This window comes from Chenopodium quinoa, unplaced genomic scaffold, assembly GCF_001683475.1.
Source record: "Chenopodium quinoa cultivar QQ74 unplaced genomic scaffold, ASM168347v1, whole genome shotgun sequence".
Taxonomy (NCBI): domain Eukaryota; kingdom Viridiplantae; phylum Streptophyta; class Magnoliopsida; order Caryophyllales; family Amaranthaceae; genus Chenopodium; species Chenopodium quinoa.
The window spans coordinates 656,588-728,676 of record NW_018744616.1 but is presented as its reverse complement, the minus strand read 5'-3'; the positions used below and the strand labels follow the sequence as shown (position 1 = coordinate 728,676).

The window sequence follows — 72,089 nt, the reverse complement described above, 5'->3', positions numbered from 1 at the left end:
AGTTATATTCCTCATAAACTGGCTCAATCTTTTCTCGCCCAAACAATAATCCCATGACGTTAAAGACAAAGCATGGAGGTTCTTTCTCCTTATGGACGGGAGTTGGGATTTCGTCAGTGAAGTAGCAATCCAAGAAAATCTCGAATCCTGGTTGTCGTATGCCATTTACAACAAATGGTTCGGGAAATTCATGGCATGGATAGTCCTCTCCTCCTTTTATAAACTGACCATTAAGCGTAAGAGGGTACTCATCCATTGGAATTGCTTTCTTTTGAATGCGAGCGTCCCTACGTGCTTTCAATTTGTCCTGGGCTCGCTTGAGATCTTTCCGAGTCGGTTCGAAACCAAGTCCGAAAGTATCTAGTTTAGGGAGGCCAGGTGACTCTATCGATTTTGCTATCCCCTTCTTCTTTCCTAAGGTCATCCCAGGGAAGTGTCCTTTTTTCTTTAGCATAGTGTTGATAATCATGTTGGAATGGGGGTCGTGGAAAAGAGATGTCCTTTCATCCTCTTGGATTAAGGAGACTTCTTCGTTAAAGCCCCATAGGTCTTCATCATCTTCGTCGTGCTCCACGTTGATGATTGGATTCTCTATTGACTTGATCCTCATTGGCGAAGCATCAATAGTGATGGGGATTCCTCCAACTATAGCTTTCACTTGTTGGTGGAGAGATGAAGGGACGGTCTTAAGATCGTGGAGCCAAGGGCGTCCTAACAACAGATTGAATGGGGCTTTGATGTCTACCACTTGAAAAGTAGTAGCATGTTCTATTGCTCCTGCCGTCACATTTAGGGTTATTTTGCCAAGAGCTTGACGTCGAGTATTATCGTAAGCTCTTATTCCTTGTGTGGACGGAGTTAAATCCTCATCCTTTATGCCGAGCATCCTCGCAATCCTAAGTGGACAGACATTAATAGCCGATCCATTGTCTACAAGAGTCATGGGAACATTCATTCTTTTGCAGACCACCGTAAGGTTTAACGCTTTGTAGTGCTTGTCACCTTCCGGGGGTAAATCTTTATCAGAGAAGGTGATTAGATTAATTGGACTAGGGAGATCACTCGTGAGGAAGTTAGCTAGTCCCTCAGGAGCGGTGTCAGAATCTATCCCGATTTTATCCAAGGCATTCATCACAGCCAACCTATGTTCTCGAGATGTTGCTAAAAGCTTCCATACATTCATATCAACTTTTGTCTTCTTGAATTGTTTAACGATGTCATTGTCTTCGATGATAGGTATGGGAACTTGTTGTACAGTAGGCATGGGTTGTGTTGAAACAGGAGGTTGTATTCTCCCGGATCTTGTGAGAACGTCTATTGATGAATCTTCTTCAGCCCAAACGTCGTCCGTGGTGTATGATACAGAAAGTGAAGGTCCTACTATGTCTTTTAGATAGACATATTCTTCATCACTGTCCCATACTCCATTAACATTTATATCCTCTTCTTGTTGAACTTGGACTAATTCCTTTCTATCAATCATTTTCTGCACCAAATCCTTGAATTTGAAGCAATTTTCTATGGTGTGTCCTCCTGACTGATGGTATTGACAGTAATATCTATCTGTTCTTTTTAATGATTCAAATGGTCTCGGTTTGAGAGGTTTGACCTTGCCACTCTCGGAGAGCATTTTAAACATTTGTGCATACGGGATCCCAATTGGAGTATAAACTTTATTGCTCTTCTTGGGTCTTTCGGTGACTTGTAAGGGAAAGTGTTTTGCCTCATAAGTCGTTTTTACTGGTGTGAATTCTCTCTTAGGTTCTTCATCATATTCCTTGCGAAGTTCATTCAAAATTTTGAGAGTTTCATGTAACAGTTGCGATGTCTCCCTCAGATATAGTGTGAGTATTCGTATCTCTACCTCTTTTACTGGTTCTGGAAGATTATTTTCGACATCGAAAAAGGTCTCTTCTTCTTCCTCTTCGAAGTTGTCTACTTTGACAGGTTTAATGAGAGATAAGGGTTCAACTTCGCCTTCTTCATCGGAGATAGCCAATGTGTGAGCTAGAGGTGCATTGTCAATACTCGGTTTCTTACTGGCAGGAGGCAACGGTAGCTTATTACTGTCAATTAGGTCTTGTATAGCTTCCTTAAGCTTCCAACAGCTTTCAGTAGAATGGCCCCTACCTTGATGATATTTGCAATGTGCATTGGGGTTCCAATTAGGCGACCTCTTCTCGACTGGTGGATCTCCAAATGGTCCAATGGGAGTTATAAGACCTTTTGCATTTAGCCGATCAAACGCGGTGTCATAACTCATGCCAATAGGAGTGAAGTTTCTCCTAAATGGTTTCTTTTGTCCTTGGTTGTTCATGGCGAGGACTTCTCCTAGATTAAAGGCGCTAACATTATTTGAGTGGGCAGTTTTGGAAGAAGAAGGATTGTCGTTCTTCTTTCCTTTCCAGCCACTGTTTCGACTTCTGCTTCTGCTTGAGAATTTCAAGTTCCCTATGGTCAGTTTTGACTTGAACGTTGCACTTGTACCTATCGACGAAAGCGTTTGCTATGGATTCCCAGGTAGAGGTCTTTTCTTTTTCAAGAGAAAAGAACCATTATTGGCAAACGGTCTCGAGAGATAGCGAGAACAGAGAAGGGAAAACTTTCTTATCGATACCCTTGATACTCATTATTGTTTCAAATGCCCTTAGATGGAAGTAGGGGTTGTCGATTGCCCTAAACTTTGGGATGTCGTTGGCGCTGAACTTCTGCGGAAGAAGATCCTTATCCACTGAAACCCCTTGGGATGTGAGTTCTTGAAACTTGTAGTCGCTGGACAACTTGCTTAGGCTTTCTTGCATGAGGTCCATTTGTTGTTGCTTCGCGGGATCCTCGATCTTAAGTGCGAGAAGCTTTAGTGTCTCAGTTACAGTAGCCAGTTGGTTCTAGAGATCATTAACTTCTTCCTGAGTTGCCATTATAACTCTTGCTTTCCTCTTGCGAGCTATAGGTTTGTCGAAAAGTTGGACTTGTACGAAGAGGTTATCTTTGATTAATCGTCCTTCCTTTCTTGACCACGCGCTGTAAATTAAGCCAGTTTGCGTTTTAATTACTTGACTCGAATCAGTTTGACTTTATGGCTTTTATTTTAAAAAAAGTATGCATATTTTTAGGGAGAAATAATGTACATGTGTTTAGGGAACTTAAGTATTATTATTTATTGGAGGATTAATATCTGACTTACCCCCCTAAAAGAAAATGACGAAAAAAAAACGCGCGCACACAAGACTCCCTTAATCATGGTCAAGACATGTGTATTAGTGTGTGTATTGAGTGTAAGTGACCTGCTTGGACTCTTGTGTAAGACCATGGGACTTAGTGCCTAAACTCGAATATTAATTCAATTAAGCATTATTGTCGGCAAAATTAACCGAATTAAACAGGAAACTGATTAATTAGACATTAGGGGATGACTCGACAAATAATCCGAACTGTCGGCCAAGCGACAGGACTGGCGTCACAATATGGTGGTTGGCGCCAGACTTTTTAGTAAATGTCTGGCGCTACACACCATACAGTGGCACTACAGCCCAGATTTTGGCACCAATACTGGAGCCTCGGTTTGGGACTGTTTTCGATATTATTAGTCAACCGGGGTATGCCTAAAGTCGTACTAGGTCAATTCCGATTAAAAGAAGAAAAAACTTTATTGACTCGAATTAATTAATTAATTAGGTAAAGTTCTATAAGTCATTAATTATAATCTCAACACAAATCAACAAACGGTTAGGAGGAGCATAGAATATATATGCACAACAAATAATGCAAATTAGGCAAGTAAGCACAATATGATGCAATGAGTTCGCAACCTAACCATGGCTCTAGTTCTCTAAATTTCGGGATATGGTTTAGTCAAACAGGGTCCATGGTTAATTGTCCAGATGCACCGCGTAGAAGCCTAACTGTGAAGGGTTAACGCGTGTGGATAAAACACCGCGAGTTTTTTTTTTAGAAAAAACTCGCTTCCATGGTTTGGTGAATTCAACCTCTCAGATGTACCCTTTGTTGCTTAGAGCGTTCAGGTAGATAGAGAATGAATTCCCAGAGGGTTATGTCCATATGTAGAACACATATGGGTTTCAGAAAAGTGAGAAAAAATTAAATCAGGAAGTAGGATCGAGCAAACAATACGAAAAACCGATCGAAATTAGAACGCATATTTCTAGCTCGGTATTGGGGGAAATTGGCGCCATCAAACAGAGACTGGCGCCAACTTTTAACTGTAGCGCCTGGCGCTACGACAAAAAGTGTGGCACCAAGCTCTGGCCCCTGACGCTACTTCCCACATGCCTCAGCAGCTTTCTGTGCTCAATAAAATCATCTAGTTTCGCGCGGTGTTATTTCAGTCCTAGTTGTGAAAGACATTTCTCAAATTTCCTACGTGTAAAATCCTATGTTTTTGACTCATTACGGATGGTCTTTCCAATGAGAACCTTTTTATGCATATGACAATAATGTTAATCAAAATTACGCACATGAAATACTTAGAACTTTTCGAGTCTCATCCACTCATTCTAAATCATTGCCGAAACAAATTCAGGAATTAAAATAGAAATCCTCCCCAGTGGAGTCGCCAAAAACTGTAGGGAATAATTTCAAGCCTTTAAAAATCCCACTAGCTTGAACCCCACTGTGATCATACACTAAAGTACGGTGGCGTCCAAAAGGGAAGAAGATAGAGCAAAAGAGTCGCCAACAAGTTTTTAAGGAACTTGTAAACCGTTCATAGGATGAAGGTTACACCCCTTAACGATCCAAGAGATTGTCAACTCCATAAGGTCATGAACCAAATAAGGGTTCGGGGATGATGGTACAAATCCAACCTAAAAGAGATTGAACCTGCCCTAATAATAGGCCTCTACTTTATTCTGATTGTATTCATGTGCGCTTTCTGATTAACATACAATCAATAGGATTAACCCTAAACCTGTTTAATCTATGTTGGTTGAATTTAATGCACAAATAAACTATTATTGGCGATCACTTGAATTTATAATCACAATTAAACCTAAACAAGATTATTAAATATCTTATCAAGTGTGGTTGAAAATACCAATTCCTTTAACATGCAATAAAAGGTGATCAAGCAATAACAATATAAAATAATATGCATATCAAGCAACATAATAAATAATAATAATAATCAATCATAATCATAAATATTAGGAAGAGTATAGGAAGCATCATACTTTTAATCATACTTAATATTAAAGATACCCTAGACATGATACTAGGAATCAAAATAACAATCTAAACATGATATCTGCATCATAAAACAATTAATCAATAAAATCCCTTAAAGTACTTACTTGGATGCCTCGTACCTCTTTCTAATAACAAAATACACGCGTTAGTAACTTCAAGGAAAAATAATAATCAAAGCAATTAAATTAAATAATTGAAAGAGAGATTTGGGACCAAACCCTCAGAAATTAAAACCTTTCACGTCTAGGGCGAAGGCAACTTCGAGTATGGCTAGGTGTTTCTAGATCTTGCGAATGCGGAATTTTGTATGAAAAAACAAAGTTTAGAAAAGAATGCTAAAAGATTAATGTTATTCAAAATTGATGAATGAATGATGAATGAATGAAGAGAGTTGATGAATAATTTTGTAAATGAAGAGAATTGGTTATTGGTAATTCATAAAGTGATTGTTGATGAATGATGATTGTAGATGATGAATGAAAACGGAGTTTTAAATACGATATTTATAGGGAAAATCATCCAAAAAAGATAAGTTATCAAAACAGAGTCTGAAGATCGAAAAACTAACTTGGCGCCAGCCCTGGCTCTTTGGCGCCAGGACCAGTGGCTAGCGCCAGGCGCCAATGGCTGGCGTCTGGCGCCAATCCTGATTCCAGGCGCCAAGGCCCGGGGTTGGACGCCAAATTGGATTTCAACGCGTTTTTGAAATTCTGATAAATTTCCCGTACTGGAAGATAAAATAATATAATTTTAGCCGAAAATGCTATTTGATCTTGATTAAAACTCTGAAGAATCCTAATTGAATTAAGAATGATAAGACCTTCTAGAATGTTCTAGAAGACCAAAACCATTCCTAATTATATTAGGAATGATAAATCATATTGGGTCCTCCCCTAGATCATTGGGCCGTACTTAAAGCTCAAACCGGGCCCAGTTTAGTAAATTGGCCATAAATTCCTCAATATTCATCGGAATTGGGCTTATAATATATCGTTGGAAAGGTCTTTGCAATCCCCATCCAACTACACCAATATTGGACCCATATCATGGACCAACCAAACTGGATTGGCTGTTTTCGTAAAATAAAGTTTTCAAAAACAGAGAGAAGAGAAAAGAAAAGAAATAAAACTTTCCGCAACACTAGACCTTTCCACACTTTCGTTTCATTCGATTATGATTCAACGTGAAAGGTACTCATCACTGGGTTTGATTTTGGGGAGACACAAATGGGTGTCTTCACGGACCGAATGTGCTTATTATGTAATGAGATATATATGTATGAGATAGTACCTTTCATAGCGATTGCAAGGGATATTTGAAAGAGGTTAGTGATTAATTTACCTCTTCTTTGCAAGCTAAAATGCTTTATACGAGTTTTGGTTGATGTTTTATTTTAATAAAGTATTATAGACACTTATTTTTTTTAATATTTGCAGGAGTATTTGGCAAGACTTGCAGCCTACAACGATGCAGAATTAGATGAGATTTGAGAACAATGGGCTAAGTTTTGTAGGCTTAATTTTTTGTTGAAAGACTAGTTATCTTATTAATCACTATTATGATTAGTCGCGTTTAGCTTATAATAAAACAATATAACACTTTTCTATATATCTACTTTTGTTTAGCCTATTGATTGTTATTACATTTTAAATTATAAATCAATGTTCTTTTTTTTTTATTCAAGTTTTAATTGTTTTTTGGAAAGTATAAATAATTTTGTTGCACTGTATTGTTGTGGATGAATACTGTGGAATTATTTGGAGTGTTTGTGTTGTATGTTAATTAGTTGTGGGTGAATTTAAGTTATATGGAAGTATTCGGAGTACGTGTTTTGTTGGTTGAACTGTAACAGGTTGTAACCCATTTGACGATGGGAAGATTGGTAGGATATATTACCATTCTTGTATTCAAATCAAATATTTATTAAAAAAAATATTTATTTATTAGTAACTGGCATAATCTAATGCTGGGTACTAATACTATTTTCTTTTAAAAAAATATATATATTCGTAACCGGCGTTAAGATTTGTCAGTTACTAATTATACCCTAATTGTAACTAGCGTAAATTAATGGCAGTTACAAATAGTATGCTTTCTACCTTGGAAAATAGACATTTTGTAACTGGCGTTAGGGTAAGCCAGTTACGAATAGTACATTATTTGTAACTAACATTAGTTTGTTACAAATAATTTTTACTAGTTGTAACGGTGGCATTCGCAACCAACAATGTCAGTTACAAAAAATCAATTTCGCCTGTTACAAATAGCACTTTTTCTACTAGTGTATAAGCATTTCGGCTCATGTTATGAAATATCTTAAGCTTCCACAAAGTATTGCCAACAAGATAGATTCGCTCCTTACTAGGTTTTGGTGGTCGAATAATGTAAATAAGAACATGCACTGGGTGAGTAAGATAATCACTCAAATCCCTAATGATGCTTAATGATGCTCTACGTCACTAGTATAAAAAATGCTATTTGTAACTGGCGAAATTGACTTTTTGTAACTGACATTGTTGGTTGTGAATGCCACCATTACAACTAGTGAAAATTATTCGTAACTGGCTAATGTTAGTTACAAATAATGTATTATTCGTAACTGGCTTAACCTAACGCCAGTTACAAATAGGCTATTTTCCAAGTTAGAAAGCATACTATTTGTAACTGGCATTAAGTTATGCCGGTTACAAATAGAGTATTATTTGTAACTGGCATAGCCAAACGCCAGTTAGGAATAGTGTTTTTATTATTAAAAATAAATAAATAAATAAAATGGTAGCAGTTGCAAATTCCTTTACTGCCACCACCTGTACACTACATTTATATATATTTAATTGGGAAATTCTACATTATAACCCGCTACTTTTTGAAATTCTACGCTGTGCCCCTACTTTTTGAAACTTCTACACTGTAACCCCAAGGTATAGTAAGTAACTCTGTTGTACCCTTGATGCTAAATCACCGTTAATATAGTTCCGTTAGACATAAAAATTTTATTTAATTAAATAAATAAATAAATGAAGTATATAAAAAAAAAATCAAAACACCAAAACCACCCCATGGCCAGCCCGCTGCCACCGCCATCCCACCACCCTTCCCCCGGATCGTCGGCCGCCTAAATTTCTTCCCCTCCCCCGACGTTCGCGTTGCCCCGACCACCTCCCCTTTCCCCTTTGAATCACCCACCACGAAATTCAACAAAATCTCTCAAATTCCAATCCCCAAATCTCAAACCCTAACCCTAACTTTCAATTTCCGGCAGTAGGAGGCTAGAGCGGAGAGAGAGAAAAGGAACAACAGCGGAGGCTACGGCTGCGGTGAAGGGAGATGGCGGCTCGTTGATTTCCGGCGATTGGAGGTTATTTAAGGTGTTTTTTCGAGGGGGAGGGGGAGGGGTTACGAATGGTTTTACGGGGAAAGGGGAGGGTCATCGGGGCGGTGCAGTCACCAAGGGAGGGAAAGGGGGTCTGAGCAGCGTCCGACGTTCGAGGGACGGGGGTAGGGTTGGCGGTGGGTTGCAGCGGCTGGTTGTGGGTGGTTGGATTGGTGATTTTGGTTTTTTTTTTTTAATTTTTTTGGGATAACGGAACTTTATTAATGGACACTTAACGTCAAGGGTACAACAGAGTTACCAATGAGACCTTAAGGTTACAGTGTAGAAGTTTCAAAAACTAGGGGCACAACGTAGAATTTCAAAAAGTAGCGGGTTATAATGTAGAATTTCCCTATTTATTTTTTTAATGTAAAGACTATTAATTGTTAATAAGCTTTTATAAAATACAATAACTATCAATCTAACCAATATAAGACAAACTTTAATCGACATCTCGTAAATTATATTGAATTGAATTACTTGTAAATTACAAATATTTCTCTCACAATTCACAATAAATAATACTCTATAACTAAAAAAAAAAAAAACTAGTTAGATAATTGATACAATAAATTAATAATACTCTATAACAAATCGCCAAAATCTAATGCCAGCTCCGGATCTTGAACTGACCATCATCTGCCACAACCAATGCATAATTGAAAATGGGAAGGTGATACTTCAAAGTGCTCACCTATTCAATCTGCATAGCATGACGAGCCACGTCAAGAGGGGAACACTGTATCTGTTTTGTCAAGATAATTTGATACTAGGTCTGATATTTGAAAATTGAAAAAAATTATTAGGATGCAAATTGAAGAAAATGATGGTATTGAACAAAGGCCATCATTAGTCTAACAAGTTAGTCTAAGGCCTGTAACTTATGCTCGAAGTATTAACTTTCAATAGCATATCCAATGTTTTAAAGTAAGAATGTGAGATTCACAATAGTGTTAGTCACCATACTTAATGCAGAACATTACTAATGCTAGCAGAGCTACGCAAAGATAACATACTAGTATTGCTGAAACTTAAAGAGCCATGCAAGCTTTGACTCAAACTGGAGAAGTTGAGATGTCTGTTAATTTATTGAACTTTGCTTGAGTGAACTCCAACCTGAAATGTGACCACAACAAGCTAGATGCATCTGATATTAGTTTTGATATGTGCCTTAACATTGTATGTAATAAAAAAAAAAAAAAAAAAAAAAAAAAACTTTACTCCTTGAAGATACAAGTGAATCTGACAACATACATGCTAACCAAAATGACATGTGTGCATCTACATTCTCATAGATATATCTAACAAGAAAACTAACTCTAAAAATGCTACCAGAGCGCCATTAAAAAACTCATTCAAATTGCTATCAAGATCCTTCAATTAAATACCCTAGACCCTATAAACGAATCGTGTTCATCTACATTTATGTCCTAAGACCACTTTGTAGCATTAATAAACCCACAATAAAGTTCAAAAACACACAGCATTATGAAAATACAGGGGAAATCAAGGCAAAAATAAAAACATAAAAAAATATTAAACAACAAAAAATTTATATGAAAATCAGAAGATCAACCCACAAATTGTAACAAAAACCACATTTTTCATGGTTCAATGATATAAAGCTTTACAGAAAAGAAAGAAAATAAACCCAAAATTAAGGAAACCTAGAATGCTCAAACCATGTGATTTAAAAGAAAAACAGGGGAAAAGAGAGAGAGAGAGAGAGAGAAGAGTTGATAAAGTACCAAATGTGTGAGTGAGTGAGTGAGTATATGTTTAATGGGTAAAAAGGTCTTTGACTTAGTCTTAAAGCTACTATATACGAATTATATAAATAATAAGAACCGTCAACTTTCTCACCTAACTAAAATTGAATATAACCTAACTGCTAACAAGATAAAAGTAAGCTCCTGTAACATAAACGAGAGTTCTGCAAATCATCCAAAGTGAAAAAAGTTCACTAAAAAAAATCAGATAAAAAGTTCAATAAATTATAAGTTTTGTTTATTATCTTTTGTTGTGAACAAATGAAAACAACTTGACTATATGTTTCATACAGGTGACATTTATTTTAGCTTAGATCAAAAACACTTATCAGTAGAGCACATAGAAAGGAAAAAAAAAATACTAGTTCCTTAAATAACTAAGGTTCAATTTCAAGAAACAAAGATGATATGAACTAAGAAGAATTAATTACCTCGCTTTATGGCACATTAATTATATTGGATGCAGATAAAAAGATATCAGGATCAGGCTTTAGATTCTCAAATGCATCTGTAACACCACAATAATTCTCTCTTAAAACCTGTAAATACCCTGAACAAAATCCAAGAGAATTACTGGCGTCCTACCGCCACGTGTTCAAACGTTAAGGCTTTATCAGAAAATAGCAGCGGAAAAACTAACTCAGTTATAAATAAGTTTCAAAACCAACAAATAAAACCAAATTAAGTGATACAAGATGGAACCATTAAGGCCCTTATTCAAAACCCCACAAAAGTAGTAAATAAATAAAACTAGATTTTAAATAAATTCAAACTTATGAAAAGAAATAAACTGCGAATAATAACTGTTGGAGTTTGGTGAGTCCGACTCACCGCGGAAACAAACCCCGACCCAAGGAACCACTCGCAATAATTAAAATCATAAAGCATAAATAAATAATCACAAAGAAAAGATAACGAATCTTACCCTCGAAGCGAGCTTCGCCCAAAAACCGGGGCTCTTACTTGAAAGCTACGAGCACGTCAAGCGCCGCGCCTCCGACGGTATCCACCCACAAAAGGGCGAACACAACTTTAAGGTCTACTTCCTGGGGGTTAGCGAGGTCTGACCAAAACCCGAGTGTTATATGAGTTTAAGAGTTTTTCCAATATTATGGAATGCTCTTTTTAACTCCCACTTAAGCAAAGAATTCTCAAGCCATTCCATGACTATTTATAAGGAAGTATGCCTTGTGAATTTCACTCATCTTTCAATGTGGGACTTTTCACAAAATGATCCCACATGGAAAGATTGGTGAATTCAACCCTTAGTTAAATAAACAAAGGAACAAGTAACAAGTGTCACATGGTTAAGTGTGGACCACTTTCTCACTTGGTCCCCAAGGCATTTGACATGCAATGTGAACTAACCATGTGTCACCCAACCTTGAGCCCCAAGTTGGGTTCGGTTGGCCCATTTTATTTTAGCCCGTGTCCATAACCCATCAACCCGGGTCCACGGCCATTGCCACATGTGTCGCCACCGTGGCGCTGCCATGTGGCACGCTGCCACTTGGTGGCTGCCACTAGGTGGCTACCAATGTGGCGGCTGCCAACGTGGCTGTTGCCACTTGGCGGCTGCCAACGTGGCGGCCACGTGTGCTGCCACATGGCATGCTCCTACTGGGCACGCATTCCTAGCCTTTTGCGTGGCTAGGATTTTACTTGTTACTTGATGCATTTTCCCGTCTCGCCAAATCCTAAATTTTGGCTCGACATTTGAGATTCTCCGACGCTCGGTTTCGACGCTCCAAGCTCGAATTTCCGACGTCTAAATGTTTAACACTCAGGCGACGAATTAATTTCTTCCGAATTAATTCGTCGAGTTGGTTCGTATATTTTGCTTGGGTGTGACCCGAAGGGTTCAGTCAAGATTAAGCTGTAATATTAATTATATTAATATTACTGATCGGAAGCGGCCTCCACCCAGGCATTCCGATCACTTGACCTTACTGAATATATTAGCTTTCTAATAATTCTGAACCCGCTATCAGAATAATACACTTGTTCGAAGGACACCATTCCTTTCAATCTCCCACTTGTCCTTCCGGACAAGTGTGCATTTAGTGTATAGCCCTTATCCTATGTCTCTTCATGTCTCTTCATGAAATACAGAGTAAGATTACTAGTCATCTCTGTTACGTCCAGAAGTGTTCCTCGAAATCCAAGTTTGACTATCAATAAGCAGATGATTTCTAAAATCCATCTGAGCATGGCCATGCATTTTTCACAGTCTCGCTCTTCGAGAGGCCTTGTAAACAACAAGACATGTTCCCTATTGTTAGTAGGGGGACATTTCCAGTCTTGTAATGTAGCTTCTCTTACTAAGAGGACTCACCCGCCCAATATCTGTCTTTATAATCCCCAGTTACGGCGGACGTTTGGCGGATACCAAAGCGGACCAGAACTCAAACAAGAGATCTCCCACTACTCATGGTCAAAGGAAAAGAAAACCGATAGTAATAATGAGAAAATACTTATGACAATTTTTAAATCTCTTAAAGTATCCTCATAGGTCGATCCAGTATGGTTCTAAACCAATACTTGTGCAAATGATTTATATCCTCATAGCACAAGAAACGGTGCTACAAATCATACTACACACTAATCTCTGATGGTCATCAATCGTCCACAAAATATGACCTTGATTAGGGATAATTTTCGATTAAAATATTCAATGTTCACTTAATAGGTGTTTCTTTATCCAAGCCATTGACTTGATACCCTATTTTGAATATTTATTAAAATCGAATGGACTCATTATTTAATTCTAAACCACAATTAAATAGTTTTGTGGAATATTTAGAAATATTTTATTCCACTATGAAACTTCACAATGTTTCATCTTATGATAAATGGTTTTTCCCAAATGTTTAAAGAGTAATACTCTTCATAAAACATTCATAGAAATCACACCCATATTTGATATGCTTGATTTCTTTCATGCAATTATGAATGTTGTCGTTCACTTATTGCAAAGGTTTAGTTAAATTACTTTGCAAACCTTAGCATCTTCATTATCCACCATTTCCATAATAAGATGATAAAATTTTGAGAGTGTTAATGGATTACATGTGATTCAGGATTTATTGTCTAAGCAATGGCTCCCACTCATTTTCATGATTTGAGACCTTCTACTTGACAACCTACAATCATTAATGTTCAACAACGAACCTTTCCATTTAATATCTATCTTATTATTGCCTTTAAGGCAACAATATTCTCAACATATATTTTAGTAGACTCCCCGATGATGCCTTGCTTGGGTTTTACTCCAAGCGACTCACAACGATTTGGGATACCCTAATCACTTGTGATCATGGAAATTTTCCTTAAATTCCCGCACATTATACATGGATGCACATCCATGTTACCATTCTTAAGCCACGAAACTTCTTGCCTCGTGCTTATAAATGGCTTCCTTGCTAAGGATCTAATCCTTGTTAAGGTTTGTGCTTGCAACATCAAAACTCAAATTATATTTGTTTCCATGCGTCAAGAACTCATCCAACTACTTATCTAAGTTCTTTGGATGTTCTTGACTATAACCTAATGATCTAATACTTAGATTAATGTTGATTGGTATTATATACGTACTTCACATGCTCTAAGCATTTAAGTCATCTGACGATTCCATATCATAGCTTTACATGATGGATTTAATTCTAGAATTATTCTCAATTTTATTCCATCCATGTAACATTTAGCTCATACAGTTACACTGAGTCTTGCCAAATTGTTCACTATATGATGTGGTTGAAAGTCTCCTACTAGAGTCTTTCTCGTTTGACTTAGTACTTAGCCTAGCTTATACATAGGTCAAACATTTACTTAGCTTCATACATATGGGTCGAAAGCCTTTCAAAGTCCTTCATGTTTAACATGGTAATTTCTTTTACTCATTTAAACATTTAATTAAGTATATACCATAGAACTTAATTCCCAACATGTACTAAGTATCGTCTTTAGCTCGGTCCATTGTCGAAAATACTTTCAAATCTAAACATTTAGCATTTGATGGTTGTTTCACAATAGAGTTCGTAAACTTCTTGTTGGACCATTACTTTTGCTCCCACTAAACTTCTTGTTCATCAGAATTTCTATGTTTCTCCATAAGTCAATCCTCTTATTAACTTTATGAGAAAACACGTTCCAATTCCTTCATGCAATGCTTCCTTTAATCCTATGACGGATTCCATGTGCTTGCTTTCAAATCTAGCATTATTTAGATTTTCAAAAACCCTTATACTATTCCATAGTCACTTCCAAAATCCTATTTTGAGTAGGCGGTTTTTTGTATCTATTTTTTTCATATTTCATATGCGCAATTTTGCTAGATCAATCACGAAAAGACTTGAGCATTCCAATTGGTGAATGGGATTTTATTAAAATCAACTCCTTGAAATTAATTATATCCTTTACAACCAATCTAGCTATGTATGCATATACATTTCCACATTTGTTAGTTTTCTCCTTGAAAAATTATTTGTAATCGATGGGTCTTTCACCTTTCATGCAAATTAATCAAGTTTCAAACATGATTTTCAAACATGGAGTCTATTTCAGATTTTCATGGCTTTTAACCATTATTCGGAATTTGGATTTGTCGTAGCTATCTTACAAGACATTATTCCTTTACTATCTAATAGTAAATAGTATGATTGTAAGTCTTAGGTTTGTTTCTAACTTAATAGAAAATTTATATGATTCAATCCAAGCCTTTGGTGAATTCTATACCTATATGGGGCATCAAACACTGAGTTTTAAGGCGCTTTCAAAGCCCTTTTATTATGTTGATCTTACTCCAACATCTTTAATGTTTTGTGAGTAATGAATTCTCTTTTAAGGCACTTGTAAAGTCCTTTTGAGTATTCTTGATCAAACATTATCACGAAGTCCTTTAAGGTTTTCCGAGATTCTCAGTTCTAGTTTGTTGCTAAGATCGATGGTCATCGAGTTCATTTTTCTCCCACTTGTCATTTTGGAAACGTGTTACTTTTCAGAAAGACACTACTTAGAGCAACAAACAATTTTTGTTCTCAATTAGGATGTGAAGGAAATACCCGTAGTCTCACTTGAATGCTTACAAAGAGACATGTATATTGTCTTTGGGTAAAAGTTCGTTGTGAAACAACCAGTTAGCTCCTACTGGAGCTATCTTAGTCTTTATTGAGCCATTCAGCTCCTACTGAGTCACCTAGCTCCCACGGAGCCACTTTGCTCCCACTGAGCTAGTGAACTCCCACTGAGACTAAGAGCCTTAGAAATATACTTGAAAAGACTTTTAGAAGTTATTTCTATCCATAACTGAATATGGTGTCCTTTCTTAGTTTCGACACATTGTTTAGTGTAACATTAGTCATTTGTGCAAATCTTTAAGAACTTTATAGGAAGGGTTGTGAACCATCATTGTTCAAATCATTTTCAAATGACACCGAGGTCTCTATGAAAACACACTATGTTCTTTGTGGAGTTATTTATGAAAATTTCCATTCATAACTTTGAGATAGTCACGCTTGGCTCAAGCAAACATCGCTCGATCTAATCTAGACGTTTTGATATCTTGCCAAGTCGATTCTGTACTTCACTAAAATCTTGAGCTACTCAAGTCAAGTTTGTTCACATTTGATGAATATAGCCATATCCTTTCAAATTCTTTGTGAAACGTTGAAGTAATTGAATCCTCTTTAGCCTTCGGAGTCAGCTGTCTATACCAAGAACAATAGCTCTCTGTTTTGTCGGTTTGAACAAGTAAGACTTGCTTGTCTTAGAACGATTCCAAATCAAGCAACTATCAAGAGCCTATTTAATAGAGCCTTGAGTACGTTCTTGTCGATGTGACATTGCTAAAGATGTTTGGAACGCAAATCAAGCCCATGACTTGAACTTAGTGAGTTTATCATGTTAGAGAAATGTTTGTTTATAATCAAGCATTCTTAACTCAACGCTTGGATAACCATACCATTCAAATAAATCTCGCAACTATTTCTCATTACTTTGAATGTGAGTCTTTCCGTGTGTAAACGGATCAGATGCTGATTATGGAACATAATAACCATTACTTGTTCCAGCCTTTGGCTTAAAAGGTCTTTAAACAAAACATACGACCTTACAACTGATGTAGCTCTTCTTGCTTCATTCTAAGCTTGTAAGTCGATAACTTAGCTTAACTTCAATAGTTTGAGGTCACTCACATAGTGGAACACTCAAGCAGTATCCGATACTTGTGAAGATAACAAATTGCTAAGTTAACTATAATAACATGAACTCACGAGTTGAAATGAAATCTAATTCCTTTTCTTCGTTCCTTCTTTCCTATATTTCTTATCATACAATATCTCATAATCTTACTTTAAGAATCATTTCTTTAAGTACCTTGACTCTTATACTTTGTTAGGCATAATCAAGCACCTAGTGCGCCGTTTAAACAAAGTTTCATCTTTTCCATTAATTCTTACTCGAATTACTACATCAATGAGTCCTACTCAATTGTGATGCGAAAAGATATGTTGGTTGTCAAACATTGACAATCTTGAGTTTGCAACTCAATACCTCAAGTTTTATCAAAACTACCTAGTATTTTGAATACATGATGTCCAACCGTCCTTTCGGACTTAATTATAAAAGTCATTCATGAGAATTGTATTTTAGAAATGCTTTTCCTTTCTTTGAGAACTATTCTCAAGGATTTCCTTTACCAATCATGGAAACAATATTATTTGATTTAGAATACTATAAATATAAGTGCTAAGTATAACCATTTATCAAGAACATAATAAGTTTGAAATTTAATAGCATTCATGCAAACTTCAATCTTATTAAACGTCTTATTTACGCATAATAATTGTCCCTATTTGGCGAAAATAAGGCGATTCCAAGATCCGAAGAAACAAAGAGTGGTTAAGCATGCTTTGGCTTGTCTTAAACACTCAATCTTCTAGGGTAAGCATTGCCTTTCTAATGGCTCTAAGCCACTCTTGGTTAGACAATCGTCGCATCTAATGCATCTTTGACGATGTGTCTCTTTTGCCACGGTATGTGAGGACTCCTCACCCATACCGATGAGTTGAACCAAAACTAACGTGCACACCCGGTGTGCCTTATGCCCCTTGGAGAAGTGATGGCACCTCGCTTTGGCGTAGCCTACCATCACTCTCGTTCGGTTAGTAAGTGTTGTTTTGGAAAGGCAAGTTTGACTCAATATTATTAGGGACCTAGGATTTCTATGTTGGTTGATTTAAGTGAACTTAACTAATCATCGCAACACCAAGAAAACCTAAACATGCATCTAACGAATAATTCACATATATATATATAAGCATAAAATATAAAGCAAAATTATAGATGCATATTGGCAACTAGCATGACCCCTTGAGATCTTCATATCTTCAAAAGGTCTTCATTTGCAATTCAAGGCTTTGTCTTCCAAGATACGCCGTCTTCAAGACTTAACCAAACTATGCAAAAACTAGTGTCTACAACTAGGAATAATCTAAATATTAAAGTACAAAAATACTTAACGGTGCGTAGACCGTATTTAGATTTACAAAAATACATAACGGCACGTAGTCCGTATTTTCTATCCTAGTCGGGTCCCACTAGTTGCCATTTCATAAAACATGTGAGAGAGAATATATATATTCCATTCATCCATTCACTATTTGTGAATGACCCATGCAATTTACAAATTAAAACAAAATAAAATGCATTTAAACAACGCGCGCACTAGAAACTAATCTAGGTGGTTAATCCGATTAACACGCCTAATTAAAACTAGTCAAAGTTGTTTAACCGATTATATAATTTACGTCATTAATAATTCAAGCTCCCACTAAATTCCGCATTTCCTTAATTAATCTAATTAATTAAGTCGGTAGCACCCAAACTTGTCAAAATGAAATTTTGCCAACGCCGCTCAAAACCGAGGCCTAGCCTCCCAAAATTTTAATTTAAATAAAACGGCAAAATAAGCAACATCAAGCCTACTACGGCTAGCTACCTCACCGCACCAAGCATACACACACGCCAAGACCGCGAACACACGGCCCACGACACACGACCACGAGCTGCTGCCACGGCATAGCCGCGCGTGGCTGCTGCAGCCCGCACCTGCTGCCGCGCGTGTGCCACTGCCGTGCGTGGCTGCTGCCGCGCGTGTGGCCCGCAAGTAAGGCGGCGCTTCCACCTTGGTGGCCACATATGGGCTGCTATGCAGCCCGGCTCGCCAAGGTGATGCAATGTCTCGTTTTGCGTGCCTTGGCCTCGGGATTTGATCCCTTTTTCGCGAGACAACAATAATTAATTCTAAATTAATTTTAGAACTAATTTAGAGAGCAAAATAAAATTTTAAACAAGTCTAACTTAATAAAATTCTCAAAATGCAAATAACCAAAATAATTCCAATTACAGAACCATTCTTAATTAAATTGGTTTAGCTTGGTGCAACATAAAATTGAGGCAATTTCTCACTTTCAATTTAATCAATTTAAATTAAACTTGAGAATTTGACAAAGTAAAGGGAAGTTGGAAAAATATGAACTTTAATGTTCAAATGAAAATTCCAACATCTAAATTTTATGAATCCTTGAAAATTATATCTTCCAACATGAAGATAACCAAATTTCTATCACAAAAATCAAAACTTTATGTTTCCAATCAACTCAAAATGATTAAAACATCAAAGTTTAACACAAAATAACACGAAATTTAGTGGTTTTTAAAGTTTCAATCACTTGTCACAAATAAAGATTGAATCTTTAACACTTAGGAAGCCTCAAAATTAAAACTTTCACACTAAAAAGCAATTAGTTTGCAATTATGTGAAAATAAATCAACCTTTAAGCATCAAATACTACCAAGTAAGTGTGGTTTAAGGGGACATAAAAATGAAGAAAATAATGCAAATAATCAACCATATAATCAACTATTTATGCCATTAATTTCAAGGTTAGAAAGACTCAAAAAATTTCGTCAAAAACGAAAAACCCCTCGAAAAAGGCATTTCTGGTCAGAATTTGGCTAAAATCACAGGCCCCTTGGGGGTAAAAACCTTTCCAGTATTCACTAGTCTTGGGCGAAAATCTGGGTTCTGGGCCAAACTCGACATTAAAAACGGGATTAAAATAAATAAAACCGAGCTACTAATCTAATTAGCAACTTAAACCAGAAAATTAAGCCAAAATAAACCTTGAAAAACATGATTATAAAAATAAACGAGCGGGGCTCCGATACCGCTGTTGGGGTTTGGTGAGTCCGACTCACCGCGGAAACAAACCCCGACCCAAGGAACCACTCGCAATAATTAAAATCATAAAGCATAAATAAATAATCACAAAGAAAAGATAACGAATCTTACCCTCGAAGCGAGCTTCGCCCAAAAATCGGGGCTCTTACTTGAAAGCTACGAGCACGTCAAGCGCCGCGCCTCCGACGGTATCCACCCACAAAAGGGCGAACACAACTTTAAGGTCTACTACATGGGGGTTAGCGAGGTCCGACCAAAACCCGAGTATTATATGAGTTTAAGAGTTTTTCCAATATTATGGAATGCTCTTTTTAACTCCCACTCAAGCAAAGAATTCTCAAGCCATTCCATGACTATCTATAAGGAAGTATGCCTTGTGAATTTCACTCATCTTTCAATGTGGGACTTTTCACAAAAAGACCCCACATGAAAAGATTGGTGAATTCAACCCTTAGTTAAATAAACAAAGGAACAAGTAACAAGTGTCACATGGTTAGGTGTGGACCACTTTCTCACTTGGTCCCCAAGGCATTTCACATGTAATGTGAACTAACCATGTGTCACCCAACCTTGAGCCCCAAGTTGGGTTCGGTTGGCCCATTTTATTTTGGCCCGTGTCCATGACCCATCAACCCGGGTCCATGGCCATTGCCACATGTGTCTCCACCGTGGCGCGCCGCCACCATGGCGCTGCCACGTGGCACGCTGCCACTTGGTGGCTGCCAACGTGGCTGCTGCCAAGGTGGCGGCCACGTGTGCTGCCACATGGCGTTTTGCCATGTGTGCTGCCACGTGGCATGCTCCTATTGGGCACGCATTCCTAGCCTTTTGCGTGGCTAGGATTTTACTTGTTACTTGATGCATTTTCCCGTCTCGCCAAATCCTAAATTTTGGCTCGACATTTGAGATTCTCCGACGCTCGGTTTCGACGCTCCAAGCTCGAATTTCCGACGTCTAAATGTTTAACACTCGGGCGACGAATTAATTTCTTCCGAATTAATTCGTCGAGTTGGTTCGTATATTTTGCTTGGGTGTGACCCGAACGGTTCAGTCAAGATTAAGCTGTAATATTAATTATATTAATATTACTGATCAGAAGCGGCCTCCACCCAGGCATTCCGATCACTTGACCTCACTGAATATATTAGCTTTCTAATAATTCTGAACCCGCTATCAGAATAATACACTTGTTCTAAGGACACCATTCCTTTCAATAACCAACTCTTTACTCAAAATCCCACAACCCTGATGCGAATGCTGCGTATGTTAGAACTTGTGGTTAATCTGCTCCCCAATATTACAAGTGTAAAAATTGGATCGTTACAGGGTCATTGAAAGGTGAAGGCCATGACCAAAGAAAGACACACAAAGCACGCAATCAGCAAAGCTGAGTACATACAAGCTGCGAAATAAATTAAGAAATACCTAACATGCTACTAATAATCAAGCATAAACATCATTGAATTTTAGACTCAACACATGACTCAATTATCAAATTTATTAAGACCTCACTAGTTGATATTAACTAACTCATTTATTTATTTCATTGGATTTAGCAATAGACAAGGTTGTCCAACCCATGTCCCATTTGGAACACCAATAAAAGAAAAACCCCATGCCTCCATTTGGAAACATCAATAAACATCCAACGACCACGGGCGCGACTCCGTGACCGTAGTTAGTATGAGATCTCACCTAACTCCTAGTTTTAAAAAATATTTGAAATAGGAGACTCGTAGATTAGACAACCTCGATAAAAGTACACGGCTAATACCCCGTGTACTCCAACCCCTGATTGTCATTACTCCAGAAGTGCACCAATCCAGAGTTTTATTGCTCATCCATCTTGCACTTTACGTGATTTACAGGTTTAGACTTGGTGATGACTCATATACAAACAATACAATCAATCCAATATCAATTCAATCGAGTAAAACAACTTTCCAATTTCAATTATTGATTTATTAGTGACAAACAACATTTATTATTTATTCCTTTATCTACCTCGGTGTATAAACACCTTGAGTCCATAAGGCACCCCAAAACCTTAACCTCGTCTTATAAGACTTGAATTCTTCCTTTACTCATCCTATTTCAATAATCATGAATGAGTAATAAATAAATCATTCTTACAAAGTAGAATAGTGCACATCATACGGAAATCACAATGTATAACCAAACAATCATTCCCGGTCTTCTCTATACATGATACTAGGTTCTCGTTGCGTTCCTAAACATGCTTCTAAAGGCATGGTTTCGTAACTCATACGTACATTGAATAAACGAGTTGGTATGCCACTTTATTATCTAGAAATCACCTTCAATAAAACTCCTCTCCTAAACCAAACAATAACATCTCAATCATTACTCAATCAATCAAATTTACAGCAATACTAACTTACTTTAAAACCTTCAAAATCCAAATCAAACAACACTTTAAAACCTTCCCTTTAGTTAAAATTAAAGGCTTATATATAGTTCTTTAAATTTTCTTCATAAAAACCTTAAAATACACTCTTATACATGAAATTACAGCAAGTTCAAAGTCTAATAAAAATCTAAAAATTATTTAAAAACCCCTAATAATCTCCCTTTTTAATGGGTGATTAAACCCTCTTTATAAAACATCAAAAGTAGTACTTAGAAACTATTTCCAGCACTTAAAACTACAATAAAAACATATATTTATGCTTAATTAACTTTAAACATAATTAATTTTATCAATCAAACTCAAGGATAATATTTTAAGTATAAAAAAACTTTGTTAAAATCAAAAACTACCCGAAAATCATATTTAGAGGCTGAATTTGGCCACGAGAGGGTGGTGCACATTACCATAGGTAGTGATGCTTTCTTAAAACGTTGTTTCCACATGAAAAACACTACTTTTTCATCAAAATTGGATGAATTCAGAATCTGATCGGGATTAAAACGGGATTAATATTAACGAACGGAAATCTAAAAATTAAAACCCGAATTTAAGTGTTCAAAATAATCTGGAATTAAGTTAAAATAATCATTAGTTATAATCACCAAAATTTCAAAACATCATTACTATAAAAGCCCTAAATCAATTGTTCATAAAACCCCTAAAATCATGATTTTCAATAATTAAAAACCCTAGGTTATAAAATTTACAAAATCTAAAAATTATGACACTTATAAAATCTGAAATTATAAAGTTTAATCATCAAAATAAAATTTGATTCTAATTAAATTAATTTCAAACAATAAAATCAAAACCCATAAATCAATAATTATAATTACACAAATTAATAAAACTAAGGAGAAAGAAAATAAGACTAACCTTTTTGTGTGGGAAATTTTTGGGGATTCATGGGGTATTTATAGGAGAGAATTGTAGGGTAAATAGGAAGATTGGGACTCATAAAAATAATGGGTCGATTAAGTAAACAAATGGGTTAGGCTTGTGTGATTGGACATAAATTGTAGAATAAAGATGCATTAAATAATTTGTTTAAATAATTTTCGACCCAAATTAATAATTTGAAACTTTTGAAATTAAATTATGAAAAATAACAAATAAATATTATACATAAAATAAATTTTCATTTATAAAATATTTAAAAATACGGGGGATTACAGCATCTGCTGACACAATAGCATCAAACCTGGTATAGAACAAGTTCATTCAAAATCAATTTTGATTATTTTAGAGAATTCAGATTTTGCTATGATCATATTCAATTTCCACCCCACCCCCTTCCAAAATAAAGGGCATAGAGTTTAAGCATATATTAAGAGCAAACAATCAGTTTCATATACACTTTATCCTTTCAGATAAGAACACATATCTCACAACATGGAAGAGTAAGGGAAAAGCATCATAGCTTTTAGTTGTTTCTATCACTTTTTTAATAAAAAAATAAAAAAATAAATTGGTACATTCAAAAAATTTGAATGGAATACTTTTAAGTTTTAACTGCCTAGTAAACAAAGTACAGAAAACAAAACACCTTTCATATGGATTGAATACTAAATTCATTCGGAAGTTGTTTCAGTATTGGCAACACATTAAAAACAAAGCATCAGTAATTTTATCAAATGCAGCAATAACTTAAGAACTTCTTTCATCTTACAATTCAGCGGGAAACCCTGCAGCAACTAGATTTGCATCCACTTTGATATGATCAGCACTGGATGCAAAAACAACTTTGAGGCCCTTTGCTTTGCACTATCCAACATATATTAGCATTCTGTTGCAAAATTTATTTAATTTCTTTTTTTTTTTTTCAATTTAATAAGAGAGAAACATACCTGAGTAATAAGTTCGAGAGCAACTTGAAATCCAATACGATATTTTTGCTTTGCGTACTATCAAAGAAAAGATGTGTTAAGATCTAGTGACAACTTTGAGATTATTGAAAACATCATCAAATTGCCTATTTTAAAGATGTGGATAGGTAAATTGCCTATTTTCAAGATAAATTTCAAAGAACCTTATTTTGGCAGCATTAGTATCAAATCCTTTAACACCTTTCGGTGATGCAACACCTCCCAAGAAGTTTTCTTCCCCTGAAGAGCACATTCAAGTCAAATTAAAAAAAGGGCATTCAGGTTAAATTAAAAAAGGTGATTTGATTGCAAAAGGCATGCCACAAAAATACCGACAGTTATTAATCTACCTTAAATTACATAGAGAATAAAAAAGAATGTTCCGCGGACCAAAACCAAAAGTCAGAGACTTGAGAAAATTTTCTTTTCTCTTGTTAAGTACTCCATTAGCTACTAAACAAAAAGATATCATATCCCCCCTCCCCCTCCTTCTCAAAGAAAAGGCAATGAACCAAAAAAACACCGAAATTGCTATAAGAATTTTGTCACAACTATAGATTTATGAGGGTTGAGGACACTGGAGGGTGTCACACACTCACACATACACAAAAAGAATCTGATTAAAATAATGATGAGTTTCAATATTATCGAACCCTCTCATTAATTAAGTTGTGTTCTAATAAAATATGTTGATAGATGATGATTGAGGGTATTATACAATTTATATCATTGAATCTCATTGAAAACCTAGTCTCAGAAAATCAAACATTTAGGAAGTACAGGAAAATCCGAATCCGTATCCGACTTTAAAAGTCCGAATCCGAATGGAGTCGGATCGGACTCGGATCTTGCTTGAGGTCCGATTGACTCAACCGAGTCCGAGTCCGACCCGCTGTATATGTAGCAATAATACGGGGTAGGTTTTATAGTGCAAGTTTTATGTGGGTCATTTAAAGAGGCAAAAGCCCAAAACCCTTTTTCTGGATTCTTTCGCCACTTTCATTTCTCTACTACTCAAACTCTTATTCTCGTATGCTCTTTCTCTCTCCTTAAAGTTCCTCTTCTCTAAAAAAAATTCCCCATTTTAAACACTAACATTTTTTTTTAATCTCAGCAATCAATCTCTCTCATCTCCTATCATCTTAAAGACCTCAAAAATTTGGTTCTAATGTGTACAGTGGCGGACTGGGCCTTGTGCCTGGTGGGTCAAATGACTCACCAGGGCCCAAATTTTTTTTTAAGTTTTTTTAAAAAAAAAATAAAAAAATTCTAACTTCTGAGTTCGCCTCTTCCTCTTCGCATCTTCCTCAGTTCCTCTTCGCTTCATCTTCCTCTTCGCATCTTCCTCAGTTCCTCTTCGCTTCATCTTCCTCTTTATTGAAATGGATTGGGCCCTTGCTTTTTTTGCTGAACACTGAAAGAAGAAAGCTGCAATTCACCATTTTTGCTGAACTGAAGCGATGGCACAGCTAGATAAATTCAGGTTAGTCATCTACTCATCTTTCGGCTTTTTTTTTTTTATTTATTTAATTGTTGATATTACTTGTTAGTTATGATTTAGTAATACTAAATTTGAACCCTAATTTTTCAATAATCAACTCAATTTCAGAGAATTTTGCATTATCTGAATTAGGGATTTCATATACTAAAAAAATTCAATTGAGAAAAACGATGCACTTAATATCTAAAGGAATGTCAATTATCAAGTAACATTGTAACACCGTCGTGGCAAAATTGTGAATTTGTGAATTGTGATTATGAGACGACTTGGAAAAGTTTGACAGTGCTCTTGTGAATTGTGATTATGAGACGACTTGGAAACAGTTTGACAGTGCTCTTGTGAATTTGTAAAATTGTGAATTTGTGATTATGACAGTGGCAAAATGTTTCTCGTTTGAAACTTCAAAGTTTGACAGTTATTGTGAATTTGTGAATTGTGATTATGAGACGACTTGGAAAAGTTGCAATAACCCAAAGTCTCTGAAATGTTTGACATTGCTCTTCGCTAGTTTGCTCACGCCTCCAGTGCTGGTTGTGCTGCTGGCTGCTGCTCGCCTGCTCTGTCCTCTGTGCTCACCGCTCTTCGCTTCGTCGCTTCTTCAAAATTCTAATCTCCTATTCTCATTTTGCTAGTAAGTTGATTTCTAATTTTTAGTTTAAAATTCTAATCTTCAATTTAATTCAGTCTAATTAGTTAATTCTATTAAACTTTGGTTGATTTTGTTGTTGTTTGTTTGGTAAAATTTGAACCTTTTGTTAATGTTGTTGGGTTTTTGTCTTTTTGATGAAATTTGAACCTTTTTTATCATGCGATTATGTGAATTGTGGTCAGTGTTTATTTAGGGTGTTTATTAGCTTGTTAATTATTAGTTGAAGTTTTTTTTGGTGTCATTGATCTTCAATTGCAAGAACTTGAAAATCGATTTCCCGAAATAACTAAAGAACTACTTGTGTGTATGTCTTGTTTGAGTCCTGTGGATCGTTTTTCTAAGTTTGATAAGGAAAAATTGATTAAGGTTGCAAAATTCTATCCTAATGAATTTCCAAGTTCATAAATAGTCTTTGGTCATACACTTGAGAGTTACATTTGTTCTGTTAGAGGAGATGAAAGGTTTTGGAATTTGAAGGGTCTTAGTGAACTTTCAATCAAATTGGTTGAAACGGGATTGTCTGAAACTCATGATAGGGTCTATTTACTTTTGAAGTTGGTGTTGTTTCTGGCATGAAGCAAGTGAAAGACAAACTACGAAATAGCATGGGAGATCAAATGTTGAATGATTGTTTAATTACTTATTTGGAGAATGATTTGTTTTTGAATGTTAGCATGGAAGATATCATAAATCGATATCAAAACATGAAAACTCGTCGAGAAATATTGTAATAAGTTTGCATTACTATTTAATTGTCTTTTGTAGTATTATATGAACATTTGGTTGTATTTTGTACTGTTTGAATATTTAGATGTATTTTTTAGTACTATTATTTGGTTGTTTGGTAAAAAAAAATTTTTACATATTTGATTATCGATTGTGACTCACCAGTCGGAAATTCCTGGGTCCGCCACTGAATGTGTAGCTAACTAGCTATGCTTGTACTGGTTCAAATCTACAAGATTCCTTCACAAAGTTTTCTTATATATTAATTTGTAGATCTAGTTTGCAACTTATTCAGAAGGATGAAATTTGAGGGAAACGTAAGTATTATGCTAGTTTGAATTAATAGTGTTAGTAACTTAGTATATATTTTTACATCTTAATTTGTAGTTTTTTCAATTTAAAATTTTAAAAATCAATTCATTTTATATACTTGCATTTAATTATGTTAAAATTTTAATTGCAATTATACATGAAGGTAGAGTTTTCGATGATTTGGATGTATAAAAAAAAAGTGAAAGCTTTGTTAATAAATTATTCGGATTCGGGTCAGAGCCGGAGTTGACGGAAGTTATCGGACTTGGATTCAGAGCCCAGCTATTCGGAGTCGGATCTAGAGTTGGAGCCGGATTTTGGGTCCAACTATGTGGCGGATCGGAGTCGGATCCTATATAGTCCGACCCGAGTCCGATTCGTTGCCATTCCTACTTATTATATAGCATTGTATACACGCATTGCATAAAAATGATCATAACAACCATCGTTGACTATAAAAGACAACTAAATAATTTTCTTGAATTGGACCAACATAGCAACAAGCCAACAAATCTTCAATGGCTATAATACGAAGAACAAAAAACAAAAATCACTAATTTAAAGTTAAATGGGTTATTGCAACCTAATTTTATGTATAAAGGCCATGCAAAATAGTTAAACTTTAAGGATTTGAAATAATCCGCATAATCTATATCCGAACGATAGATGAAACTTAATAATAATTAATATTTTATAAGATTCAACATAATACTGTATACAAAGCAATATATAAAATCAAGATTTAGAAAATTGAACATATTCTATAACGCTTAATCACTTATCATATTACATACTTCTTATCTATAATCATATATATGCATATATACGGCTCTGTCAAATGTATTATATATACAATTCTACCAAGCTACATTATAAGATACATGTATGTGACCAAATGCTATATGTACATTTGCAATTCTACTATGAAGAATGGTTAGTATCATAATCAATATGATTGTGACAATAAGATGTAAGCATACAACAATTTCAATTCAACAAAATAAAAGATCAAACATATTAATTCGATATCACACGGAGAAATTTCACAACATTTAAATTACACATTCAACATATACAAGGCTGATGATGAACTTCTAGGTATCTCGTGATTAATGTTGTAAGAAAATACTTACCAAAATAGCAGTAATATCCCTTTCCTTTTTTATTGTCTAGTTGGCTAGAGTTGGTGCTGATATTGTGTAATAAAATACATGATATTAGAGGAAGGATAAAGAAAGATGTACAGAGTTATCTTCATTGTCCATATCAATTCTTCATTAGGTCATGTTATACATATATATACATGTGAGAAATATGTAAAGACATCATTATGTGAATGATTAAGGTAGCAAAAACATAAGGGGTTACAAAGGAAGGAAAGGCATAAGGGGGGGTTACAAAGGAAGTAAAGGCATAAGGGGGGTTACAAAGGAAGTAATAAATCTAGGGAGTTACAAAGGTATAATGGACATACATAACTCTATTTCATAACAAAATTCATTTTACAAAGTAATAAATTTACACTTTTTTTTAATAATTAAACATAGTGTTTATTAAAGAATAGTTCTAGAAAATTATCGTGAACGGCACGAGACCTAACCTAGTATATTATAATTGTAATCCCGAGCTATAACAAAAAATATATGAATAAAATATCAAACTCTATCCAAAACTGACACTCTTCTACTATTTTGGCTATATCTTTTATTCTACAAAAGGATTAATCTGATTGTAATTGAGTTGGAAGGTAGACATCAAGAACTTTCCAACGACATAATATTTACCTTATTTTGATTTCTTGATCAAAAGATATGATAAAAACAAAATCTGTAAAAAAAAAAAACTGTTTTTATTGCGCTGCGATGGACTTTGCCGCGCCACGATAAATCTATCGTCACATGATAAAAGGAGTTTTATTTCAATTCAAATTCTGACTTTTTCTTTTATCTTTTTGGTCGTTTTCGCTATAAATAGGGGACGATTTCCTCCATTTTTACTCACCAACAATCATCATCTTTTCTCCTTCTCAAAGCTAAAGCTTATTCTTTCTTTCTCTCTTTCTTGATTTTCTAAGCCTAGACTTACAAACACACATTCCTTTTATTTTTCTTAATTAATTTGATCACCGTTCCTCATTTACGAGACACTAATACACCTAATCAAGCTCAAAGTTGCCTTAGACCTCGACGTGAAAGATTGATAGTTCTAAGGGTTTGGTCCCAAATCCATATTTCAATTAATTATTTGATTATTTGATTTAATCTTTCTTGAAGTTACTAACGCGTGTATTGTTTTAATAAAAAGAGGTATGAGGCTTCAAAGTAAGTAATTTGATTACTTATTTATCCCTTTGATGTAGGAATCATGCTTAAATTATTATATTAATTCCTAGTATCATGTTAGGATGCTTTTATTGTTTCTTAGTATCATGTTAGGATGTCTTTATTGATTTCTAGTATCATTTTAGGATAAATCTTTGATTTTTTATATTAAGTGACATGCTAAGATTCGTTATCAATCATGTTAGTATCATGCCTAAGATATTGCTAATATTATGCTTTGATAAGATTAATATGATGATGATGATTTGTTGTGTCAATGTTATAATTACTATACCTTACTTGATTATTCATGATTATTATTGTTATTGCTTGATCACGTCCTCTCTTGCAAGTTTAAAGAGAATTTGTATTTGAAATCACGCTTAATAAGATAATTAATTATTTGATTTAGGCTTAATATGATATTAATTAAAGTGATTGCCAATAATAGATTTATTTGTACATTAATAATCAACCAATATAGATTAAATATGCTCAGCATTAATTTATTGATTGTATGTTAATCGGAAAGCGACATGAATATGATAAGAATAAAGTGGAGACCTATTTAGGGCAGGTTTAATCTCTTTTAGGTTGGATTCGTACCATCATCCTTAAATATCCAGCTATGGCTCAGGACCACTCACTACTAGAAAACAGCCTATTTCCGACGGATTCGTTCCAACGGACGTATAATTCCGTTGTAAATTTCGAAATTTCCGACGGATTTTATTTCTATCGAAAATTTACGACGAATTTAAATAATCCGTCAGAAATTTCCGACGGAATTTAAATCCGTCGGAAAATATATATTTTACGACATAATTTTCCGTCATAATTCAAAATTTCCTATGGAATTTAAATCCATCGGAAGACAATTTTTTTTAAAATGCCCTTTACTTTATAAACCCTTACCGACACTCCTTACCCTTTTATTCTTTATTCTATATGTTCTTTCTTCTCTACTATGCGCCTCCCTCTTACCCTCTCCTCTTTCTCTCTCCTCTCCTCTCTTCTTCTCTGGTCATCTCCTCTATTTCGTTCTACCCTCTCCTCATTTCTATATCCTCCTTCTCTATAAATATGGGTTAGGGGTGGGCTGTGGGTGTGGGTGGTGGATCAGATTAGGGGCTGGTGGTGGGGGTGGTAGCTAGTGGTTTGGGCTGGTGGTGGGGGTGGAAGCTGGTGGTGAAGGTGGTGGATGCTTTTTTTGTTTTTTTAATATTTTTTCGACGGATTTGCCATCGCAACATTCCGAGGGAATCGTGTCCGTCGGAGATTTATGACGGATTTATCCGGTGCCGAAAAACCTCTGTCGACGACCAACTTCCGTTGGAAAAGTGTTTCCGACGGAATTTTCCGTCGAAAGGGTCCATTTTCTACGAACCATTTTCAGACAACCCGTTCCGACGGAATTCCGTCGGAAACAGGCTATTTTTGTGTAGTGACTATGGAGTTAGCGATCTCTGTGATCGTGAATGGGGACATTGGGTGTAACCTTCACCTGTGAACGGTTTACAAGTTCCTAAAACTTGTTGGCGACTCTTTTACTCGATCTAGCTTCCTTTCCTTTGGACGCCACCATGCTTAAATGCATGATAACAGTGGGGCTCAAAGTTGATGTTTGAAATAATTCCCTACAGTATGGTATAGGATGAAGGGTAGAACTCTAGGTAGTGGGAGGAGAGAGTTTAAGAAAGATTCGGACGTTGACAAATTCCTAGACATAGTAGATAAGATGGGAATAGGGCGCATGAAATCAGCTAATTTGATAAATCATATGTCGAAGAAAGCTAATTCAACTAGCGAGTCTTCTATCATCCCACTTGAATGAAAGGCTTCAAAGAGTTGAAGAGAACAATTTTATTGTTGCTTTTACATATTATAGGTTATTTAGGATATAAACAAACAGGTTGTTGAAATTCTAGTAAATGGTGGATTCTTAAATTTTCCTATTTGGAATGGTTGAAATTCACACCCTACAAGCAAGCTTTGGTAAGCACCAACTCAGGAAGTGGCTTAAGGCCATGAATCCAGAATGGACTCCATGTCTGTAAAGATGTTTTAGTCCATGATAGTCTTACAAATGGGGTGAAACCTATTATTTGTTGCGAGACTATTTGGATTCTTTTAGTGATTGCTAAAATTTTTCGATTATGAAGTTTTGCATTTGGATATAAAAATTGCCTTCTTTGAATGTTCATGATGGAGGATGTGATACAACCTAAGGGTTTTGAAATTTAGAGATTCCTAGAAAGTTTTGCAAACTTTAGAAATTCATTTATGGATTAAAGTAAGCATCAGAGAGTTGGAACATTCGTTTTGATTAGGCAATCAAACAGTTTGATTTCCTTAAAGAACAAAAATGTACTTGTGTAGACAAGCAGTTTAGTGGGAGTAATTGTTATTCTTAGTCTTGTATGTAGATGACATACAGTTCATATGAAATGACATATCAATACTTGAGTCGTTTAAGTAATGGTTAAGGAGTTGTTTCTATATGGAAGACTTAGGAGATGTTGAATAAATATTGGGAATAAGGATTCACGAAAGGAATCTTGAAGAATAATTAAACTTAATCAAGAGACTCATATTGATGAGATTCTTGAAAAGTTCAAGATACAATACACTAAAAGAGGATATCTTCCCATGTCTCATGGTATTACGTTCAATAAAACTCAATGCCTTCAAAAGCTAATAGAGTTGAGTCGTATGGACAATGCACCTTATGCTTTGGCAAAAGGGTCCATTATGTGTCATGATATGTACAAAGCAAGATGTTACATATGACTTGTGCATGTGTACCAGGTTTCAAGAAAATTCAAGATAAGCATATTAAAAGCTACTGAGAACCAATCCTTGAGTACTTGAGAAGGACTAAAGGAATTTTTCTAGTTTATGGTGGACATGTGAACAAGTTGTCAAAAGATTATACGATGCAAGTTTTCCAAACAGGAAAGATGATTTTTAGATGTTTATTTGGATACATTCCATGTCTGAATGGATATACAGTGAGCTTGAAGTGTTTAAAGCAGAGCATTGTTGCATACTCAATGTCAGAATATGTGTATTTAGCTGCAGTACGTAAAAGCAATTAAGAAGAAAGTTTGTATCAAATTATCCTGTGACTAAAAGGATACCTTTACCAAAACAAAGGAGACAGAGTGACATCAAAAATCCAAACAAATAGATATGAGATATCACCTTATTTCCTAGATCATTGACTAGTAGGACGTCATGATCTGCAAAGTTTTAATATAAGTGAGAATATTGCTTATTTACTTATTTAACCCCTTCCACATACTAAGGCATGATAGTCATACCAAAGTCTTGTATTGTAGCAAGTTATGTAATTTAAGTTGTGTATGTTTGAGAAAAACATATTACATAAGGAATACATATATTTGTAGAATTATGTTTAAACAGAAATTTCATTTCTCTTATTTAATTATGGTTTTGAAAATTAAATAAATGTCCAAAATAATTATTAATTAATAGGCTCATCAAGTTGATGACCTGGTGAATGAAACCCCACATGTGAACAAATTTCATATATTATTTAAGTTCCTAGTTCGAAATCATTAAAGTGGACATAAATGATTTCTGTAAACGGACTAGCATGTAAGATTGATTGGAAAGCGCGGTTTCATGGGCTATATGGGCATAGAGATGCTCGATCAATCACTTGGATATGCATGAATGAAGCATGATCGAAATATTGACCTACTTTAAAGTTCAAGTATAGAGTTTCCAAATATATTAGTGGACTCCTTTGACATGAGTAGCACATTGATTCTATTCAATGATTGATTTAACTGTGGTACATTCAAACGTCTTCCAGTACTTGGAGATTATAAAGGGTGTTTCATCGTTGCTTCAAAAGTTGAGTGGGGGCCTTGGTTGCTACAAGATTGGATTGAATCTACCTATTAAATTAGGAAATGTGTCATGGCCGCTGAAGAGGGAGAATTCAAAAAATATGTGGCCGCGTTCAAATGTATTACTCAGTAATCATTTGGTTTTGTAATTCTAACTCATATTTCAAGAAACGATTTGTAGATTAATATGATCTCAACATGGGATGCAATCATACTATCAAATCGACACATATTGACTTAAGGAATTTGAATATTGCACACTTGTCTCAGACAAGTGGGATATTAAAGGATTTATGCCTTCGTCATGTGCAATTACTAGATATATAAATGGACCAAATTATGGAGATAATTAAGTTTGTTCATTTGGGTCGTCGTTATATCACACTACAAGAAAAAGGTGAATTAGCAACGGAATTTTGCGACTACCATAATAATTAGTTGTAAAAATAATTTTAGCGACTGAAAAAGACGAGTAGTCGCAAATTTTGCAACTGAATTTGCAGTAGTTTCTATACGGTCGTTAATTAGCGACTGGTTTTTGCGACTACTATAATAATCAGTTGCAAAAAATATTTTTGCGACAGAAAAAGACGAGTAGTCACAAAATTTGCAACCGAATTTATAATAGTTGCTATGCAGTCGCTAATCTGCGACGCTCTTGTAATAATTTGCAACTAACACGGTAGTCGCTACTATTATTTTTAATATTTATTAAAAAGAAATAAAAAAAGCCCTTAGTATAATTAAAAAATAATAAAAAAAAAACCCTTATTCCTAAAAAAAAGGAAAAAAAAAAGGTTATTGCCGCAAAAAAACAAGAATTATCAATCAGTCTTATACTCTTATTCACCGTCAAAAACAAGAACTATCATACTCTTCCTAAATAAATAAAAAAAATCCTTAATCATTTAACTCGTGAAACAAAACAAAAAAAAGAAAAAAAAAAGAATTAATCACTCAAGATACACGCAGAAGGGTTTTTCAAAGAGAATCAACCCTCAGCCCCTCACCGTCATTCTTCACCTTCCTTAGCTCCGCTGCGCCACCACATCTCTTCCCAGGTAAGTTTAAATGCCTTCCACCCTTCGCTTATTGTAATTTGTCGACTATGAATTTTAGGGTTATCATTGATTTTTTTTTGGGTCCAATTATTGATTTTAATTTGGTTTCCATGGTCTAATTGAAGTCAATTAATTAAAAATCAATCAAAATTGATTGAGTATGCAAAAATCCCGAATGATTTTCAATGTAAAAATCCCATTTCTAGTTATTTCGACCCCTTTTTTTTAATTATTATTTGTAAAATATATACAAGTATATTTCATGAAGAAGGGGGGGGGGGTTTGTTGTTAATTGAATTCTCGTTTTGCTCTGAATTCCTGTTCATTAGAGGGTATTGAGGCTCGCTAGTTATAATTGAATTCTTGTTTGCTCTGATTTTATTATGTTTTTGAGCCTAATTTGCTGCTGGTTGGTTGTCATGGCAACCGTTGTGGGTGGTTGCTAGAATAACAGTATGTTAATTGAGTTTGCTCCTAATTTGAGTTGTGGGGCAGCAAGTTATTCTAATTGGATATAAAAATTTACCTTGACCCGGCATCGAATGCATAAATGCATTCACTCATTCTGTTTTCTGAGTATCTGCTTGATCTGAATTCACTTCACCTCTATATAATGTGTAATCATGGATCACTTATTTGGAGAATTGGAGTTGCTTTTGGATTGGAAATGTGTTTGGAGTTATTATGAAGTTAAATATATTAGCAAATCATTAAAGCGAATTGGTGCTGGAGTTATGCATTTCAACTTCAGGTTTCTTAGTGAACATATAGTTGTTGTGAGTTGTGCAAACTACTTGGGTAAGGACTCAGGGAGTCAGGGGTGAAGAACTTGTAATTAAGCATGCAAGTTTCTTGGTCATTCACTGTTAACTTGACTAAGAAACTTTTAATAGTGTTAATTACATACTACGTATGTTGATTTTGATATCCTCACATTTCCCACTACCCTCATCTTCTTATCTGGGTTGAATAAGGTGTATTGTTGTCATTGTCAAATCCGGTTTTATTTCCCAACATCTATGTGACATCAACCTTGGCCATTAGATGAGGATACCATTAGATGAGGAAAACCACAATGCAAATTAGGCTAAAAAACATAATAAAATCAGAGCAACTTAGGGGCAGCAACTTAGGGGCTAGAATAACAGTATGTTAATTGAGTTTGCTCCTAATTTGAGTTGTGGGGCAGCAAGTTATTCCTTATTACGCTCTTGTAATAAGGTGTTAGTTAATTGAGTTGTGGGGCAGCAAGTTAGGGGCTAGAATAACAGTATGTTAATTGAGTTTTTTGTCCGATTTTTTTATTTTAATTGGGTTTCTATTGCGAATTGATATTAATCTAATTATTGATTGAATTGCAAATTGGTTTAATCTGATAATATCACAGATGCGAGAATTATTCTTGAAAATAATACGAATTAACTAACTAGAATTAGGAATTAGTATTTCTCGATTAGATATTTAAAGTTTAGCGGTGCTATTGGTAAATGGTAATAAAAAGCAGATAATTTGATCTACTAGTGATGATATAACGAACTTTCTATTCCTGAATAAAATAAATGATCAATAAATTATCAACTTAAAAAGTTGGATGTCGTGCCTTGCAGGATATCAGATAAACCAATTTTATGTCAGTATATTTTAACTTAAGCTTGCCTATGCTATTAAGAGTAAGTTAACATTCCATATTTCAGACTAGTTGAAGTTATCTGCTGAGAATTGCCACAAACTGTATTTACTTCACGTATGTACAGACTTTCTACTGATTTTGCATAGGTGGTAGAGCCGAGTGACTTTTACTATTGCTGAATGATCATAAATTTAATTAAATATTGTTTTTTTTAGTTGCTTTGGTCTATGTGTATGCGTATGCGTGGAATATCCAGTATCACTCAATTATGATGTAATGTATAGTTAAATCTAATGAGATGTTTAGAAGTATATGCTCAATTATTGATTGTGACTTGTGAGAGTTAACTGTTTTTTAAAACATCTATAACAAAAAAAACTCCCTCAGTTGGGAAATATTGAAATGCAAGTAAACATAAGCATAAATGTCTATGCATCAACAGATGCATGAAGTCAAATTTGAGGAAGTTCTTTTCTCCTTAACCAAGGTGTATATATGATATTTTATATGCATTAAGATTATAATTAAATGTGTGGTCTGTGATATATAATTTTGTACATTGCTTGGAACAAGACAATGCCATGCACATGCCCTGCAGATATTCCACTTGTTTAGTAATAAATACTACTAAAGTCTCATTTTCCCATATGTTCTATCGATATTGAGAAGCTCCTACCATTTTCATGGGATTGTCGATGAGGGAAACATTTGTTTAAGCATCATCAACCTGATTGTGGATTAGTAATTACGACTGATGCCCACATTCAAATCTAAACTACCACCATTGCTGTCATTTGCTTGTATATGTGTTAATTAAATGACCTATCGTCTTCTCTAAGTTGCTTGAAATCTGTGGATATCTGTACTTCAACCAATGACGTGGCTGCTCTACTAAACACTTCTTTTTCCATTGTTTCCAAAATAAAGAAAAAGGATTGTGTATACACTATATGACTTAACTGCTGCACCTTTTCTTGCTTATCTTTCTTTTGTCTTCTAAGTAATTGCCTAAATAACTAAGTAACGTATATAATAAGAATAAATTACATATATAAGAAGACTATATTACATATATGTGTATGATTAACAATGTCGTTTAACAGTTAGGATCATGGAGAAATTGAATCGAAAATGGATGTATGAGAGATTAGAAGGTCGACTACTAAAAAAAGAGTTCACAATTGACGTGCGAGAGTTTATTGAGTTTGCTAAACAACACCGTGATTTTCAAGAATCTTCAAAGATCATATGCCCTTGTTCAAAGTGTAAAAATGTTCCTTTTTTAGATGTTGAAAGTGTAAGAGAGCATTTGTATAAAAAAGGATTTCTTAATGACTACTATGAATGGGTTTGTCATGGAGAGGATTTTGATTCTTTAAAAGCATCAGATGAGCCATCAGATCCGTATGTTGACATGATTATTGATGCATTTGGTCAAGTTGATGGTGATCCAATGCATGAAGATATTCGGAATGTTGAAGAAGAACCTAATCCTCAAGTTAAGAAGTTTTTTGAGATGTTAGCAGCCGCACAAAAACCATTGTATGAAGGAAGTCGATTATCTGTTTTAGAGATGGCTTCAAGGATTACGAGCTTGAAGTGTGAATACAACTTGCCCCATAGATGTGTCGATAGTATTTCATCACTCATTAGTGAAGTAATTCCTGAAGAGAATTCAATGTCCAAGACGTACTATGACACTAAAAAGGTGGTAAAGGGCCTTGAACTTCCTCATGAGAAGATACATGCATGCCCTAAAGGATGCATGTTATTTTGGAAGGATAAAGCTCACCTTGAAAAGTGTTCAAAATGCGGGGGGGGGGGGGGGGGGGGGGCGTTATAAGAAGACTTCTCGTGGAAAATGTGTGCCGTCTAAAGTGTTATTCTACTTCCCGATCGCGCCAAGGTTGCAAAGGCTCTATGCGACCAAAGACCTTGCACATGAAATGCAGTGGCATTCACAAAATCCTAGGGTAAGTGGAACACTCGCCCATCCAAGTGATAGTGAAGCATGGAAATATCTTGATAACACATACAAGGATTTTGCAAGTGAGCCCCGTAATGTTAGATTGGGTCTATGCACAGATGGTTTCTCAGCACATGGAAAATTTGGAAGGCAATATTCTTGTTGGCCAGTAATTGTTACCCCATATAACTTGCCTCCATGGTTATGTATGAAGAAGCCGTTTATGTTTTTATCCTTGCTCATTCCGGGTCCTAAAAACCCAAAAGGGAACTTGGATGTGTACATGCAACCCTTGATTGACGAATTGAAATCTTTATGGGAAGTAGGTACAATGACATATGATGTATCCACAAAGCAAAATTTCAAGTTATGAGCTGCCCTTTTATGGACGGTTAGTGACTTTCCTGTGTTTGGGATGTTATCTGGTTGGACTACATCGGGAAAGATGGCTTGTCCATACTGCATGGACAAGCATAGATCTTTTTGGCTAGACAACGGCTCTAAAGTATCATGGTTTGATAGTCACCGTCAATTTCTCCCTCCTACATATCCTTATAGAAAAAACCGCACTGCTTTTTTCAAAAAAAGAGCAGAAACTCGATTGCCTCCTCCAATATTGACGGGCCATCAACTATGGGAGTAGGTTAAGGAGATCCCAAAGTCCATTGATCCAAAAATCCGTTCGACAAAATCAAAAAAGGTTAAGATAGGGTGGCATAAGAAAAGCATCTTTTGGGAGCTTCCTTATTGGAAAGATTTGTTGATTCGACATAATTTAGATGTTATGCACATTGAAAAGAATTTTTTTGATCAACTCATCCACACAATAATGAATGTGAAAGATACCGCAGTTGATACAGATAAGGCTCGCCTAGATGTTCAGCGATATTGTAAGCGGAGTAGCTTAGAGCCTATTGAATCTGATGATGGGAGCTTGATCTACCCAAAAGCACCATACACTCTTGATAAAGCACAACGTAGAGTGTTGTGTGAATGGATAAAAGATCTTAAGTTTCCAGATGGATATGCTTCTGATTTTGGTAGATGTGTGGATTTGCAAGCCTGTAAGATACATGGAATGAAAAGCCATGATTGTCATGTGTTCATGGAAAGGTTGTTTCCCGTTGCAATGAGAGAACTTCCGGATAATGTTTGGAAAGCAGTCACTGAAATCAGCCAATTTTTTCGCGATGTATGCTCTTACACTATTAAAGTTGATGATGTGACTCGTTTAGAAAAAAACGTTCCAGAAATCTTATGCAAGTTGGAGAAAATATTCCCACCTGCATTTTTCAATTCAATGGAGCATTTACCTGTTCATTTGCCACATGAAGTAAAAGTGGGTGGTCCTGTGCAATATAGATGGATGTATCCATTTGAGAGGTAATATACATTTTCCCAAGCCACTCCATTGTTTTAAAGTTTCTTCTATATGGTTTATAATGTTACATGTTAATGAGTCAATTTAACTTATTTTGTAGATTTCTTAATCATCCGAAGAAGAAAATTGGTAATAAGGCACGAGTTGAAGGCTCAATTTGCAAGGCTTATCTTGCAGAAGAGATTTCCAACTTTTGTTCTTATTACTTTCAACCTCATGTTGATACGAAATCTAGAGATCTAGGACGCAATGTTGTTGATGATGATGATCTAGATTCAACTATACCAGAATTATTCCAATTTAGCAAAGGTCGTGGAAAAGGTGTTCAAACAAGGTTTTTAGATTCGAAAGAAGTCAAGCATGCACGCCACTATGTTCTTTCTAATTGTGGTGTGTTAGGAGAATATGAAAGGTACAAATTTCTATAATTGGTAGTTATTTTATGCAATTTGCTAGATAATTGACGTTTTAAGGTTTATAGGAAGTTTGAAGAGTCGATGATGCAAAAATATCCTGGTATTGACCTTCATGATATTTGGAGCAAGTTTTCACATGAATTTTCCAAATGGTTTCAGGATTTCGTAAGTTTTTACAATCAAGTTTCAATATATCATTCGCTAAATATGACTAAGGTTATATATTTTATTAATTAATGGCTTGAATTTGAAATTAGGTTATCAAATCTAATGAGACTGATGAAGTGATTCGAGCACTTGCCATGGGTCCGTCTAGACAAGTCAAAACATGGAGGCAATTTGACATCAATGGCTTTAAGTTTCACACTTTTGATTATGGAAAGCACAAGGCAACTATGAATTATGGTGTGGGTGTAATAAGTGAGGAGGAAATTGATTACTTTGGCATTTTAGAAGAAGTCATTGAGCTGGTCTACTTGGGGACCATAAATGTCTTCAAAACCGTCTTGTTTAAATGTAATTGGATGGATTCAGTGAATGTCATGAATATTCATGAGCAGTATAGATTAGTTGATGTGAACCACTCTAAGAAATACCCTGCATATGATCCTTTTGTTCTAGCACATCAGGTTTATCAAGTGTATTTTACAGCTTATCCAAGCTTAAAGAAAGATAAGAGTCAATGGTGGGCTGTTTTTAAGACTAAAGCTAGGTCAACTGTGGATGTCCCAATCAATGAGTCAATTTTCCAAGTAGACATTGCTGAGACACCAACCCTTTGTTCAGATGATGATGATGGTGTTATGTACGAGGATCTGGATGAAATGGAGGAGGACGCCTCAGATGGTGAAGAGGAAGAACAACATGAAGAAGATGAATGGGATGATACTGAATCGTGGAGAGTTAGGATATACTTATTGCGATGACGAGGATGATGATGATGATGAGGATGAAGAAGAAGAATAATTTCAAAGCTTGTAGTTTTCAATATGTTTTCTTTGTTATGGGCTTATTTGTTTGATAGACAATATGTTTTATCTTATTTGTTTGATATATGATAAATGTTTTAAAATTTGTTGATCATGTTTGTGAGCTTACTTTTTTTAAATTTTTTTTTTATCATGGGTTATTATGTATAAATTAATTTTTGAGCTTATGATCTTTCCAGTTCTTTGGAAATGAAATCCTTCATGAAAAATTCAAAAATTGGTCGGGGAGGTAATCAAGGCGGTGTCCGAGCCAATAATCAATCGGTTGATCAAGACAATCCTGTAGTCACACGACCCACACCACCACCTTCTAATGAACAGGTACAAGTAAATTCTAATACTGATGCTACTGTTAGAATGATGTGGCACCACAAAATTTGAATGGAGTGGAACAAGGAAAGATTGAGCTCTCACCAGATGGGCTATGGTCAGTTATATTCATCTATGTATTATATTTGTTGTCTTAGTAGCTTATTATCATTTTTTATGCCTGTGCTTAATCTTTCTTGCATCAGGTTTGATGACCATACCGTTAGTGGTAATGTCACAAAATCTTGGAAGGCACACTACAACCACCCATACATGAATTTTACTGAGGTTCCACTTATGGTTAGGGATCGTTGGTTCACTGAGTTTAAGGTATGTTTAGAATTTAAGATTTTCTCTTGTATTCATTGCTCTTAAACTAGTGAAGTTGCATGTTTCAATATTAGCTTTGAGTCTCTTATTCTTTGTGGAAAGCATGGCCTATTCTATGTGGAAAGCATTTCATATTAGGGTAGAGTAGATTTAGCCATTTTTAACTCCTGCACTGGTATTAGGAACCAATCAGTCAGACTAAATGCCAATTGACAAGTTCTGCTTGATCTAGATGAAGTGAGTTACTCTTGATGATTGATGATCATGATTTATTGTTCTATGTTTGACCTTTAAAGTAGCTCCCTTGAGCTCCCAACTAAAGGAAAACTAATGGATTGCATTTATGTTGAAAACTAATTTTGCCCTGGTCATCTCTGATCACAGCCCCAAGACCCACTCCCCATCCCTCCTTTACAGCAGCATCAACATTGATGCGTAAAACCCCAGCAGTAGTAGCAGCAGGTAATGAGTTGGTGGTTATTGCTCTTTTTTCTATTAAAAGATCTACTTATGCAAATTCACCCTAGATGGACCTTAGCTTGCTGGCCAGTGAGTGAGTGGTAGACATTCAAGACAGTGTTATTTCTGTTACCTTGTACAATATGAATGTTAAGAGTTAAATGACATTAAAACCGTTTCAATATATTTACCTAGCTAGCGGATGAATAGCAACCCGAGGCATATTTCGGGCCACACACTAGTTATGAGCTAAAAATAGTATGATGTATATGCCAAAAAATAACCTGTAAAATCGACATTTAGAGAAAGTTTACAAACTTCACAATAGAGGCTACAATGCTAGTATGCCAGAATCTTGTTTGATCTTCAAGAAGGCTCTACATGTTAGCTAGTGTTTGGATGCTTAAGGGATGACAGATATATCACCCAATGGCTGACCATATAGGTAGCAGACAACTATTAAATTAATGCATATACTCTGTTGCCCTTTTGGAGTGATGGCACAATTGTATCTGATTTATACTCTGATTTATATTTCACTTGGTACTGCTGGCCATATTTACTGCATGCCTAGATAAAACAGTCTGAAGTTAGAGACAACAATCTGAAGTTGGGCTGCTTTATGTTAAATAAATCAGAAATAAAATTATTAATGTATAATATGCTATTTTGAGTTAAAATAATTTACTTTACTTGTTAATTATGTGCAGCGTACATATACTTGGAGACTTGAGTTCGATGCTAAGGCTAGGAGAGAATTTGACAAAAAAGCTGGGGACCGACTTAGGGGTACATTGAACCAAGTTTTCAAAATGGCTCTCCATAAGCAAGTTAGTTTCATGACAGACACTGTTCGAGCTGAATTCATAAATAAGCGTAAGCATCCTGATTTTGTGAAACGTTCTAACCAAGCAAGAGATAATCGGTTATCTGGCCAAACATTAGAGAAGTTTGACCCTGGTCATCGCCAAGGTAGCATATCTACTCCTCAAGTGGTTAAAAAAATGGTAAGTGTATGATTTTAGCAGCAAACTTATGATTTTTAATATAAGATTGAAGCAAGTAGAAACTTTTTAGCCACTAATATAGATGACTATAACTGGTCTTTATTACAATTGCTCTGTAGTCTATGTCCCCCTATTTTTTGTTGTTTTATTTAAGTGCTAACAACTTCTTCTAATACAAGGCAAAGAAAAAGGATGGAATTTTACCAACTGCTACTGAAGTCTATGAGAGCACTCATTCTGTTTGGGTGGGAAATGATGAAGTTGAATTGATGGGTGACAAGTCTCAAAAAAAGTCATGGTATGAGTATACTTCTATATTTTTCTAAGATTACAAAAAGATATATGGTAGTTAATGTTTGGAGATATAATGGATTGTTTATTTGTTTGTGTGATTGAGTTGGAGGATGAGAATGATTTGCCGGCATTAATCATATGATTAATGTGGTATGGCATAATGTGAATTGAAACAGGTTTATTTTGAAGTCATACCCTATAGGAGGGAATCCTTCAATTTACAAAGGAGACTCTGTCGAAATTTTTAATAATAACTGCTTACATAAATTATTTTACTAATAACTGCTTGGACCCTCACCGCCATCAATACCATTTGCTTAGACCATCACCTAACTTTTCACTTTGTAACCAAACTCTGATGGTATCTAAATAAATCAGATGGTATCTAAAGGCAAGTTTTTACTGCTATGTACTGATCTGATGTCCAAAATGAAAGACTATAAGATAACAATTAAATTAAATTGTGTTTTAGAAGTCCAAATAAGTTTTTATCCCGGACGATGTCCCGAGTCATTGCTTGTATTTTTATTATAGTTGTTTTTTTTTTTAAAATGTATTTAGTTTATTTAAGTTTTAACATTTGAGATCATAGTTACTAATACATATCTTAATGCAGGGAGAATATATGGAAAAACTTGAGGAATATAAGAACAAAGGAATTGAGATAAACCCCGACAAAGTCTACTTGGAGGTTGTAGGTGGGCAAAAGAAAGGAAAAGTCTACAGTTTAGGGAGTGCTTCACATATGTATTACAAGAGTGATCCTACTTCTCAATCTACTGCATCATCTTCCACTCCTTCCATGATTTCTCAATTAAGTTCTCAAGTTGAAGAACTAAAGAAGATGGCGGAAGAAAACCATAACAAGGTAGAAGAAAGCCAAAAAATAGCGGCAGAGAGCTTAAAATGTGCTGAGGAATTCGTCGAAAATCATGAGATCGAAAAAGCTACATGGAAGAAGGAAAAATTAGCTATGCAAAAAACATTGCAGGAAATGGCATCACTTGTAAAACAAGTTTACCGTCCTTATAAGCCTCCTACGCCTGCAGTCACCCGCTCTCGTGATACAACTAAGTGATTTTTATTTTCTTGGTGGTAATTTTATGAACAACTGGTCTTTTAAATTCTCATCAATTCTTGTTTGAAGTAGCTTTTTTTATATGGTAGGTGAGTTTTGGAACAATTAGTCATATGAGTTAAATTTTGTTTTTTAATACATTGATACAAAATTGATTGATATTTTGGATATTTGAATAAAATTAACATTTTGGTTATTTGAATTTATGCGTGGGTACCTTTTTTGTTTTGTGATTAATATTGATCGTCGCTTAATTATGGTCTCAAATATTGATAGTTAGTCGCAAATATTTAGCGACTGCAAATTTGATTTAGAGACTAATTGGTTAGTTGCAAAATCATTAGTCTCAATAGTCGCTAATCTGTCACAAATAATTAGTTTTGTAGTCGCAAAAATTTGGTCTTGTATGTAGTTGCTAATCCGTCGCAAAAAAACATTAGTCTTAATAGTCGCAAATCCGTCACAATAAAACTAGTCTCCGTAGTCGCAAAAGTTTAGTCTCGTAGTCGCAAAAATTTGGTCTTGCAGTCGCTAATTCGTCGCAAAAATAGTCTTAAAACATTGATCTTTGTAGTTGCTAATCCGCCGCAAATATATTACGACGGACAATAATTTAGTTGCTAAAATTTGAAAGTTAGTCGCTAAATGGTAGTTGCAAAGGCGTTGCAAATCTGTCGCTAAATTTGCGACTGTTCAAAAATTAGTCGCAAAAATGGATTTGCGACGAGGTCTTTGGCAACGAACCAAAGTAGTTGCAAATCCGTCGCAAATCCATTTTTGCAACGGATTTGCGACTACTTTGGCCGTCGCTAATTACCCTTTTTCTTGTAGTGTCATAGCTAGAGGTACTAACGATCTTTGGGCTAGTAAAATAGGCCAAAGTCAAATTGGACAGATCTTATAAGGCCACACAAAGGGCCTAGACCGAGCATTAAAGGACGAGGCTCATAATGGGGCTCATCACTCTAGGTGCCTGACCATAGGAGTAGGTTTGGAGGATTTTGGGCTTCGTAACCTAGTCTATATATAATGGTTATAATGGGATTATATATAGACTAGGTGCCTAGGGTTTGAACATAACAATTCATGATCAGTTGGATCAAACCCTAATTAGAAAACACGAAACCAACCCTCTCACACACACACAGCTCTCTCCTCTTCCTCCTCGGCCCCAATGATGTCTCATGGTGGTGGTGGTTCGTGCGGTAGTCGGTTGTCCGATAAAGGTGGTGATCGTGGTTTTCCCCTCCACTCGACCAATCCAGTATTGTTGGACGGCTCATTCGAATCCCGTGGATTAAGTAGAGGAGCAACACTTGGGGCTCTATTCTTACCCTGATTTACCGATCGAATAGCTTCATGGAATTCACGCTTCAAAGGTATGATTATGTGTCTTGTGCGTTATGTATGCGATCTTGTTTTAGTTGCTTATGAATATGATTCACGAAATTCCGCTTTTAGTACATATAAATTCCTATGGAAGCTTGGTAGGTAATTTAGATAATTTCCCTCAAAATTTAAGGTGAAACTTTGAGGGATTACTTGTTGAGAATTTTGTGGGTGATTAGGGGGAGTTTGAACCCAATTTTTTCTTGATGCATAGGATAATTGGGTGAATTTTGTTGTGGATTCTTTTTGGATTTGCGCTTTAATTTGTTTGAGGTTTTGGATTATTAAAAGCATAATTAGGAATGTTTGGATTCATAATTTGTATTTTTTTGGCTAGTTTTGTGGAAGAAATTAAATTAAAATACAAACTATTGTTTTTTTTTTAAGAATAAGATTTTTAAAAAGGTAAGTTTTGAGGTTGTCGAAACTATATCAATATGGGTTTTTATATTTATAGAGAATGAAAAATTTTGACCGTGGGTAATTTTTTTTTAAAATAATATGTCAAAATTATTAACGTTACAAAAATTATAACGTTAATAACCGTTGCAGATCCAACGACATGTATGGCGACACGTGGCGCGCTCTGAATGCTATTAGCGTCACTAATTCTCTATTTTTTTAATGCTTTGTCAAACAAACAATTTCTCACAGATGGTTTGCTTTTCCATACGGTTCATTGTTGTTCACCGCATTGTTCACCAACATTTGATTTTTTTTTTAATATTATTTATGTAAATAATAACTCAAACAATTCACTTCATTCATGGTTAAGGTGCTCTTAGAAACATAAGTAGTTGATTATAATATTTATCATTAATAAGTTACATGATGTCTTTTGGGTGAAAAAGTATAACTTTGGAGGTACACTCATTTATGTATATCCTTCATTCTCTACAAATAGAGATGATTTCTAATGTGAATGGAAAAATAGGATTAAACCCACAAAAATCACATCCCACTTAAGGCCAGGGTCATCTCAACCAATTTAGGGGCCTGTGCTATTTTTAAATTAGGCCCCGATGATTTCGAAACATATAATTTTAAATATAAAATTATGCTCCATAGTTTTAAACTCATTGCTATTAGCTTTCTTTTTTTAAATGATAAAACACATAAAACTAATAATTGTATTGTTAAGTTTATGAATTTGATAATAGCATTCCATTTTCAAGTTTAAACCAAATATATCCTCTTTTTTGAGAGAAATTCTGTATATTTATTAATTTTTTGAATAAATATGTTTATAAATTATTTAACCTAAAATGTTAAGTTTTTAGTCTGTTTATTACGTTAAAAAAGTAGCAAACAAAAGATATATAGAGACATAAATAATAGAGACAAATGACTGAATAAACAAATTCCCTAGACTAATGACTGAACAAACAAAAAATAATAGAGACATAAATTATAAAAAGAAAATTAAAGAAAAATAAAGGCAGTAAAAAGAAAGTAAAGAAAATGGCAGAAATTTTAAAAAAATATATAAAAAGCAGCAATTGAGGCTTGAACTAGGGATTAACAACCCAAGGTTAAATGACTTCAGTATCTAGCTACTACGAACTTATCAGATTTCATTTACATAACATATGGGACATTAATTATTTCTTATATAAGTACCAATATTTTTCAATTGGAGGCCCTCTCCAATTTGGGGCCCCATGTTGTGGGTCTCTTTGCACAACCCCATAGCCGACACTGGTTAAGGTGTCTTTTGAATGTATTTTTAATTCAAATCAAATCCAAGTAACCGACTTTAAATTTGGATTGGATTGGATTGAGAAAGAAATTAGGATCAGATCAAATTGGAAAATTAAAAAATTGAATTACATTTTGGATCAAATTAAACTAGATGAAACCCGTGCGATGCACGGTTTGTTAGTATTTTTTTAAAAAAATATTTTTCATATCTACGTGATTTTTGTTACTACGTATTATATTAGCTTTAAAATATTAGATAAAATTTCTAATCTTAAAAGATAATATTTTGTGTTTAATTAATTTAAACTTTAAAATTTCGTTCGTCAATTTTGCTAACATGGCATTTGAATTTTTTAATTGTAAAATAAATTAATAATCTCTTATTTAATTGGCTACAACTTAAATTCATAATCCTACATGGCACGCTAAGAAAAATAAATCCTACGTGGCTCTCTAAAAACTCGGGGAAAAACTCCCCTTTATACATATATATTAGATTTGGCCTAAAGCTTAATGAATACCCCTAATAGGCTAATAATAGTAAAAATAATTTCAGCCAAATCAACTAATAGTTGGATTATTGGACATTGAAAGAAAGAAAAATGCCCACTAAGGCCCTATTCTCTTCAACTTACATTTGTTGAAGTGATACTAATTTTACTTATTTTAGCTAAACTAAAATTAGTTTTACTAAACTGAAATTATTGTCACCGATTAAACTTACTGCGTATTTATTTATTATTATTATTATTTATTATTATTATTATTATTATTATTATTATTATTATTATTATTATTATTATTATTATTCTCTACTATAATTACTGATTTGTAATAATTAAAAAATTACTTTTACTTACCAAAATTATTTTTGCCGAACTATTATTATTTTAACTAAACTAAAATTATTTTCACCTTAAGGTGAAGAGAATAGGGCCTAAAACATCATGAAATGCATGTGTTGTTGTATTAGGCAAACTTATAACCCTTTTGCTAATTCCTTGTTAAAACAATTATCTAAATGTAAATCAAGCAAAACAGTTAAACAGGAACTTTACGAGTCAAACTCTCGGAGGAATGTCATCCTAACACCAATGTGAACAAGCATCTTAAATTTTCTGGTATCAACATAAACACCAGCAGAAATCACATCCCACTTAAGGTGTTCAGCAGCCAGTCATGGTAGCCAATGAATCAAAGAGTACGCCACTGTATAACCCAATATCATGTTTTATATGAAGCTCGATATTACTGGATCAGTGAGATCAGAACTGAAACTGCATGCCAGAAGAATAGCCCAGTTCCTCCAGGTGAGCAGCCATAGCTTTGTTCATAGGCGGAGGGCCACATCTCAAGATCTGTAAAATTTGTAATTTGGGTTCATTGGAAGAATAAAATGGATATAAAAGTTTGTACAAAAGTTGCAGTCATTCAGCAATATATAGGATTATAGGTTCAGAAGGGAGTAAGCTATCAAACATACCCGTATATCTGATGAAGGTGCAGGGCAGTGTTCTTGAATCATTTCCTTGCTTACAAATCCAACACCGCCTTTCCATCCTTCAGGAGGCTGTATAGAGGAAACAGTAATCCCAAAACAAAAGTCAAAATGATTTAATTTAGGTGAGAGGAGTTGCAAAACATAGCTCATAGCACACAACAGAAAATGTTGCTGGAGAGGAGGATACAACAGATAGTACAGAGTATATATATATCATTTGGAGACATAATTAGTGCTCCATTTGTAAAAAAAAAAAATAAAGTTTAAGGGCCAAATATAAACAAGATAAAAGAAGACATTATTTGCACTATAAATGTATTCATCAACAAGAAAATTGGCAATATTAACAGCACGTTGCACCAACAATTTCCAATCTACTACCTCTTTTGTATGTAGGGATTTCCCGGTTAAAGGGAAATGGGAATTTGATAAGCAGCTCACCCCTCCCATTTCGGCAAAATGAAGTTGAGCCATTACAATTACCAGAGCAACCTCAAGCTATTTTCACATCTCATAAACCCCCCTTAAGTATTCATCATACCTAATCCATTCTTGGATTTTAAAATCAGTATATGAAAAAAATACTGAAAATAGTTTGTCATCCTTGCACTTATTAATTAAGAGGTTTTACCCACTATACTTCATAGACAACGTTAGCAAATACATGAATATAAATTATGTTTGGATGGGTTCATGGGAATCTGCTATACTCTATGACTTGTATAAAAGATGTTTGGCTAATGCAGCATAACATATCCAAGCCCAATTTTGTGACCTCTAGATAGAATGATTATTCAATTAAGGTTTTTTTGGTGACTGAAGCAAGTGAATAAGATGGCGCAATTTATTGGTAGGGCAGGTCAGCAGTTTTTGAGAAGGTAAAACAAGAGAAAATAACCTACACTTAAATTTAGAGCACGATGATATGCATATAACAATTAATATCCCCTCCAATCCCTCAATCTCCAAAATATAGAAATATAATAGAAGAACGCCAATTCAAACAATATGAGAATTAGAGATGCTACAAACCTGATTAAGGACATAGTATATACTAAAACGGTCAGGATAATTCTCCGCTAGCCCATCCAATTCCTCCTGAACAATTCAAAAATTCAAAGAAGAGCTGTCAACATCAATTCATGTCAATGGTACTTATATATCAACCAAAGTATGGCAAGTATCACAGAGAGAAACTTCCATAATTAAGTCTTACAGTAGTTAATGCATTGATATTATCAGTACAAAAGATTATAGTTGAAATTAGAAAGTACATGTAACAACAGTAGACTGGAATAGAATTATAATTTCTTAAATTGGCTTCTATGTCACTCAGACGAGGTGTGCATATTTAATACAGCTACAGATCAGAGGAGCAGTGAAGTACTTGGATTGAGACAATGAAGGATAAGAGGACTCTGTCCAGACTTACTGGGACTAGGTGGTCAAACAAAATACAAATTCAACACTAAATTGGAATTCAACTTCTAAATATAGGATTAAAAAAAAAAAAAAAATAATAATAATAATAATAATAATAATAATAATAATAATAATAAAAAAAAAAAAAAGAAAAAAAAAAGAAGATTAAAATTCAAAATCAGATATTTTATGTCAAATACTATGTTAACTGTTAAGAAAAGGAGGAAATTAGATACTTCCTCCGTTTTTTTTTTTTATTGCATCATAGGGGTTTTGGAGGCAAAATTTGGTAGTGGGAAAAAGTAAGAGAGAGAAACGTAAAAATACAAAATTGTCCATGTAATGTAACATAAAATAAAAAGTAAGTGTGAAAAAGTAAGGGTATGTTGGGCATTTGCAGTGTGAACATAGATATTTTTTATCCTAAAAAGGAAATGATGCAATAATAAGTAAACTTCCTAAAGTAGTAAGTGATGCGATAAAAAAAGAACGGAGGAAGTATATTTTTTTTTTCCCTCCTTTGTAATTTAGTATCAGTTGCCATACTACTACAATATTTGGACAACAAGTTCATACAAGAATTTAAGGGGATTAAGAAATTCAAATTTGTGCTCTTCAATTATTTTTAAGCCTTCACCATGCAAAAACAGCAAAGGTTCAAATTTGAGTCCTTGGTCAACTCTCTGATATGGCATGTTTCTCTTCCACAAGAAACTATTTACAAGTATATAGTTATCTAAAGAAAGGAAAGAGAATTGAAAAGCTATTATTGCTTCCAATAGATGTTGGCAAGGATAAACTAATCTCTTATCCACCTTAAATATTCCCAGAGCTGCTCACAGAAAAATATAGAATACAGGGAACGATATGAGATAAAATCGGAGTTAAAAAAGTTCATTATTAAGAGACAATGTCCATAAGACCATATCCAAGCATGGTTGATCAAATCAAGAAGTTTGATAACTAAGTTCTTAAGCCATAGACGGATTTCAAAAGGTCAAAACTGCTTCTGATTTTCAAAAATTTCATTATATCCCCCTGAGATTTGATCATACTGCACAAATAGCCAATGAAAACTCTGTCTCTCGACTCCTATATTCTCTTTTCTGGTCATCATAGATGAAGCAGCCAAAAAGGATGTTAAAGATTTTGAAATTTTTCTTCACATTTCATATCAGAAGGCTATAAAAGAGCTCCACGCAACCTGTCCTATCCAAGCATTCCTCTATCCCTAGTAGCTGCTGGAAATCCTTGCTCTCCCTCTCTCTTTCTCTATTATTCACTCTTAAGCATATCCCTTCAATTTAGTTACCTCTCCTTGAAGCTGTGGAGCTAGGCAGCCAATTAAAATCTAGATTTTTATGGTACAGAGAGAAATTGCAAGCAGATTCTACCTTTTAAGAGCATTTCTAATTCAAAATTTACCTAAGTTACTAATGTTTAGCCTATATCTAGAAGTGGTACAGTTCTTAATATATCCTAACACACCATTTTTTTAGGGAATATGTATTTCAACACTTTGGATCACTAGATCCAGATTACTCTTCCCTGAAACCTCATAGTGAATTGATCGGATAAAGTTGTAAAGCCTCAGGCAACTAAGTTGATAGCTAACGTTCTCATATATTCTTTTAGCACATTGTGTACCATTCATGGATCTATATAATCCATCTATTTCTAAAAATCCATAAAGACATTATTCTTAGTTAAAACTAACAATAATGACCCACAAATAAGATAATAGGCAGATGAAACCCCACATATCATAAGTACATACAAGAAAAGAGAATACTTTGACAAATACAAAACATCAAGTTAATTTGTGAGAAAAAAGGCTTGAGCACATTGACATTGCATTAAAAAATCAACAAAATAAAAGATAAGCCAAATTGACAGAAAACAGGGCAGTTGCTCTGTTAAGGGATAGCATACAAATTACTAGGAAGAAAAGAAAATGCAAAATATTTAGCTTCACAACAATGCTTACATAATTTAAATTTATATACTAGTATATATGGAAGTAACATCAGTACCTTCAAAAGAATATCCTCATAAGTCACGTTGGCATATATTAGCTGCACTTTAGTTTTGTCTTTTGGGTTCTCCAATATGGCTCTAGCTACCTGGTTCATACATAACGAAGGGAATCAATGTGATTGTTGTCAAAACATATAAATATTCCATATAAACAACGAAGACTGAAGAACAAGTAATTTAAAAAAGGTGAGTATAAATAATTACTTGAAACATTGGAGTGATGCCAGAACCTCCAGCAAGCATCCCAAAAGCTGCCACTTCACCAGGCTGGTATCTGAAGCGCCCCTATAAACTCGATGAAAAAGAATTATGAAGTTAAGAGTCCTGATGATATTGCATTCAATGGTAAACTCATAACATATCCCAACAGGCACTCTACGTAAAATGACAGACAGAATAAGAGTCAAACAAATCCCGTCATGGAAAATAAAGAACATACCTTAGGTCCCTTTACAGCAAGATAATCACCAACACGCATCTCCCGAAAATGGTGTGACATTCTTCCTTGAGGATACATCTAATTAGAATAAAACCAAATGCGACATCAACTCCATGATTGCAAGAACAAAGCGGTAATATCATATAACAAAGTACTGAAATTGGGGAGTGAAACCAACTCAAAAAAAATTCAGACTTGCCTTGATGACTAACTCAAAGCGCCCAACATCAGAGTCTAATGTAGTTGGAGTGTATGGTTTAATGACCTCCTCTCCTTGACTATCCTTTCCCCTAATATCAACACATTGGAAAACAAATTATTATTTTAATTACTAGCACTAAATTCATAATCATAATAAATAATGTTAGCACAAGCAGATCATAATCATACATTAATAACGTTCCTATAATAAATTCCTTAATTTTCCAAACACTGATAATCAAACTAACCATAAATAAATCAACCTAGTATAAAAATATAATCTTACCATCAAAATATCAGCAATATCTTCTGAGTTTCATCAAAAGAATACAAATAATTACAACCCCACCAAAAATAATCATAATAGTACCAAAGATTGAAAGTCAAACCCATCACAAATGAATCAACCCAATAAAATTCTAAATATTTGTTTAAATTATCAAAAAAATCTTCTGAAATTCACCAAAAATACAATTCATAAAAATCCCACTAAAAAGCACAATGTATAAAGTTTAATACCTGCAACTGATGTGTTGACCAATGGGAAGACCCAAGACAGAAGTTGGAGAAGGAAGCGCAAATGTAAATTTAGCCACATTATGACTGATTTGGGTGCGTTTCACAAGCTTAAATTCCTTGAAATTCTCAGGATCCAAGCAAACTACAATGAACAAAATCAATCAAATTTGATCATTTTTTATGAAATAAAAAAATAAAATAAAAAATAAAAAAAACACTCAAATTACAAAGAATCTAATCAAAATGAAATACCCACCTCTAGATTTCTTCTTCGTAGAGAATAAGCAAGAAGCTGAAGCGGCAACAACAACAACTGTCACACCAATGGCTACGATTTTCATCTCAGGAGATTCCAAGAAATCCATTGTTTTTTAATTTTCTATTTTTTTGGAAGGGGATGTTTTGTTACACAAAAAAAATGGAAAAGAGGTTTTAATTTTTGAAGGGAAAGAATGGTGTTAGGTATGATTAATGATACTATGGGCGAAATTAGGTGAGCTGATAATGGGGATGTCAACTATGTATGATTGAAACAATGTGTTTGGGAGAGTTATGGGGGGTTAGATACTTAGATCTCATTCTCTCCCACCACTACTACTCCAGTCCAGTCTTACCTACCACGAGCCTCGCGAGCGAGAATGCTAAGTTCTTTCAGAGGCGTTCCAAACGGAGGGTTGTGAGACATTTGGTAATGTCTCGCAGGGTTAAAAGTGTCAATTAATATGTAATTTGAAAATTGTCAGTACTCCGTTATTGTCCTTTTGTCTCATTGGGATTTACTGTCTCTTGACTTTCTATCTCATTACCCAAAAAGAACGCTTCATCTCACTTTCTCTCTCCCCATTTCTGAGCTCCTCTTGAATGACAATTTTTCTGGGTTTTCCCTGTGAAATTGGGTTATTGCAAGACAAGATCTTTCGGCCGGAGTTGAATTCTCGTGAAAGGCGCGTCTCAATTGTTGAAAGGGCGAAGCTTTTGGGCATTTGTATACTCAATTATTGAAAGAGGCAAGTACAGTAATTACTTAGGGCTCATTTTGTTGTCATTAGGGATTGCTATTTAGTACTGGAAAATTGGGAGAGAGAGTGAGAGTGGGGTATGATTTGGGGAAAAATGATGTATACTCCATTATTGAAAGAGGTTAGCAATTACATGAGGTGAGGTGAGCTGAATATCCAAACTTCAATTGGGAAATTCGATGTTTAATAAAACTCCGGGTTTACGCTGAAATTGAATAAGGTAGGGTTAAGGGTTTGTTTGATTGTATTTTATTGTGTTATACCTTATACTATACACCTGAAATAAATCATGTATCAATATATGAGTACATCATTTCCGGCCTTGATACAGAAATTCGTGGCCCTTTGTATGTTGTTTTAATGCATGAGAGAAGAATTTGATTGGTTTGAATATGAAATTAGTGGACGTAATATTGAATTAAATGGTGGAGTATTATAGATGTATTATCCCATCATATTATTATTTTGTTTTATTCTAATTAATTAAATATTAAATCATCATTTTAATCCATCAAAATTAGCCATGAATAATGGGGCTGCTACAACTTCATATTCAACAATGCTGCTTTGGTGCGGTGATCAGAGTTAGCAGGGGTGAGATTGTAGGGGGTAATAAACTTGCACATGATGTAGCTTTAATTTTATCCTAATTACAGGTTGTTCCTTGGTTTAGCTACGGAAAGGGAAATTCGAGATTCAGCTACTCTAATGCCCTTACAATTTATCTTATTTGTGCTTTATAAGATACAATCATACAAAATACTTTCAGTCAATTAATCAAACATGTGTATAATAAGTTTTAATATACAAAGTGCAAAAGTGAATCCACAATTAGTACCACCAGAGATTACATTTGTTTATTTATATATGTAAAAGGTACATATAACTATTGCAAAGGTGCAATTTCAAAGGTAAACGTTATAGTAGTACGATGTTTTACTGGAGTTGAACATACAATACTTTCAATTAGCAGTTTCAGCACATATGTAGATTATGTTTAAATATAAAAAGTGAAGAATTGAGGCCACAATTAGTACCACTACATATTACATTTGTTCAATTATATATGTTAATGGTACAATTACATATGGGTTCAGGTGCAATTATAGTACCATTGCATATGGCAAAGGTCCAATTATATACTACTCCCCAGTATGTAAATGAAACAGTTAACTATGCTAAAGGTACCTGCCCATTTGGGCACATGTACAATTCAAGTTTGTTAACAATCTTTGTACTGTGATTGCTAAAGGGAAACACAATAAGTAGTTAAAAATTAACAATTATGGCAAAAAAAATCTGAGTGAAGCCAAGTTATGGTCTTTTCATAATCAACTATTTTGTGTAGTCCTATCACATTACCAAAATAATAATTAAGAAAAAAAAACTTGCCTTATAATTAACTCATTTGCTTATACTAGGGCGAATAAGTATTTAACATTAATAAGGGCAAATAAGTAAATAAATATTTTAAAGGGAATAATTGTCCAAACACTTTTCATAAGAGTTATTTCATACTTTTTGAAAGGTAAGGATTAGCTGATCTGATCTGCTTATAAGTCGAATGCTGTGACTTCTATATATATAGAGTCCAATGTCATGTCTCAAAGTTATTCCCCTCGTAAGGAGGGCTTCTTAATATTTATTTTTTCTTACCTTTTCCAAAAAAATAATATAAAAATATGTCTCAAAGTTATACAAATTAACTTATACGTACTAGATCCTTTTCCTTTTGAGTGATCTTTGACGTATATATGTCAATTAGTTCCTTTTCCTTAGAATCTAGATCTTTGATGTAAATATGTTTGTAGTATATTGTTCAATCCCTAAACCTCAACGTTAGTACCCTTTTCCTTGTTGATTTTAATGGTACCCTTGTTTCTTGAATTGGAACCTTTGTTGGTTATAATGGTACCCTTGTTAATTATAGAGACATTGTTATATCAGTTGAACCCTACATAGGTACATTGGAACCCTAGTTGGTTACAGTGGTGCACTGGTTAAATGATATTTAGTGGTATTATTATTGAATAAATCGTTCTCTAGTTACTCACAATGGTGTTTGATGAAATACCTTTGACAATTGGTAGGGTACCACTAAAATTTTGTAGGGTTTCACTGAAATTTATAAAAAAAAAAGGTATTGCTAAAAATTTATAGGGTAAAAACCGTATTAAACAAATTAGGATTAGGATTACAAGACAAAAATGAGATATGAGAATTTCTAAGGGCCTGTTCTCATTGGCTGAACTCAGCTGAACTGAATTGAACTTAACTTAACTGAACTCAGTTGAACTGAACTGAACTGAACTGAATTTCAACGTAAGAGAACAGACCCTTATCTAAATTTTTTAAATCAGTTGCAAAATATATATCACTTCATCTACGACAAAATTTAAGGTTTGGGAAGGCATAATAATTTACGCGGATTGTTTTTCTTTTCGCTTAATTGACTAACCTAATGAATTTAATTTAAGACAAAAGTGCGGTTTGTTCCAACATGGTGAATGCGAACTAGAAAAATTTAGTAAAATTAAATGAAATCAGTCTTAAAGTAAATGAAATTGGCTTAAAAGTTGAAAAAACTGGGAAAAAGTTTGAAAACAGTGAAATTACGAGAATTCCATTAATGAGAGCGGGTGCAATGTGAGCCATTAGATGGAGTGCGATCAATGACTGAAATTACTTCCTAATTCCTATTATTCACCTTGTTTATCACATGATCTCAATTATATATATATATATATATATATATATATATATATATATATATATATATATATATATATATATATATATATATATTTTGGTGGAATTGGTAGTTTATTGTTCAATCCCTATACCTCAACATTGATAACCTAGTTCCTTACAAATTAAAGGTACCCTTTTTCTTGTTAATTTCAATGGTACCCTTATTTCTTGAATTGGAACCGTTGTTGGTTATAATGATACACTTTTGAATTATAAGGGAACACTGTTGATTAGGGGATTTTGCTCCCACCAATCGGAATGCGCCACGTGGGCCAATCAGGACCTGCCAAGTGTCCCCCAGTTGGAACAGCCAGGGCTTCCCACGTGGCACGCGCTTATTCGTCCACCTTGGACCTGTTATATCACGACATGTGGCATACTCCATGCCTAATGGAGAAACCGGCCACCCAGGCCCAACTTCCGAGGGAAGCCCAATCGGCCCTAGGTTAACCTAAACCTAGGATGGGCACGTTTTCCAAGGTTATAAATACCTCCCTTAATCCTCATTAAGGGGGATTACAAAAAGAGAACACATAAACATTACGGAGAAAACACATTAATTACACACAGTAATAACCGGCTGATCTCGCTAACAAAGCAGATTACCTACGTTAATCACTCTCACCTAGAGAGACCTAATCACTTTAATTTCCGCATTAATTACTCCTTAATCAGGTACTAACTTGACCGTTGGAGGCGGAGCTCACAGGAGTCTCCGTTATTTTGCAGGTACAGGCGTCCGGTTCCAGTCTCGGAATTGTAACTCTCCGCAGGACATCAGAAAACCCCGAAACATTTGGCGCCGTCTGTGGGGAGAGTACTTCTGAGATGGCATCCAAGTCTGTACCGACTCCTGAAGAGAGGCGTCCCCTAGACGACCCTCAAGTTCAGTCGGACCATGATACCGAAAGTGAATTCGAAGTTGAAGCTCATACAGCTTCAGACGGGACCCTAAGGGCCCGACGTACCCGTCATACCGAAAGGAGGGAACGGGAGCATCTTCAAAAAGGAAGCGAGCCAGCAGGCGCACCGCCTGTTCGGCAACAGCCGACTGATGGGTCTGCTCCCATCACAAGGAACGAACTTATGACCTTCATGAGGGACTTCAAGGGAGAGATTCAAGAGTTGATCAACAAGAAGCCGCCTGCTCCATTCAAGGAGCAGTCGGCCAAGAAACCCTCCACTTCACTGAAGAGGAAGCCAGTTCAAGGGCGAGAGGCGACTCCTCATCCTAAATCTAGGAAGCGGGAGCCCCCTGCCCTTGATTTCACAAAATTCCGTTATCCTACAGGAAATAGGAAACCTGTTCGTCATATTCAGGCGGACGGGTCGAAGCAAACATTCACAGACGCTCGGCTACTGCTAGAGCAGAAGAAGAGTGACCGATTGTCAGAGTCGGCCTCTACTTCAAACTTTCAAGACAGTTTGCGAAATGCCTCGATGAGGCATACTCAGTCGTATCATGAGAGTCATTCAGGCGGCACCTCCCGTCAGTCCGGCTTTCATAGCGACCAGGCGGTACCAAACTTACCATTTGTGCCGCAACAACAGTATTTTTTGCAGCCACCTCCGTTTGGTAGACCTGCAGCAAAAAGCGTCCAACCTATGGTTTGGCAGCTACGGTTGCTTAGACTTGGTGAACAGCCGTCGGCCTTCTCCAAGGAAATTACTGAAGCCGCTCAGCCGGCCAAAGTGAAAAATGTACTAGTAGGCGCCTATGACGGCACTACTAACCCAGAAGACCATCTGATGGCATTCACCAACCTGATGTACCTTCAAGGGTTGGATGATCCCACTTGGTGCAAGTGTTTCCCAGTGACTCTCAAAGGAATCGCACAACAATGGTTCGGCAACCTGCCGACTGGTTGTGTAAATAGCTTCAGGACGCTTGCTTACTTATTCACCTCCAACTTTGCCATGAACATCCCTGCGAAGAAAACGACCCTTGATTTGGGAACAATTCAGCAGGGCGAGAAGGAGGGGCTTCGTTCTTACATCAGGCGGTTTAACCTAATGAGAATACAGATTCAAGGGCTACCGGATGAGGTAGCTTATACTGACTTTTTCAGAGGTCTCAAAGACGGGTCTACCTTCAAATTTGATTTGGTTCGAAAAAGGGTGGCGACTCTTCAAGAGGCCTTGATTGAAGCAGAAGCCTATATACAGGCGACTGATCTTTGTACGATAAAACAGTCGGACGGGAAACGGTTCGACAAAAGAGAAAAACGACAGAAACAGTCGTCTAACAAAGATGAGAAAAGAAAAGAGGTCTGGGCGGCTGATTCCTCTAAACAGCCAGCCCAGAAAAAGAAAAAAGAATTCAAACCATACTCCCCAAAGTATGCGTTTAACAGGGATAACCAGTTTATCCTAAAAGAAATCAAGGGACGGATCTCAATTGAGAAGCCGGTCCCCATGAAGGGTTCTGCAAAAAACCGGAACCAAGATAAATTCTGTGCTTATCATGATGATGTTGGTCATCACACCAATGACTGCATCAGTCTCATGCGGTACCTAGACCGCCTGGCTGAGCAAGGTGATCTTGACACTTATGTCAAGAAATCTACGGGGAACACTTCCTCGAAAAAGCAGTCGGCCAAAAAGAATCAGCAGGCCGACAACTCTGATACAGATGATGCAGTCGTCTACACCATTGCAGGCGGCTTCTCAGGAGGCGGCCCCACTATTAGGGGCAACAAAGACAATATCAGGCGGTTAGATATAAATTCCGTTCACCAAGAACGGTCGTCCAAATATTCATTTCCTGAGATTGTCATCACTGAAGAAGATCTAGGAGGGGTAAGGGGGCCGCATGACGACCCTCTCGTTATTGAATGTAAAGTGGCCAACCAGAGAGTTGGCCGAATCCTCATAGATACCGGAAGCTCCTCAGATCTCATCAGTAGCAAATGTCTGTCAAAACTGAAATATCAGACTGATTGCATACATCCGGCCTCCCACCCTTTAGTAGGGTTTGGAGGAGGAGTCGTCCACCCACTGGGACGAGTAGATTTACCCATCCGCTTGGGCGAAAAAGGGGAAGGACGACACATGGTAGTCCGGTTCCTGGTAGTAGAGGAACTCTCGGCCTACAACATGATTCTGGGTCGACCTACCCTGAATAATTCTAAGGCTGTTATAATCCCATCTCTTATGTTGCTCAAGTTTGAGAGGGATAATGGAACAGTCGGCTCCCTAAGGGGAGATCAGAGGATGGCCCGAGAGTGCTATCTCTCGGATGTCAAGCCCACTGTTATGGCCACTGGGTCAAGTGGTGAAAAAACAGACCTTGACAATGTCAAGGAGAGTGCGCCTGTTCAAGACGCAGGCGGCAAAAAGAGAAAGGCATCCCAGACAGGGGCCGCAAGAAAAGCAAGAAAATAGCAATCATTGGCAGAGGAGCGGCCGGATGAGTTCCGCCCTCAGCCGGCTGGTGAGCATGCGGACCTGATCTTAGACGACTCACGTCCTGACCGAACAGTCAAAGTTGGGACGACTGCTCTGAGAAACCTTGGTGACAACTTTCACAAACTATTGAAAGAATACAAGGACATCTTTGCATTCGAAGTCCATGAAATGCCAGGCATTAGTCCTGATCTGGCGGTACATAAACTGGCCGTGGATCCGAAAAAGAAGCCGGTACGGCAAAAGAAGCGGAACCATGGCGAAGAAAGAAGTCAGGCGGCAGCCGCCGAAGTTAAAAAATTACTTGATGCAGGGTTCATTCGGCAATGTTACTTCCCAGACTGGGTTGCAAATTTCTCGGATTCCTTATCAATCAGAGAGGAATAGAGGCGAACCCTGAGAAGGTGCAGGCGGTCATTGACATGCAGTTGCCTCGTACCATCCGAGAGGTTCAGAAGTTAACAGGTTGTCTGGCGGCCTTGGGAATATTTCTAAGCCGATGAGGCGACAAATGCCTATACTTTTTCCAGGCAATTAAGAAAAAGGCAAGGTTTGAATGGGGGCCGGATGCTGAGGCCGCCTTCCAGAAATTAAAAGTTCACTTGCATTCCTTGCCGAGGCTGGTCAGCCCTTTGCCCAAAGAGGTTCTCTACATGTACCTTGCCGTCTCTGATCATGCGTTAAGCGCTGTTCTCCTTGCTGAAAGGGACGGCTGTCAGCTCCCGGTCTACTTTGTCAGTCACGTACTGAAAAATGCCGAGTTGAGGTATCCCCTAGTGGAGAAATTTGGTCTTGCACTCTTCATGGCTGTTAAAAAATTGAAGCCCTACTTTTTGGCACATGCAGTCGTCGTGTATACAGACCAACCTATCAAGCGGCCACTGACCATCATGGAGTCGTCAGGCCGAATGATCAAATGGGCCATAGAAATACAGAGCCTCGAAGTTACATTCGAGCCTAGAAAAGCAGTGAAGGGGCAAGCCTTTGCTGATTTTATTGTAGAGATGACTCGTCCTCCTGACTCTCAAGTTCCAGACCAAGTATGGAAGGTATATGTAGACGGAAGCTCTACTTCAAATGGTTGTGGAGCAGGCGTCATATGTCAGTCGCCAGAGGGAGACAGGTACGAGTATGCTCTACGCTTCAGTTTTCAGGCTTCAAACAATGAGGCAGAATATGAAGCTTTATTAGCCGGGATCCGCATGTGCAAGGCGGCAGGGGCAAGAAAAATAGACGCCTGTTCCGATTCACAATTGATAGTGAGTCAGTACAATGGCGAATACGAAGCAACCCATCCGGCCATGATCAAGTATTTACAGGCGGTGCGACAAGCAGTCGGCTCCCTTGAGGATTTCCATCTGATCCAAGTGCCGAGATCAGAAAACAACCAGGCGGATGCACTGTCAAAATTAGCATCATCCGCCTCCTCTGATACTCCTCAAACTGTTTTTTGGGAAGTAATGGAGAAGAGAAGCATCGAGGAAAACCCTATTGGAATCCTAGACAGAAGCTCAACCTGGATGGATTCAATCAGGGCATATCTGACAAACGGTACACTGCCGGATGATCCTCAACAGGCGGCAGCACTGAAAAAACGAGCCACCTGTTTTGAAATGATAAAGGGAGAACTTCACAAAAAGGGGGTACCTTCAACCCTTCTTAAAGTGTGTTACTCCAGAAAAGGGACGAGAGATACTAGACGATCTTCACTCTGGTTACTGTGCTTCTCATATAGGCGGTAGGACGCTTGCTCAAAGCGCAAGGCGGCAGGGCTAGTTTTGGCCTACTTTGGAAGCAGATGCAATGGAGATGGTGAAAAAATGTGACAAATGCCAAAGGTTTGGCAAACTAATTCACCGTCCGGCTACTGACCTCACTACCATTCATAGCCCACTACCGTTTGCTAAGTGGGGCATGGACATTCTGGGTCCATATACGCTTGCTACAGGCGGCAGGAGGTACATACTTGTTGCCGTTGACTACTTCACTAAGTGGGTAGAGGCGGAGGCGGTAAAGGGAATCAAGACGAAAGATGTAATTTCATTCATTTGGAAAAATGTCATCACTCGGTTCGGGGTTCCCATGTCTATGGTTTTTGATAATGGTCCCCAATTTGAGACGCCTGTTCTCAAAAGCTGGTTGGGTGACCAAGGAATTGCAAACTACTTTGCATCTGTCGGCCGTCCACAAGCAAACGACCAGGTAGAAGCCTTTAATAAAATCATCTTAGACGGTCTCAAGAAAAAGATTGAACGAGCTGGCGGCCTATGGGCGGATGAACTACCACATGTTCTCTGGGCCATTAGGACGACTGAAAAAGGGGCGACTGGAGAAACTCCATTCCTCCTAACTTATGGTGCGGAAGCTGTTCTTCCAATAGAACACTACGAGCCGACTCTTCGAGTAATGCTATATGACGAAGAGGAAAACTGGGAAGCCATGCGCCTGGCATTAGACTCACTTCCTGAAAAGAGGGGCAATGCTGTCTTGCGCCATGAGATCTATCGCCTGAGAATGACTAGATCATACAACAAAAAAGTACACAGGCGTCCACTCAAAGTAGGGGACTTTGTACTTAGAAAAATGGAAGCAGTTGGTAGGGCTAATGAGTCTGGCAAACTAACTCCCAACTGGGAAGGGCCCTACCGAATCTATGAGGAAGTCAGGGACGGTACCTGCCGTCTGGAAACACCAGACGGACAACCGTTGCCTCGAACTTGGAATATAGATAATCTTAAGAAATATTTCTTTTGAATGATGTAAAGTAAAGAGCTACTTAATAAAAGTTTGCACTTACTATTCAATTTTGTACTACGAGGGGCATGCCGTCTGTACCTTTACAGTCGGCTACTCTCCATTGAGTTTTTCACTCTATCTTCAGAGGGGCATGCCGTCTGTACCTTTACAGCCGGCTACTCTCCATTGAGTATTTCACTCACAATAGGGGCATGTCGTCTGGGCATATAGTCGGCTACTCTCCATAAGAAGATGGCCGACTGGTTCCAAACACATAGCCTCCCCCCTAATGCTTAGCTAAAAAGATTAGGGCCTGGCCGACCCTGTGCCTAACAGGCGGCTACCCTCCTTTTACTTAGCATCTACGTTCACCAAAAACTTACCAAGGCCACGGGCCGAATGATCAGACCAGGCGCCAAGCCAACTGATCAAATCTACAAAACTAATACGACCTGTCCCAACATCATAGCAGGCGTCCGACGGCATCCCTCCGGATGAAATTCGTCGCAGAGAGCAGCTCCCTTTTGGGTGGAACATTGTTCTATAAACTAATCACACGGCACCTATACGACTGTCCCCAAGGGCAACCCCGTAGCCGTTTTTGAGACAAGGATAACTCTATCACTAACCAAACCAGTGGTAGCAGTTGACATCTGAGTCAGATGACCGCCTGTATTACTTGGGATAAATGCAGGGGGTACCTATTGAGTTAATAGCCAACAAACATTGGCGAATCAAGGGTCTAGCCGGCCTACGCCGCCTGGTACCTCTACTTCTCAAACAAAAGTGACGGCGACTGAGTAACTCCAACGTTAACTCATAGTCACTCCCTCAAATTTGGTATGGAACCTAAAAGGTTTGAGTCGTCCGCCTGTTTTTAACAAACAGGGGCACACAAACCCCTATTCCTACTAGGTAACCTATTGAGTTAATAGCCAACAAACATTGGCAAATCAAGGGGATCAGCCGGCCTCCGTCGCCTGGTACCTCTACTACTCAATCTAGATTGTGACGAAGACTAAGTAACTCCTATGTTAACTTAATAGTCACTCAAACTTAGTATGGAGCCTAAAAGGTATGAGTCGTTCGCCTGTTTTTAACAAACAGGGGCTCTCAACCACTACTCTTGCTAGGTTAACAAATTATGAGTTAAAAGCCAACAACATTGGCAATAAAGGGAAACAACCGGTACCCGCCGCTTGTTATCTCTACTACTCAATTCCTTGGCGACTAGGTAATACTCTATTTACTTGGTCAGACCACTTTCCTACTTGGTTAAATTTACAAATGACAGGACCGCTTGCCTAAAAAGGATCCAGACAAAATAGTTCGAATACCGATTGGATAAATGGCCGACTGATCGTCTATCCTGGAAACAGACAACCATTCGTCCAGGGGCATAGGCGGCGTACTAACTGTCCGTACCTGTCTGCAACGTTCGGCCATGTAAAACAGTCGGTCTAGTAAACAATTGGATATTAGATATGGAATACTTAGACAAATTTGAAGCAAAACAAAAATTCATTAAAAATAAGCCGGTCATTAAAGACCAGCAAAATATTCAAAGCCCCGGCCCCCTGGCCGGGTAAATACAAAGCAAACGGCACGCAGGCCGTGGAAAGAATACAGAAAGCTTAAGAAGGGGGCAGTTCAGTATTAGCAGCTGCCGCCTGGTCAGCACTCTTCTTGCTGGACTCGGCTTCAGCTGCATCCTTTTTTGATGCCTTACCCCCAAGCGGCACAAGCGCCACTACCGGCTCCACCTCCTCCTCCAACGCTTCCCCCAACACCTCTTCTTCAGCAGCCGCCAGGATCTCTTGATTATATGTTTCCGAACACTGGCGGTACGTTCTTTCCCAAGAGGCAAAGTCGGCACTGGGGAAGAGGCGGCCCCAGGTCATGCGCTGGATTTGAGCGGAGTCTTCCATCATCTCCCGGACCAGCTCTTTCTTCTCTTGCTCGGCCTTTTCCGAGAGCTCTTGGGTAAGACTCTTCTCCTGGGTCACCAGGCGTTCCTTTACGCTGGCCAAGGATTTCTCCATGGCTTCATAAGAGTACATTTTCATGCGAAGAGGTTTCAGCTCGGCCTTGAGATTTGTGATGGTCGCCTCCAGCTCGTCATTCTTCTTCTGGGCCGCCTCTAACTGAGCCCGAACAGCGGCGGTAGCCTGCGCCTGATAATAAAGAATATCAATGGTCAGTACTTCATTTTGGGCAATTTGAAACATTGCCTTATCACAGTCAGAGGCGGCCATAGCTTTTGCAGCCTTTACCTCTTTGTTCTTCCGATCAAGCGGCTTGCGAAGGCCGTTAACTCGGAGGAGGGCCTAAGTACAAAAAAACAGGCGTCAGTTTCCAAACAAAAAAGAAAACAGGCGTCCAGAAATTCAAATACTCAAAAATATGCTAAGTATACCTCAGCAAGGACCCCTACAATCCCGTCAAGGTCAAGGGTGCCGACACCCCTGACCGCCTCCCTTTCAGCTGGAGGAACTGCCCTGATCATAGACTTGGCCATCTCTACCAAGTCAGGCTCCTGGGGGCCGGCTGCATCAAGCATAAACAAACGGATTAGACTTAGTAACAAAGGGAGCAAGTCTAAAATTTACAAGGACAACTTCATACCTCTAGGCGGCCCAGTTGGAGTTTTAGAGGAAGTGGCCGGCTGTTTCTCAGCCGCCACCTGTTTCCTGGCAGAACCAGGAGAGCTCCCAACAGTCGTCTTCCGGGCCTTGGGGTCCGGCTGTTGAGAAGATGAAGCTCTTGGAGCACCCGTCTAAAAAAGAAGAAAAAAGTCAGTATATGCATAAACACTCCAAAAAGAGGGTGAAAGGTTCGGAGCTCACCAAGGGTGCCCCCTTCTTGGGGGAGTCGGTTGAAGCTTGTTGCATAATAGAGGCCCGCAACATGGCCGCCGCAGTCTTAGAGGCGGTGATTTTGCTCATGGCGTCAGCTGCAAAAACAAACAGCAAAGTTAATAAAAGATAAACAACAAATGTATGGAACAACAGAGTATTCGACAGGCCGACTACCTCTTGAGCACCGACTGCTGAGGCCGCAGGCGGCCAAAAAGTACTCGTCATAGAGCCACTTGAAGCTCGGGACGCAGTGCTGGGGTACTTGCTCTCGTACCCCTGAAGTAGAGTCGACCCTCGACTCTACTTTAAAGAGTCCTTTATCAAGGATCTCTTTCTTAGCCTTGGGGGGAACAGGCGGCATGCTACGGCCGCCTGCAAGAAGGGGCAGATTCCTGTTCCACCTATTGAAGCGCTTGTTCTGCTCAATGTCGGAACTCTCAATGATGAAGAAGGTGCTCCGCCAGTCCTTCCACTTGTTTGCTTTACCTCTTGTCATGAGGTAGCCCCTGTGGCTTGTCAATTGATACCAGCCGGTACCGCCTGTCTTAGGGGTCCGGCTGAGATAGTTCATATGGGCGAAAGCCTCGAAGCTCGGCTCCACCCCGTGCAGTTCGCACCCGGCCACATAGCCGAGTACGTTGACCCAGGAGTTTGGGGCTAACTGCCATAACCCCAACTCATACCCATCCAAAATCCGCTGAACAGCCGGATGTAATGGGAAGCGAAGCCCTGCCTTGATGGCCGCCTCGTAGCAGCCAAAGCATGAGCTTTCATAACTGGAACCAGCCGGCCAGACGACTGTGTCTTCTGGATCCAGCACAAACACTAGAAAGTCGGGGCCCATGGTGTGGTTTGCAATAAAGCTCTCCACTTTCTCTTGCATGGCTGTGATTCGGCCCCGAGGTACCGTGCAATAGTAGGGGGTATTTAGCTCTCGGTAAGAGGCGGATGGTTCTGCCCAATTGTCCCCCTTCTCAACTGCGTGAGAAAGTCTCGCCTCTTGCAGGCGGCTGTTTTTCTCTTCTGTACCCAAAGAAGCATGGCCAGAAGAGTTTGACTCGGAATCGTCCTCCGACGAGTCTGAAGAGGACGACTCCTCCCCTCTCCCGGAGGGGCCCGCCTCCTCTCTTTGAAAGGGAGCAGATTTGTTAACTGTTAAATGGGAAGGGGTCACTATGACTCCCCCCACAGAATTGCCGGCATCCAGGCCGCCTTGTTTCACTTCCACATCTGGCGCCTGGTCAGATGTTTCACTAATCGGCACCCTGTGGGAGGAGCCGTCTGAATTTGAGATCCTAGCTGTCTTTTTCGTTCTGGCCATCCTGCTCTGCATAGACACAGATACAGTCGGACTTTGTATAAAGGGCAAAGATGGGACCGGAAAAGGGCAGGCGGCACTCCTAGTCCTGGATTCAGCCGTCCCCGGTGACCGGCTGATCACTAACCTAGGTCGTGTCGTGTGCTTCCGTGGTGCCATTTCAGAAAATAAAAAGAAAATTAAGAGTAAGAGAACTGAGTTACCTGAACGAGTGACGGTTGATGAAGTTCTGGAAATCCGGTGCAGTCGGCTTGTCAGAACAGGCGGTAGGCAGAAAAGGTCCAAAATGTCAGAGCAAGTTCAGGGGTCCGAATGTTCTCAAAGTGTGAAAATGACTCAAGACAACTCTCCCTTATATAGGCGAAGTGAGAAGGCGAAGGGTCACTTTCAGAATTCAAAATTTGGGCGGGAAAATCTCTCGTCCTTTCGCCGACTGACACCTGTAGAAGGTCGCTGCCTGTTACAGAGCGACACCTGTCACAGGTAACACGTGACCAATCACGTGCCACCTGTGAGGGGCAAATGATTAGGGGATTTTGCTCCCACCAATCGGAATGCGCCACGTGGGCCAATCAGGACCTGCCAAGTGTCCCCCAGTTGGAACAGCCAGGGCTTCCCACGTGGCACGCGCTTATTCGTCCACCTTGGACCTGTTATATCACGACATGTGGCATACTCCATGCCTAATGGAGAAACCGGCCACCCAGGCCCAACTTCCAAGGGAAGCCCAATCGGCCCTAGGTTAACCTAAACCTAGGATGGGCACGTTTTCCAAGGTTATAAATACCTCCCTTAATCCTCATTAAGGGGGATTACAAAAAGAGAACACATAAACATTACGGAGAAAACACATTAATTACACACAGTAATAACCGGCTGATCTCGCTAACAAAGCAGATTACCTACGTTAATCACTCTCACCTAGAGAGACCTAATCACTTTAATTTCCGCATTAATTACTCCTTAATCAGGTACTAACTTGACCGTTGGAGGCGGAGCTCACAGGAGTCTCCGTTATTTTGCAGGTACAGGCGTCCGGTTCCAGTCTCGGAATTGTAACTCTCCCGCAGGACATCAGAAAACCCCGAAACAACTGTTATATCAGTTGAACCCTACATATGTACATTGGAACCCTAGGTTGTTATAATGGTGCATTGGTTAAATGACATTTAGTGGTACTATAATTGAATAAATCGATTTTCTAGTTACTCACAGTGGTGTTTGATGAAATACCTTTGACAATTTGTAGGGTACCACTAAAATTTTGTAGGGTTTTACTATTTTTTTTTTAAAAAAAAAGGATAAAAATTTGCAGGGTAAGACCGTATTAAACAAATTAGAATTAGGATTAAAAGACAAAAATGAGCTCTGAGAATTTCTCAGTGTCATCTAACTTTTTAAAGTCAGTCACAAAGTACAAATCTATTCGTCTACGACAAAATTTAAGATTTGGGGAGGTATATAATTTAAGATTGTTCTTCTCCTCGCTTAATTGACTGAGCTAATTTGTTTAATTTAAGACAAAAATGCGGATTATTCCAACATGGTGAATGCGAACACTTGGATAAAATTTAATAACCCTTGCACTAAGCTAGAATTGTAAAGTGTAGACTTACAACCCCTAATTTATATACTCGTAATACATTTTCTTACTTATGTTTCGTTCACAAAAGTTAAATATACCCAAACATGAGAGTAAATTTACTTGTGTACTATTAATGTTAAAATTGAATTTGACAGCAATCTTTAATGTATATATGTCGATTGTCAATTAGTATACATATTAGATCCTTTTCCCATTTAAGTGATCTTTGACGTAAATATGTCGATTACTTTCTATTCCTTGGTACCCTAGTTCCTTACAAAAGGTACCCTTTTCCTTGTTGATTTCAATGGTACCCTTGTTTCTTGAATTGGAACATTTGTTGGTTATAATGATACCCTTTTTAATTATAGGGGAACTCTGTTATTTCAGTTGAACCCTACATAGGTACATTTGAACCCTAGTTGGTTACAATGGTACGCTGGTTAAATGACATTTAGTGGTACTATAATTGAATCAATCGGTTCTCTAGTTAATCACAGTGGTATGTAATGAATTACCTAGTACAATTTGTAGGGTAAATTGGTAGGGTTTTACTAAAATTTAAAAAAAAAAAAAAAAAAAAAGGGATTTTGCTAAAAATTGTAGGGTAAAAATCCGTATTAAACTCTTACATTGAATTTGATAGTCCCTACTTACTTTGGTATATACATATTAAAATAGATTAGATTAGATCGACATTATGTATGATAAAGAATAAATGATTAGAAATAACTAATTCATATATACCTAATTCATTAAACGAGAACCTCTAAGGCTCTAACAGTTTATAGGATACCTCTGTAATTGCTATTGGTTGCACTAAAGCATATAATGGTTCAACTAAAAGTGCAAACTCATACCTACAAAGGTTTCATACTTCCATTTGACATCAGATTTATGTTCCACTAAAAGAAGGCTTCAAATACCATTCTGAATAGGCTATCACATGAAGTATTAAATTATTAATCATATATAGACTCATACAAGTAGTTCTTTTGTGCACCAAAAAAAAAAATAAAAAAATTAATCATAATTCTTTGCAAGTATAACCCACATAATTACATGATGTAGAAGATACAATTTAGCATTTCTTTTACAAAAAATAACCCTCAACCGAGTCCCTTTGAATAACTCATTCACCGCGGTCATTGACCTTTAGGCCTTTGCCTCTGATCCCATTGCTCTCACATGTCCACAACAGATCCTTCTCAGTTTAGCATTCGGGCCTCTACCTATTTTGCAAGCACTAGTACGAACTAAGCAAAATCCTTTTTGCTTCCCGTATTCTTGAAATATTCATCAAGTTCCACTAATGACTGACTTAATCCACTTCCACAAACTATTCTATCTCAACTGAAATGGCCGCACTACTCTTGCCTTTCTTTGGAGTCTTATAAGACTCTTCACCAATCACAACCTTGAGTAAAATACATAAACAATAACTATAATCAACAAAAATGAACAATAACCTTAATCAAAGTATCAAACATAACCAAAACTAACAACTTTTCATGGACATCCAACCATACAATTTTTACTTATTGACTGCACCAACAACCACATTTCATCAATCAAATGTTCAAAACACATACAAGAACTAATTCCCTAGTATATCACGATAATGCCCAACAGTTAAGCAAATTAAATGTCCTACTTTTCAACTTTTACATTAACAAATTCATATACAACAATTAAACAAATTATTTTTCCTATTTTACATGATCCAAAATTTATCATTTTACAACAATTAAACAAATTATAATTCCTATTCTTCATGCTCCAATTTTTAATCAATTTCTCATGCTATATTCGTCAATTACCACATTTAATTTCTCAATTGATTTTATGACTAACCCCTAATTAACCCAATTTTCATTTTAAGGCTAAATTATTATACTTACCCCATTCAAGGTCTGCAATGTCGCATCGTGAGCCGGCGGCGTCACCTCCATGCTTCACCAAATCAAGTACTGCGCCATTATCAGTGTCACTAACGACACATCCTTCGTTAACAGTGTAGAGAATAATATCAAGAAACTATCTTGATATTATTCTGAATCATATCTTTGACTAATAAAGATATTTATGGGAAATAGCATCAAATTAGCTTCGTAGTTTTGTGTAACTGATATCTTTGATTTAGGTAGTTATATTCCTTAAATCACTCCACTTTATGTACTTAATTAGTCCATAGCTTGCATATATATAGGCTGTAATTTTGTACAAAGAAATACAATTGCTTATCTCCTCACATGGTATCGGAGCAGGTTTAATTCAAACCTCAAAATTTTTTTTCCTGCCAAAACAACCCCTTCATGGCTTTATCTAACAACATTGTTGTACCTCCACATCCTCTTGTTATAAGCCTTCAAACGCAAATGAGACATACTACTATGTCTGCCCCAACTCTACTACAACACCCCACGCTCACATTACAACAATCGAAAATGCTACACCTCACACAACTTGGCTCCTTGACACAGGTGCTAGTCACCATGTCACCTACAACATGTCAAACTTAGCCTCCCTACATCCTTATGTAGGATCCGAGGAGATTGTCATTGGCAATGGCACTGGCGTTCCGATCACTCATACTGGTTACTCTCTCTACTTCTTCAAAATCTATTCATTTATTGAATGTCTTATGTGCACCCACTATGACCCGTAATATTATTTCTGTTTCCCAATTATGTTCTGACAACAATCTTAACTACCTAAATCAAAGATATCAGTTACACAAAACTACGAAGCTAATTTGATGCTATTTCCCATAAATATCATATGATTCAGAATAATATCAAGATAGTTTCTTGATATTATTCTCTACAAACACCCACCATTTATTTAAAACAGCTATGACGAATATTTTAGACCCTTTTACCCGGTTATACAAGCACTTTCATGGTGTTTTCATGGTTGTTCTTCTTCCCTTCGATATTCACAAGGCTGGAAGAAGAAATCAACTTTTTCACTTTTGCCCTCAGTTAAAAATGTCACTTTCTTCTTTTTGGGATCAC

The 72,089-nt window shown here is 36.7% G+C and overlaps 3 protein-coding genes across 6 annotated transcripts; 2 read left to right on the top strand and 1 right to left on the bottom strand.

Moving 5' to 3' along the window:
- Positions 1–34,162: 34,162 nt before the first annotated feature.
- LOC110700020 lies at positions 34,163–44,397 on the top strand. Of its 4 annotated transcripts, XM_021877509.1 has the most exons (6): positions 34,163–34,332; positions 40,894–41,141; positions 41,230–41,353; positions 41,738–41,815; positions 42,523–42,819; positions 43,730–44,243. In XM_021877509.1, exons 5-6 carry the CDS (start codon positions 42,625–42,627, stop codon positions 44,189–44,191), a joined length of 657 nt encoding a protein of 218 aa, XP_021733201.1. In that variant the 5' UTR covers positions 34,163–34,332; positions 40,894–41,141; positions 41,230–41,353; positions 41,738–41,815; positions 42,523–42,624; the 3' UTR covers positions 44,192–44,243. The 4 variants fall into 4 exon arrangements, with proteins under 4 accessions (XP_021733201.1, XP_021733199.1, XP_021733200.1 ...); XM_021877507.1 differs by lacking the exon at positions 41,738–41,815; XM_021877508.1 differs by lacking the exons at positions 40,894–41,141; positions 41,230–41,353; positions 41,738–41,815 and adding exons at positions 37,066–37,437; positions 42,999–43,117 and having other exon boundaries at positions 42,569–42,819.
- LOC110700019 lies at positions 37,782–40,833 on the top strand. The gene is made up of 4 exons (XM_021877505.1): positions 37,782–39,311; positions 39,410–39,721; positions 39,791–39,890; positions 39,983–40,833. The coding sequence occupies exons 1-4, from the start codon at positions 38,713–38,715 to the stop codon at positions 40,649–40,651; spliced, it is 1,680 nt and encodes a 559-aa protein (XP_021733197.1). The 5' UTR covers positions 37,782–38,712; the 3' UTR covers positions 40,652–40,833.
- A 3,827-nt stretch (positions 44,398–48,224) lies between the features above and the next one.
- LOC110700018 (NADH--cytochrome b5 reductase 1-like) lies at positions 48,225–54,299 on the bottom strand. The gene is made up of 9 exons (XM_021877504.1): positions 53,657–54,299; positions 53,401–53,542; positions 52,880–52,970; positions 52,681–52,758; positions 52,446–52,526; positions 52,238–52,327; positions 49,815–49,880; positions 48,765–48,851; positions 48,225–48,639 (listed from the first exon to the last, which is right to left on the bottom strand). The coding sequence occupies exons 1-9, from the start codon at positions 53,763–53,765 to the stop codon at positions 48,547–48,549; spliced, it is 837 nt and encodes a 278-aa protein (XP_021733196.1). The 5' UTR covers positions 53,766–54,299; the 3' UTR covers positions 48,225–48,546.
- Between the last annotated feature and the right edge of the window lie 17,790 nt (positions 54,300–72,089).

Coding starts and splice junctions, on each gene's coding strand:
- LOC110700018 (XM_021877504.1), bottom strand. CDS start 53,765: ATGGATTTCTTGGAATCTCCTGAGATGAAAATCGTAGCCATTGGTGTG. Junction 52,328..52,445: donor GCATCACTCCAATGTTTCAA/GTAATTATTTAT, acceptor TGTATGAACCAG/GTAGCTAGAGCCATATTGGA. Junction 48,852..49,814: donor TATACTATGTCCTTAATCAG/GTTTGTAGCATC, acceptor TCCTCTATACAG/CCTCCTGAAGGATGGAAAGG.
- LOC110700019 (XM_021877505.1), top strand. CDS start 38,713: ATGCACATTGAAAAGAATTTTTTTGATCAACTCATCCACACAATAATG. Junction 39,312..39,409: donor TGGATGTATCCATTTGAGAG/GTAATATACATT, acceptor CTTATTTTGTAG/ATTTCTTAATCATCCGAAGA. Junction 39,891..39,982: donor CCAAATGGTTTCAGGATTTC/GTAAGTTTTTAC, acceptor ATTTGAAATTAG/GTTATCAAATCTAATGAGAC.
- LOC110700020 (XM_021877506.1), top strand. CDS start 37,074: ATGGAGAAATTGAATCGAAAATGGATGTATGAGAGATTAGAAGGTCGA. Junction 37,438..42,568: donor GCATGAAGATATTCGGAATG/TTGAAGAAGAAC, acceptor AGGCTAGGAGAG/AATTTGACAAAAAAGCTGGG. Junction 42,820..43,729: donor CTCAAGTGGTTAAAAAAATG/GTAAGTGTATGA, acceptor ATCTTAATGCAG/GGAGAATATATGGAAAAACT.